The sequence below is a fragment of the Camellia sinensis genome, chromosome 2 (assembly GCF_055761805.1).
Source record: "Camellia sinensis isolate YWXY chromosome 2, ASM5576180v1, whole genome shotgun sequence".
Taxonomy (NCBI): Eukaryota; Viridiplantae; Streptophyta; class Magnoliopsida; order Ericales; family Theaceae; genus Camellia; species Camellia sinensis.
In genome coordinates this window covers 82024475-82096563 of record NC_138962.1, presented here as the reverse complement: position 1 = coordinate 82096563, position 72089 = coordinate 82024475, and the positions used below count along the sequence as shown (strand labels likewise).

At 36.3% G+C, this 72089-nt stretch overlaps 3 protein-coding genes across 9 annotated transcripts; 2 read left to right on the top strand and 1 right to left on the bottom strand.

Annotated features, from left to right (window-relative positions):
• The first annotated feature begins 37562 nt into the window (after positions 1–37562).
• Positions 37563–43757, top strand: LOC114257139 (zinc finger protein GAI-ASSOCIATED FACTOR 1). Its single transcript, XM_082914941.1, has 3 exons — positions 37563–38260; positions 40069–40465; positions 42639–43757. Exons 1-3 carry the CDS (start codon positions 38053–38055, stop codon positions 43603–43605), a joined length of 1572 nt encoding a protein of 523 aa, XP_082771067.1. The 5' UTR covers positions 37563–38052; the 3' UTR covers positions 43606–43757.
• Positions 43758–44759: 1002 nt separating this feature from the next.
• Positions 44760–45218, bottom strand: LOC145814783 (uncharacterized). The gene has a single exon (XM_082911746.1). It carries the CDS (start codon positions 45216–45218, stop codon positions 44760–44762), a length of 459 nt encoding a protein of 152 aa, XP_082767872.1.
• A 14294-nt stretch (positions 45219–59512) lies between these two features.
• On the top strand, positions 59513–64142 carry LOC114277900 (MLO-like protein 8). Of its 7 annotated transcripts, none has more exons than XM_082914935.1 (8): positions 59513–59988; positions 60179–60234; positions 60673–60744; positions 61510–61567; positions 61679–61923; positions 63084–63200; positions 63412–63469; positions 63915–64142. In XM_082914935.1, the coding sequence occupies exons 2-8, from the start codon at positions 60202–60204 to the stop codon at positions 64052–64054; spliced, it is 723 nt and encodes a 240-aa protein (XP_082771061.1). In that variant the 5' UTR covers positions 59513–59988; positions 60179–60201; the 3' UTR covers positions 64055–64142. The 7 variants fall into 7 exon arrangements, with proteins under 7 accessions (XP_082771061.1, XP_082771060.1, XP_082771062.1 ...); XM_082914934.1 differs by having other exon boundaries at positions 60126–60234; XM_082914936.1 differs by adding an exon at positions 63559–63660 and having other exon boundaries at positions 59513–60234.
• The last annotated feature ends 7947 nt before the right edge of the window (positions 64143–72089 follow it).

The following is a 72089-nucleotide window of genomic DNA, read 5'->3' as shown; positions in this document are numbered from 1 at the left end:
AAATGTTATTCCCGCCTTAGGATTTTAGTTCTCCCGCGTTAAAAATGACCACTTTTGGTGACTAAACTTATTTTTTAGTCGCCAATTGTAGACTTTTGGCTACTAAAATTTTTTTTGGCACCAAAAAGCTTTACTTTTGGCTACTAAAATTTTTTTAGTCGGTAAAACCCATATAATCAGCGACCAAACTTATTTTTAGTCGCCAATTGTAGACTTTTGGCTACTCAATTTTTTTAGTCGCCAAAAAGCTTTACTTTGGGCTACTAAAAATTTTTTAGTCACTAAAACCCATATAATCAACGACCAAACTTAGTTTTAGTCGCCAATTGTAGACTTTTGGTTACTAAAATTGTTTAGTTGCCAAAAAGCTTTACTTTTGACAACTAATGCTATTTTGGTCGCTGAAAGCTATACTTTCAGCGACCAAATTTTTTTGGTCAAGAAATTTAGTCGCTGAATATGCTTTTTCCTGTAGTGTATATTGAGTTGAATTCATTTATTTTTAATCATTTACTGCATTTTAAAAATTTAGAAAATATATTGGCATTTTTTGTTTTTCAAAAATGTCATTATAAGTTTGGAAAGTTTTTGGCTTAGTGGCATTTCTCAAAATGCTATAAAATATTTGTTTATAACACTTTTCACCTAAGTGTCATAAAAAGTAATTTGCACCTACCTAGTGTCCTAACATTTTTTAAAAAATGCCATTGCAAATATTCATAAAAAGTTGTTGTAGTGACATTTTTGTTGTAGTGAAGTGACACTTTTTTTTAATTGAAATGCCACTAGAGCCTTGTATGTTTGTGGCTCTATGACATTTTTCTAAAAAATGCCACCAAATATTCTTTTTGTGACATTTTTTAAGAACATGCCACTAGTATGGTGTCACTAAAATATGTTTTTGTTGTAGTGTTGTGACACTTGTTCATTGAAATGTCACTAGAGCCTTTTATGTTTGTCGTTTTGTGGCATTTTTCAAAAACGTGCCACTAAATATCATTTTTGTGGCATTTTCTAAAAATATGCCACTAGTGTAGTGCCACTAAAGTATGTTTTTGTTGTAGTTTTGTGACACTTGTTCATTGAAATGTCACTAGAGCCTTTTATGTTTGTCGTTTTGTGGCATTTTTCAAAAACGTGCCACTAAATATCATTTTTTGTGGCATTTTCTAAAAATATGCCACTAGTGTAGTGCCACTAAAGTATATTTTTATTGTAGTGGCTTAATTGAAGCATCAATCCACTGTAGCAAAAAACTTCAAGACTTGGCTAATCGGCTGTGTCTCTTGAGAGCCCTGGGTTTAAGTCTCGGCAGCAGAATTCCACTACAACAAAAACATATTTTAGTGGCACTACACTAGTGGCATATTTTTAGAAAATGCCACAAAAAATGATATTTAGTGGCATGTTTTTGAAAAATGCCACAAAACGACAAACATAAAAGGCTCTAGTGACATTTCAATGAACAAGTGTCACAAAACTACAACAAAAACATACTTTAGTGGCACTACACTAGTGGCATATTTTTAGAAAATGCCACAAAAATGATATTTAGTGGCACGTTTTTGAAAAATGCCACAAAACGACAAACATAAAAGGCTCTAGTGACATTTTAATGAACAAGTGTCACAACACTACAACAAAAACATATTTTAGTGACACCATACTAGTGGCATGTTCTTAAAAAATGTCACAAAAAGAATATTTGGTGGCATTTTTTAGAAAAATGTCATAGAGCCACAAACATACAAGGCTCTAGTGGCATTTCAATTAAAAAAAGTGTTACTTCACTACAACAAAAATGTCACTACAACAAATTTACGCTTTAGTGACACTACACTAGTAACATGTTTTTAGAAAATGCCACAAAAATAAAAATTGGCATTAAATGTTTTAGAAAAATGCCATAGAACCACAAAACATATAAGGCTCTAGTGGCATTTCAATAAAGAAATGTCACATCAATTTTATGACATTTTATAAAATAATGACACAAAAAATTATGTTCGTGACATTTACCAACAGATGCCACTAAACTTTAGTTGCAATGGCATTTTTTAAAAAATGTCAGGACACTAGGTAGGTGCAAATTACTTTTTATGGCACTTAGGTGAAAAGTGTCATAAAAAAATATTTTATAGTATTTTGAAAAATGCCACTAAGCCAAAAATTTTCCAAGCTTATAATGACATTTTTGAAAAAACAAAAAATGTCAATATATTTTCTAAATTTTTAAAATGCTGTAAATGATTAAAAATAAATGAATTAAACTCAATATACACTGCAGGAAAAAGCATATTCGGTGACTAAATTTCCTGACCAAAAAAATTTGGTCGCTGAAAGTATAGCTTTCAGCGACCAAAATAGCATTAGTTGCCAAAAGTAAAGTTTTTTGGCGACTAAACAATTTTAGTGGCGACTAAAACTAAGTTTGGTCGGTGATTATATAGGTTTTAGTGACTAAAAAATTTTTAGTAGCCCAAAGTAAAGTTTTTTGGCGACTAAAAAAATTTAGTAGCCACAAGTCTACAATTGGCGACTAAAAATAAGTTTGGTCGCTAATTATATGGGTTTTACCTACTAAAAAAATTTTAGTAGCCAAAAGTAAAGCTTTTTGGTGCCAAAAAAAATTTTAGTAGCCAAAAGTCTACAATTGGCGACAAAAAAAAAAAGTTTAGTCGCCAAAAGTGGTCATTTTTAGCGCGGGGGAACTAAAATCCTAAGGCGGGAATAAAAATTTTTTGTGACCAAAATTTTGGTAACTGAAAGTGCATCTTCGGCGACCAAATCCGATTTTGGTCGACAAAAGTTAAGTTTTTTAGCAACTAAAAAATAATTAGTAGCCAAAAGTATAGAATTGGCGACTAAAAAATATTTTTAGTCGCCAAAAGTGGTCTTTTTTTTATTTTGGTAGTAAATTGTTTATTTTACATAAATTATGTTCAATAAAATAATTATGTTTATACATATACTTTTATATTAATATGGATGTATGTACTATATAAATAATATATGTTGCATATATAATCATGTGGTGGTATAGAGGTGTAGTGGGAAGAGTGTGGTGTATAAGGTTTATGGTGCGGAAGGTTGGCGGTTCGAGTCTCCGCAAGAGCGGATCAAATTGTTCTACAATGAATTATCATCATGAATGGCACTTGATAGTGTCACGAATAGTGCCTACCATGACATTAAAGTGTCACTGAAAGGTTTTAGTCTTGATGGTGTAATGGCACTTACAAGTGTCACTAACTCTTTTTTTAATGGCGCTTGATAGTGTCACAAATAATATCTACCATGACATTAAAATGTCATTGAAAGTTTTCAACCATGATGGTGCAGTGACACTTGCAAGTATCTACCGTGTCACTTATATCTACCGTGGCACCGATAGAAGTGGCACTTGTTCAAAATGCCACAAGACCAAAAAATGTCATTAGAAGAATAGTTTTGTGGCACTTTCAAATGTCACTAAACTAAGAAAATGTTGTAGTGTTCATTTTGTCCATGTTTTATTTTTGTTCTGTTTGGTTATGACAAAAGTCACGAGGAGGATGAGATTTTTTTTTTTTTTTTTGAGGAATTCGAAAAAATAATAAAATTTCAAATATTATGGACCTAATTATTATTTCAGATATTAAATTCTAAAACACTTGAAATTTTCATTAAACTTTTTATTCTTTTGTTAGTAAAAATTAAGAATTGATGATGGCATTAGTTTAGCCAATTAATCATTCTGAAACGTATTAAACTAGAACCACATTTAAGTTTTTAATACAAAACAGATGATGCCAAGTTCTCTATGAAACCATTAAAAATATCTACCAATAAAAAAGACTAAAATTATACTTTACCCTATTTATATTTAGACATTCTCACTTTGCCTTTTAAAATTTATTTTTTCTCACTTTAGCCTTTCATGTTTTAAGTTTTTTCCAATTTACTTCTAAACCTAATTTGTGTTTAAAGTTAAACAGAAAATGTCACGGTAACCGCTACATAACATAAAAAATACATTATCATATTCGGATTTAGATTTGAGTCAGACATGTAAGTTAGAGGTGTTCAAATTACCCAGTGAACTAAAGACCCAAACTAAACCAAACTTTTTGGATTGAGTTGGATTGGGTCGGTTCTTGGTTTAAGTCTTGAATAAACCGAACAAATCCAAAAGCCGAATCTATTTATATATACGTATATAAGTAAATTTTAAAATTTTATTTATATTGATATGCCTTTACCTTATTGCTCTATTGCAATGGACTTAATTACACCTAACAATTTTCTCTATACAATAATTGTGAAGTAAAAGAAAGAAGTACTAGACGCTTGAGTCAAATTTCACAGTTAATTTAATTTATAATGGTTGCATTAATGGATTTAATTTATTTGGATTATATTTAAGCTTTAGTTTGATTTAATTTATATTGATTTGCATTAAACAATATTTTGATCTTTGTTTGTGTTATGTTTAAATTTTAAAGACTTGTATATTTTAATTATTTTTTATTGATTGATTTGTTTATTTTTAATATATAGTGGAATCATAATTTCAACCCGAACCAACCCGAGCTACATTGAGTTGGATTGGGTTTGGTTGGTTCTAGTGCATAATTGATTTGGTTCTGGATCTAAAAACTTGAAACCAATCATGATTGGGTTGGTTCCAAATTTAGTGTCAAACCAAAACAAACTGACCCATGAACATACACTCTAAATTGAATGCGTTAATTAATTTTGAATTGAATTTCAACTTAAATATCACTACCCTAAAACTAGTTGTAGTTATCTTTTTTATTAATGGATATGAGATACAGTGAAGAACTGAATATTTGTTCCAAAATGTAAATGCTATAAGAGTTGAGTTTTATTTTTTTACATATACAATTATTAATCTCGGGTCTTTAATTAAATAAAAAAACAAAATATGCTTAATTGAAACATCAATCCACTGTAGCAAAAACCTTTGAGATATGGCTAATCGGCTCTCTCTGTTGAGAGCCCCGGGTTCAAGTCCCGGCAGTGGAATTCATTTTGTCCATTTTTTATTTTTGTTGTGTTTGGTTTTGACAGAAGTCATGAGGAGGATGAGATTTTTTTTTTTGAGGAATTCGAAAAGATAATAAAATGTCAAATATTATGGACATAATTATTATTTTAGATATTAAATTCTAAAACACTCGAAATTTTCATGAAACTTTTTATTCTTTTGTTAGTAAAAATTAAAAATTGATGGTGGCATTAGTTTAGCCAATTAATCATATTAAACGAGAACCATATATGAGCTTTTAATACAAAACAGATGATGCCAAATTCTCTATGAAATTATTAAAAATATCTACAAATAAAAAAAAAAGTAAAATTACACTTTACCCTATTTATATTTGAACATTCTCACTTTGCCTTTTAAAATTTATTTTTTCTCATTTTAGCCTTTCATGTTTTAAGTTTTTTTCAATTTATTTCTAAACCTAATTTGTGTTTAAAATTAAACAGAAGATAGCCACATAACATAAAAAATACATTATCATATTCGGATTTAGATTTGAGTCAGAGGTGTAAGTTAGAGGTGTTCAAATTACCCAGTGAACCGAAGGACCAAACCAAACCGACCTTTTTAGATTGAGTTGGATTGGATTGATTCTTGGTTTAAGCCTTGCATAAACCGAACAAACCGGAAAGCCGAATCTATTTATATATACATATATAAATAAATTTTAAAATTTTATTTATATTGACATGTCTTTACCTTATTGTTCTTTTACAATGGACTTAATTACACCGAACAATTTTCCCTATACAATAATTATTAAGTAAAAGAAAGAAATATTAGAAGTTTGAGTCAAATTTCGCAGTTAATTTAATTTATAATGGTTGCATTAATGGATTTAATTTATTTGGATTATATATAAGCTTTAGTTTGATTTAATTTATATTGATTTGCATTAAACAATGTTTTGCTCTTTTTTTGTGTTATGTTTAAATTTTAAAGACTTGTATATTTTAATTATTTATTATTGATTGAATTGTTTATTTTTAATATAGTGGAACCGTGATTTCAACCCGAACCAACCCGAGCTACATTGAGTTGGATTGGGTTGGGTTAGTTTTAGTGCATGATTGATTTGGTTCTGGGTCTAAAAACTTGGAACCGGGCATGATTGGATTGGTTTCAAATTTAGTGTCAAACCGAACCAAACTGACCCAAGAACACCTCTAGGGTGCATTTGATTGGGGGGGATTATGGGGGATTATTTATTGTTCGGATTGTAATCCATTGAAACCAAATAGTCCGGCGTTTGTGTTTTTTTTTAGTCTGCTGGACATGGAGACCGGCAGGACTCCTCATCCCCCATATGTAGGATTACAGTATCCTGTGGGAGAGGGAGGGATGTGGGACAATTTTCATGGGATTATTTACTGTTTGGATTAGGTGGTGAAATGATCATTTTAACCCTCTACTATTTAATTATGTATTATATTTAGTAAAATTCAATAAAATTTAAATGTATCAATTTAAAAATAAAATAATTTTATTTAACTTTTTATTGATGTTTTATTTATTTAATTTTTTATATATATTTTATTGATATTTTATTTTAAATTTTTTTTATATTTTATTTAATTTCATTATTTAAATTTTAATAGATGTTTTATTTATTTTCATTATTTAATTGTCATTATTTTTTAAAATAAATTTATTCAAAATTTTAATTAAAAAAATAACATGTATTTTTATTGATATTTTATTTATTTAATTTTTAAAAAATAAATTTATTTAATTCTGTAAAAAATAAAATAAAATAAATTTTTATTTAATCTAGCTAAAAATAATTAAAATATTAAAGATATGTTTAATATTGCTATTACTTAGTAAACAATTGAAAATGGGTAAAATAGTATTTTGCTCATTATACTTATCCAATCCGTCAAACCAAACATTAGATTCATTAAAAATAGTCATTTTCAGAGATCTAATCCCATAAGAAAACAAACACGGGATACACATCCAATCCAACCAAATATTTCGGGGGATTCATAGTCCCAAGATTCATAGTCCCAAACACATTAGCAACTGAATTGTAAAACATAAAAGTACCTCTCACTACTGAAGGTGTTGGTGCTAAATCTGGCGCGGTAACAATATACATACGCCCTACCGATCTCTGTTCAACTTGCTCACCCCTCAGAGCATAAGCCTGATGCACTGACTAAGCCGAGGAGGCTCCCCGATTGACCCTCGAGGCCTGTACTAACTGTACCGGCTGGTGGCTCTGTGTCTGTCTCAAACTAAACGCTCCGGGTGTGCCACCCAACTGTGGACAAAATCTCTTCAAGTGCCCTGCCTACCCACACTCATAACAACTGAGCGGCTGCCCTCTCGTTTGACTCTAGCTCTAAGAGCGAGCTGAAAACAATGTAGATCATTGCCCTCCTCCTTTCTATGGGCAAGCTGGAGACTTATGGCCCAACTGGTCGCACTTGAAACAAGTGAAATCTCCTTGACCACCTCTCTCAAAACCCAAACTCGGCACTGGAAAGGCAGACCTTGACTGTACTCCCTAGGACTACTGTGGGATAGGACCCTCTGCCTCTTGCTGTCCCCCTGAAAATCCTGACTCCTCCTAGAGCCCCTCATCCTCTCTTCCTTCATCTGCATCACAGTCTCAAGATGAGCCGCCGACTCTACAAGTCGCCCATAATCTCTAATCATCGAACCGTGCACTTTGAAAATAAGCTCAGTGCTTAACCTCTTCTTAAACTCCAAGTAACAGTACTTCTCAGTCGCCACCAACTCTGGTGCAAACCTAGAGAGGCTAGTAAAGGCTGCCTCAAACTCGGCCACCGGTGTGTTCAACTGCTTGAGCTGAACAAATTGATCCCTCAACTTTTCCCTAATAGTGGAAGGCAAAAACTTGTCCTGGAAGGCGCTGACAAAAGCCTTCCAAGTCACCTCAATGCGTCCACACGCATACTTCCACCACTGACCCGCATCTCCCTTCAGCTAGAAGGATGCCAAGGTCACTCGCAGCCCGTCATCCTCGATGTTAAACATCTCGAACATCTTCACTATCTGTTCTAGCCATTTATCCTCTTTCAGTGGCTCCTTAGGATTACCCACAAACTCATCCGAATTTGACCAAAAAAACTCTCACTTTAGAAAATATGGCCCTGCCTCCGCTACTTGGGTCTGGACTTGATTCTCAGCCCTAAGAATTTGAGAACCATGTCCATGGATTCCCTCAATGCTCCGACCGTTTCACGAGCCAAGGCGCCCATGGCCTGTTGACCAACTGGTTCAGCCACATTGGCCTAACCAACCTCTTCTTGCACTGGAATATCATCCGATAAAGGCACTTCGTGCCTTCAAGGCCTACCACGCCTACCACCACCACGTCCACATCCTGACATCCTAATGAATGTAACAAAAGAGATTAGCATATTTACAAATATGCCGAAGTTAACTCACTCATGTCCTAATGTGGTGGACAACAATAATTCACCCTACATAGGCACAGAGTCACGTAAACACATACGAATTTCACTCCCGGATAATGACCGTCCCGCGGCGTTGCCAGAGTTCCAATTAAAAACATCAGTGATCAAGTGCTCTTCTAATAAGACTCCTAGAATCCCGTAGACTCAATCATCATCCTAGAAATTAAATTACATACTCATATAATCACATAAGTATGTTATCATATAAACACATATCGTTCATACTAAAGTCTTTAGCAAGCAAGACAAACCCATTGTGGTACTAACCACTTCCCACATACCTAAAGTATTCAAACCCGGTACGCTCTGATACTAAGTTTCAATGCCCAAAAAATAAATACAATCAACCCATCTCATAACCAGTAGTATAAGTGTAACGACATGCTTTCATTCATCAAAGTTTAGTATACATTTACGAGATGATAACAAATAGAAGCTATACAATTAGTCATATGCCTTGGTGGCTTACATCTTTCCAAGTCACTGTTTGGTTACAACAAAATGAATCTAACTCAGTATAATTAAGCCATTGGCTATACAAAATAGGTACGATAAAAAAGAAGCCCTTACTCCAAGTCTCCCTAAAATACTGTCTTGGCGGAGGCATATCTCTAACACCTGAAAATGGTTTTTCCCAAATAAGGTGAGCCAGAGTCCAACAGAAACAATCTAACACAATATATGGATATTAACAAAAATATAAGTATGAGGTACATGTTCAATGCCCAATGACAAATTTCTTCCAAAACCATGTTATGCCAAACTTACATCTCAATCTATTTTATCTCAGTTTATTTGTTACACCCACTTCATTTAGTCAACCTGACAGAGAATACACCCCATAGGTCTTCAACCAACATAATTGATATACAAATACATTCACTTGCCATTTTATAGAAATTTTGTCCACGGAAATCGACACCTATGTATGCACGCGGTTTTCGGGACTTCTACCTTGAACACACAAGCCAACATAGTTTAGTGAAGTCCATCTCCTTTCTCCTCCCAAACATGGAATACATCCACTTTCTCCTCCCAAACGTGGAATATATCCACTTTCTCCTCAAAGATTAGTTTCAATTCACCTAATCCTTGTGTAATTTCTACAACAATCATAGTTATCCTTCACCAATAGCCCAAGACAGATATTTCTAAACAGATATACAATCTTCACAACAAATAAATTATCCAAACTTCTCTAGGTGAGAGATTAAACAAATCCAACTACACCATTCATGTAGGTAACCTCCCAATTACATACTTTCAACACCAATTTCATTATTTATACAAAATAATAATTTGAGTCATTTTAGGACAAAACTCCGCATTTTCCTAAGTTCATCCTAGACACCAAAATAAACTATTTTAGCACAAAGCAAACTCATATCTACTCGCATACCCATTTCCATTACATCTATTCAAAAACCCCCTCTATTGATTTTAAACCAAAACCCTAGGTTTGTCTAAAATCCTCCAAATCCAAACATTGTTTACACAACAAAGAATAACCAAGTTAAAAAACCATATAAGAGTGCAGAAAAATCCCTACCTCGAGCTTAGAAGTCGAAAGAGAAAGAAGACACCTCAAACACACCGAAATCCAATTCTATTCGGATGGGGATAAAGCCCTTAAGATGCTCTACCTTTTTATCAAAGAGAGTAGGGTGTAGAAACCACTAAATCTAGGTGAAAAAGTAGAGAGAGTGTGAGTTTTAGAGAGAGGAGCTCTAGATCTAAGGTTTTGAGGGAAAAAGATGTGAAAAAAGTAAAGTAAAATGGTGCTACTGTGAACTGATATACGCACAGTCTGCTCGAGCGTAAGAGTTAACGCTCGAGCGCCAGACACAATAAGTTGTTCCGCTCGAGCGCAAGAAATGACGCTCGAGCGCAGAATACAGACATCCAGTAGTTTTGCAGACAATACACCAACGCTTGAGCACAGGAATGGCTGCTCGAGCTAAGCCCGCTCGAGCGTAGAAAACGCCGCTCGAGCATAGAATACACTATCCCAGTGGTTTTGCAAACTTGCAAAAATACTAAGAGTTTGCAAAGCCCGCTCTAGCGCAAGAAGTGCCGCTCGAGCGGAAGTGCAAAAATCTGGACAACATAAGGTTTGAAAACCAAGCAACTAACCTATTCCAAACACGATCACTACAAACCCAAAAACCAAACTTAAGCAAGAATAATGAGGAAAAGACTTAAACAACATTCAAAAATCATAAAACCCGAGTCCAAAATACAAGATGGGTCGGGTCAAAATCATAATCGCTATAATAGTCCTTTCCAAACATCTAATCCCAAAAGAAAACAAATACGAAATACACATCCAATCCAACCAAATAGTCTAGAGGATTCATAGTCTCAAGATTCAAGTCTGATAGATTCTAATTACTCGTTATTCAGTCCGTCCAATCAAACACACCCTATACAGTCTAAATTGAATGCGTTAATTAATTTTGAATTGAATTTCAACTTAAATATCACTACCCTAAAATTAGTTGTAGTTATCTTTTTTATTAATAGATATGAGATACAGTGAAGAACTAAATAGTTGTTCCAAAATGAAAATGCTATAAGAGTTGAGTTTTATTTTTTTACATATACAATTATTAATCTCATGTCTTGAATTAAATAAAAAATAAAATGTGCTTAATTGAAACAGTAATCCACTGTAGCAAAACTTCAAGATATGGCTAATCGGCTCTTTTTTTCTTGAGAGCCCCGGGTTCGAGTCCCGGCAGTGGAATTCATTTTGTTCATTTTTTATTTTTTTGTGTTTGGCTTTGACAAAAGTCACGAGGAGGATGAGATTTTTTTTGAGGTATTCGAAAAAATAATAAAATTTCAAATATTATGGACCAAATTATTATTTTAGATATTAAATTCTAAAACACTTGAAATTTTCATTAATCATCCTGAAACGTATTAAACTGGAACCATATATGAGCTTTTAATACAAAATTGATGATGCCAAGTTCTCTGTGAAATTATTAAAAATATCTACAAATAAAAAAGAGTAAAATTTCACTTTATCCTATTTATATTTGGACATTCTCACTTTGCCTTTTAAAATTTATTTTTTCTCACTTTAGCCTTTCATGTTTTAAGTTTTTTCCAATTTACTTCTAAACCTAATTTGTGTTTAAAACTAAACAGAAGATGTCACGGTAACTGCCACATAACATAAAAAATATATTATCATATTCGGATTTAGATTTGAGTCAGAAGTGTAAGTTAGAGGTGTTCAAATTACCCAGTGAACTAAAGAACCAAACCAAACCAACCTTTTTGGATTGAGTTGGATAGGGTTAGTTCTTGATTTAAGCCTTGAATAAACCAAACAAACCCAAAAGCCGAATCTATTTATGTATACGTAAATAAGCAAATTTTAAAATTTTATTTATATTGATATGTCTTTACCTTATTGTAAATAAGCAAATTTTAAAATTTTATTTATATTGATATGTCTTTACCTTATTGTTCTATTACAATGGACTTAATTACACCTCACAATTTTCGCTATACAATAATTATGAAGTAAAAGAAAGAAGTACTAGAAGCTTGAGTCAAATTTTGCAGTTAATTTAATTTATAATGGTTGCATTAATGGATTTAATTTATTTGGATTATATTTAAGCTTTAGTTTGATTTAATTTATATTGATTTGCATTGAACATTCTTTTGCTCTTTGTTTGTGTTATGTTTAAATTTTAACGACTTGTATAATTTAATTATTTATTATTGATTGATTTGTTTATTTTTAATATAGTGAAACCGTGATTTCAACCCGAACCAACCCGAGCTACATTGAGTTAGATTGGGTTGGGTTGATTCTAATGCATGATTGATTTGGTTCTGGGTCTAAAACTTGGATCCGGTCATGATTGGGTTGGTTCTAAATTTAGTATCAAACCGAACCAAACTGACCCATGAACACGTAACTATTAATGTATTATTTTTTTGTCTAATTTTAGGCATAAGTTAGTTTTTAAAGTAAATTGAAAAATAAAATAAAATATGAAGGGTCAAAGTGAAATAAAAAAATTAAGTGCCATTGTTAAAATAGCCAAACATAAAGAAGGTAAAATATAATTTACTCAATTAAAAATTTATATAATTTTAAATTAAAATCTTGTAGCAATGACAACTTTGAAAATGTTCAAAATTTTAAAATGCTAGTAACCAAATTGCCGCAAGCTAATAAATTTATATAAAATTTTTATTTATATAGTACTACTTGAGATTTATTAGCGGAAAAAAAAAAAAGGGGTGCAAGAAAATTACTTTTCAAAATTATTGTAAAATGATGATTAAAAAGTTAAATTAATCATTTTATCATGAAACAAAAGGTTATAATATATCATTATTGAGAGAACGTGAGAGATTCGTGAGTCTATCATAAATTTAGTTTCGATAATTTGAATAGTTTCTTTTGTAGAGTCTCAGTGTATATCATTCATGAAAAAGTTAGATCGATCCGATAATTATAATATTTTTATTTTATTGCCTTTGTCTCATAAAAATAGACAATAAGTATATTTTTTTAAATAAATCATTTATATTTTAAAAGAAAATACAATAATATAAAATGATTACGATTATGAGATCGACTTAATTTGTTTTATGAATAATATATAAGAATACTTTTAAAATGAATAATTTAAATTATTAAAACGAGATTCTAATAGACCACACAAGCTCCTTAAATTTTTAAAAATTTATATTTAAATTTGAAAATAACGCAAATGTCATGATTTTTGCATCATAACTTTATCTGACCTGAACTTGTTGCATTAATGCTGGTGTTCATTACTTGGGTCCCATTAAATTATAATTTTATCTGGGAGAAAAATAAAAACATAGTCGGTGGATCATATTGATCTATTTTTAAATTCAATACAATATCATAATAAATACATCTTTATCAAATTTTGATCCTCAATCATCAAATAATATAAACAAACAAATTATAAAATTGTTAACAAAGCTACTCCAATTCATTTAGGGGTTGTTTGGGATGATCTAAATAAGTGCACTTTTTGATTTTTTATGAAATATGGATTAGTTTTAGGTTGGGTTTGAAGTGATGTGTAAGAGAGGTGATGTGACTTAAATAAGATGATGTGACTTAAATAAGATAGTGACTTTTTGACTTTTTGTCTTTTTCAAGATATGCCAAACTTAGCCTTAAACTCTTACTTTGCTTGGTTTTGGTTTTCTAAAAAACATTTTTCATAAAATTTTACTTTCTTGTTTTTCATATATATTTTTTTTATTTTTACTGAATTTTAAAAATATTTTTAAGCAATTTTTTTTTTTTAATTTTTAGACACACTTAACATAAATACACTTAAAAAATATAATTTTTGTAAAAAAAAATCTTTAAAAATTCACCAAATACCAAAAATATAAAAATGATTAATTTTTTCATAAATATTTTACTTTTTAAATATATCTAAATAAGGTGCATCTAAAAAAGTTTTAAAAAAATACTTAAAATTTTAAAAATATTCATTAAAAACAAAAAAATACGAAAAATAAAAAACTCAATTTTTTAAAAAATAAATTCAAAAAATTAAAACCAAACACACTCTATTTTTATTTTATTTTTTTAATTAATATATTTGCCTATCACACCTTAAGGGCCATACAAGGCACGTAACCATCCCATGCATATGAAGTCTTATCTAATTGAGGTTGGTCTGATAACACTTTTAAAAAAAAGTTAATTATATTTTAAAAAAAGATCTACAACTCAACTTGACAAAAGTTACATTTTTTTTATTTTTTTTAAGATTCTTAAAACTGAAAATTCAAATAAATTGAAATTTTAAGTGGGACCAAACACCCTACATTTTTTAAATACAATTTCATAAGCATGTGTTGTCAAATGTCAAATTAAATGTGTGGTTGGAAGCAAATGGCGCCTAATGCTTCCTTTGACTCGAACGTCAAGTTTTTTTTTGTTTATTTATTTATTTTTTTTTGTTTTTGAACTTTTTTTTAATTAGAAGTTAAAAAAATCTTGCTTTTTAAGTTCATCGACATTAGACGCTCCAAAAAATTAAGTTTTTGAAAGAAATAAAATTAATAAAGGCAAAAAAAGCAAAATTTAATGCAACGATGAGGATGAAATCTCATACATCTAATCGTTACTCGAGTCCTCTATCAAAAACTTAACCTGAATTTTAATTTGGATTGAAAATTTTAACCTTAACTAATTTAGTGTTTTGATATATATTTTTCAAAAGCTTAAAATTTTATGAACTCCAGTCGATTTGCTCAGATTAAGCCTAAAATTTTATGAACTCTAAGTGGGTATAATGAGAAATATGGTGTGCAAATTAAAGCACCAGGTAAATTATGCTTTTATTAGTACCCACATAATTTCTTTGGATACCCCACTTAATACCTAAATTAATTTTTGAACTCTTTCAAATCTTAGCCTACCCTTACACACTAGCAGTAGCTCCAGTCACCAACTTCAGTGCCTCCTCACCCTCATTCGCTCCTTCCCAATTTCGTCCACCACTTCCTAACCCCTCCCCACCCTCCTGGTGTGCACCTTTTCCCTTGTCACTTGCCCTTGCAATCTTCACTAGACACCTACCTTAGTTCCTCTTAATCATTCATTAATAATAGCAAAATCATGACCAAAAAAAAAGGGAGAAAGTCAAGAGCAAATAGAGAGAAGAAGAAGATAGGGATAGCTATAACACTCTGTGCTTCTTGGTATAATGAAATTATATTTGACTCTATGATTATCATGATTGCGAACATTCTTAGTCGATATTGAGCCTTGGTTGAGGTGTTACCATAGTGGTTGGGCGAGATTGAATAAAAATTCCAAATTCAAATAGTTATTGTTGAGTAGTCTTCACTCTTTCATCATTTTCTCTCTTCACACTTTGAATCTTGATATGAGACTTGAACCATTAGAAAACTTACTTCTTAGGCTTCAACTTGGGCACAAAAACAACCCTAAATGAGGTTTGAACAAGAGAGTTATGCCTATTTGAAATTTATGAATCTATACTGTGTACATAGTTTGCTCGAGCGCAACTTTCATCGTTCGAGTGATCCATAGACCCTTCCAGCTTTGTTTTTTAAAATTGTCTAAGATAAAAGAAGCCTCGATTCACTGCCAGAGCTCACTTTTGACTGCTCAAGTGGTCTGTCCAAAATCATATCTTTAAAAGTCACTTTTTGGGTCAAATCTCTTCACTTTTCATTCTCTCTTCTCTCTCTTTCCACCAATTTTGCCTTTTCAAGCATTTTAACCTTGATTTCATCTATTTCTAAATATCTTTGATCCCTAGTTCTATATACCAAAACGAAGAGTTCAGCGAGGGCTTCCATTTAATCTGAGTAGATCGTCGTTTCGTCTCCTCTGATTTTTGAGTTGTCTCCTCTTCGCTTCAAGAGGTAGGGATTATTTTGCTCCTCTTCAATACCTCTTTATAGATAGATATTGAGAGGGTAATTTTTGGGAAAAATTGGGCCGAGCTGCGAGTTGGGCTTTGAGGCCCAAAACGCGAAGGACTAAGTAAAAAGGCCGTAAAGCATACTCCGGCCCAGGAGAGCAAGGTTACTCCGGCCTTGGGGAGACAAAGTTACTCCGGCCCAAGGAGGTGAAATTACTTCGGCTCACAAATGATAAAGTTACTTCGGTTAGAGGATTGTAAATGTACTTCGGTCTGGGAGCAACTTGAAGTTAGACCGGCCTTGAAGTTATATCGACCTTAGAGGTATACCGGTTTGGGAGTTATACCGGTCGAGAGTCGTTGGTTCGGTCCAAACACACCATAGGTTGAACAGATGAGAAACCGATATAAGGGAGAGTAAAGGGAAGGGCTGAACTAAGGATAGTTCGGCCTACTTTATTTCGGTCAAATGGTAGTTTGGCCATGGAGAAAACCATCCCACTTGGTTTAAGCAGTGGGGGAGGGTGTAAAAGGATAAGCATTATCCTTAGGAGTATGAATCCTAGGAGGACTTTGCATGGAGAAATACAAGTCCTACTAGGATTGTGCCACGGGAAACTTATAAAAACCCACAAACATCACCTTGGAGGAGGTAATTGAACACAATCTTCCTGAGAACTTAGAGCTTTTTGTCAAGTTTTCTGACTTAGGCATCGGAGAGGTTTCCGGCACACACCCGCCAGCTAGCTCACGTTTGTGTTTTCAGGTGATAAAGCGACGTCGTACGGAGGAGCGTGGACTCGGTCAACAGGATTATACGAGGAGAATTATTTCCTCCCCGTACAATTGGCGCCGTCTATGGGAAGAACAGACAAGAACAAAAACCTCTTGACTAAGCTTCTCCTTTCTCTCAAATCAATGGCACACATTGAAGAACTACCGCAGTCCGCCGTCGACGGACTAACTCCAGACGGGGGCACAAGGCGTGAAGGATTACCCTCTGTCCCTCCTATGGCAGATCTGGAGCCCCAACAACATAACTCCAGGAGGAGTGGCAGGGGAAGGCGGAATAGCAGCCCTCGTCACTCTTAAAGTCTTGACAGGCAAAGGAGGAGGATTGATCCTCAAGCCCTGGAAGATCGCGTAAAGGAACAAGATGAACTAATTCGGAAGATGGCGGCGGACATGGAAGCATTAAAACGCCAGATGAAGACTAAAGATGTGGCGACAGGAGAGGGGCGCAAGCACAAGACGCCCCCTCGCCACTCAGAGAATCGTAGTAGGAATACTACACCCTCCCAAGGAGAGAGCAGAAGCCTCAGGACAGGCGACACTCACTCCTTATCTTCAAGGACTCGTCACTCCAGGTCTGAGAGGACGAGATCCGAAAGATCATACACTGAAGGAAGCACGTATTGGCCTTCACATTCACACCAAACCAGATCTAGACAAACGGAGCTGCCCAGGTCATCCGACTTACGAACCGTACTCGAAGAAAAAGCACGATGCAAGGAGGACGCCAGGGCAAGGGATCCACACCGAGTTTCGGCCTTACAACGGTTGGCTCCTCGGACGCATGGAAGCGTCGAGGTTGGAATGCCAATACCGCGACCGACCTACGAACCAACGGACAAGGCATTGGCAAGACTACAGACTTCGCCGTTTGTTCCAGCAATCGAAAACGCGCCCCTACCATCAGGCTTCCTTCAGCCGAAATTCACTACCTATGAAGGGAAGACGGACCCGTATTCACACTTGAGCCACTTTCGCCAAGTCATGGCTGTGTACAGGCGAAACGAGGCCTTAATGTGCATACTCTTCCCGTCAAGTCTTGGCGACCTAGGCTTGACTTGGTTCGAAAAGCTCCCAGAGGGCAGCATAGCCTCCTGGGCCCAATTGGCAGAAGTGTTCGTAACAAGGTTTCGAACAAACACTAAAACACCGGTGGAGATAGACCAGTTACTCTCCACCGACATGGGTGAAAAAGAGACCCTCAAATCTTACAACAGTCGCTACTGGGAGACATTCAACCAGATTGGAGACTGCCCCACCAATCTAGCCATTGCGCAATATAAAAGAGGCCTACCAGTAGGGAACAGACTAAGGGATTCGATTACCATGACGCCACCCCTCACCATGGAGGCCCTGAGGGAAAGAGTGCATCAGCACATCAGGGTAGAAGAGGATGGCGCACGTGCAAAAGCAAAATCTAGTGCAACCACGGTACTAGAAAAGAAGGCCTCAGCAAAGGTCAATACAGTAGATAGGCAGAACAAAAACGAGCGTGGCAGACGAGATAACGGAGAAGACCCAGACAAAAGATGGTTGAGAATCCGCACTGCCATAACAACGGTGTTCAAAAAACCAATATATCGGATTCTGAGCGAAATAAAAGACGAGCCTTTTGTCAAGTGGCCAGCCAAGCTAGGGGAAGGTCAGAAAAATTACGATGACAGATCACGGTGCACCTTCCACAAAGAAAAGGGGCACCGAACTGAGAATTGCACGCCACTGAGACAGCACTTGGAAGAATTGGTGGCAGCAGGCCACTTGGACGAATACATTGAAGGAGGGACGCAACCAGCCCCCCAAGATCATAATAATCATCCCAACAGAATGCCAATTGACGCCCCACCACAAGGCATCATCAATGTAATACATGGAGTCTTTGAACCTGAGCGTGTATGCGAGCTCAGGGGATCGATAAAGAAGGCTGAGCACTTTAGGGAAGTGTTAAGTACCCAACCTGCCACCAAGAAGAGGAAGACAGAGGCAACAAATGTCATGTCCTTTTCAGATAAGGACTTGGATCGAATATACTGTCCTCACAATGATGCACTGGTCGTCACTCTCCGAGTCAAGGATTTTGACGTCAAGCGGATTCTGATTGACCAGGGTAGTTCATGTGAGATCATGTACTACGACACATTCAAACAACTGAAGCTGCAAGACAAAGACTTGGCACCTGCAGTTTCTCCCCTGATTGGATTCAACTCCATGCCAGAGTGGCCTGTCGGCAAAATAATCCTTCCAGTCAGAACAGGGAGTGTAACAAAACAAGTGGAGTTTTGGGTATTGAAGGTCCCCTCCACATACAACATCATCTTGGGCAGAACATGGCTGCATGCCATGCGTTCGGTAGCGTCATCTTACCATCAGGTAATGCGGTTCCCCAACGACACCGGCATAATTGAAGAAGTCTATGGCGATTAGATCATGTCAAAACAATGCTTCGCCACAGCGAATGGAAGCCGAGCTGCCAAAGGATACGTTCATTCGGTGGAAGAACCAGAAAGTAATGAACTATTCGCGGACGTCGGCAAAGAGGCTGATCAGAAAGCGGTAGAGGACTTGGTGGAGGTAAAAATAGATGAGAAGAACCCGGATAAGTTCTTCTTGCTTGGCTCATCGTTGTCCAGCACTGAAAGATTAGAGGTCTTGGAATTCTTGACCTCTAATATCGAAGTGTTTGCCTGGACGCCCTACGACATGCCAGGTATTGACCCAAACTTCATCAGTCACCAACTCAATGTCCACCCATCCGCCAGACCAGTCATCCAACGCACACGCAGATCGGCACTCCACCACGCCGAAATAGTGGCAGAAGAGGTAGGCAACCTGCTGGAGGCAGGAGCAATAAGAGAAGTGCACTACCCAAGATGGATCTCCAACACAGTTGTAGTGCCAAAAAAGAATGGTAAATGGCGTGTCTGCGTCGACTACAAAACAGTCAATAAGGCGTGCCCGAAAGATAGCTTTCCTCTACCAAGGATAGATCAACTGGTGGACTTAACGGCAGGGCATAACCGACTTAGCTTTCTGGATGCATACAGAGGCTACCACCAGATCGCCATGCACGAACCAGACCAGGAGGTCACATCCTTCACAACACCAAGGAGGTTATATTGCTACAAGGTCATGCCCTTTGGCCTAAAGAACGCAGGGGCGACATTCCAAAGGATGGTCACCAAGATGTTTGAACCATTGTTAGGCAGAACAATGGAGGCTTACATTGACGACATGGTGGTCAAAAGCAAGGATGAGAATGACCATCTTAAAGATCTAGGCGAGATGTTCCAGATCCTGAAGAAACACAAGTTGCGCCTCAATGCGTCCAAATGTGCATTCGGAGTTGGATCTGGCAAATTCTTGGGCTTCCTGGTGACCAACCGAGGTATAGAAGCAGACCCCACTCAGATCAAAGCAATCCAGGAGTTGGAGAGACCAAACTCAGTCAAAGAAGTACAGCGTCTCACTGGTATGGCGGCTGCACTCAACCGGTTCATAAGCAGGTCGTCAGACAGACTACGACCATTCTTCCAAGCTTTAAAAGCCAAGTTTGAGTGGGATGAAGAATGCGAACGAGCTCTGGAAAGCTTGAAGGAGTACATGTCTTCCCCACCACTACTTGTTACACCAGTACCTGGTGAAGAACTCTTTTTGTACCTGGCAGTCTCTCAGCACGCAGTCAGCGCAGTGTTGGTTCGTGCAGAAGAAATACAACACCTGCCCATCTTTTATGTCAGCAAGACATTGTTGGGAGCCGAAACAAGGTACTTGCCCTTGGAGAAACTAGCATTAGCATTAATGATGGCATCCAGAAAATTGGCGCACTACTTTCACGCCCACACCATAGTCGTCCTCACAGCCTTTCCACTAAAAGCTCTGTTCGAAAGGGCAAACTTTAGTGGGCGAATTTTGAAGTGGGCAGTAGAGTTGGGACAATTCGACATCAAATTCCAACCCAAAACCGCAATAAAAGCCCAATCTTTGGCAGACTTCGTCGCAGAGTTTACTCCTGGAAGTCATCATATCTGCCCAGTCGACCTAACTGACACAACCGAACTAGGGACGGAAATTGACGCCGGAATAGCGCAACCCCTAGTAGAAGGTAGTCAATCAAGCACCAAGGCAGACCATACTAAGGACAACAAGGAAGAGACAAACAAAGGCTCACCAACAGTTCAAACAGAGGACAAAGGACAGACAGCCAACATGGACCTTGAAGAAAACACCATTCTTGACCTCACGACATCATCTGATCCTTCCACTTGCTGGAAACTATTCGTTGGAGAGATGTGGAAGCTCTTTGTGGATGGAGCATCCAACCGACATGGAGCAGGGCTTGGCATAGTCCTCATCTCTCCAGACGGCCTGGTTATAGAGCAAGCAATCAACCTTGGCTTCCCAGCATCCAACAATGAAGCGGAGTATGAAGCGCTTCTCGCAGGACTCAAGTCAGCACACTTCATGAAAGCAACCGAACTAATGGTATACAGTGACTCTCTGCTGGTTGTAAACCAAATTTCTGGCGAATACGAAGCAAAGGACGACAGAATGGCCAAGTACCAAGAGTTAGTCAGAACGGAGATCAAAAAGTTTGATGTAGTAAGGATAGAACAAATTGGCAGGGAGGAAAACTGCCGAGCGAACGAACTAGCAGGCCTGGCCTCAATGGCAGATACATCAATCCCTCATCCATTACTCATCGACTTCTTACCAAGACCAAGCATAGAAGACCTCGAAGCAGAAGAAGTATGTTGCGCAGAATTAGGCCCTTCTTGGATGGATCCCATCATCCTGTTCCTGAAAGACGGCATCCTACCAGAAGAGAAAAAAGAAGCCAACAAAATAAGGGCAAAGTCGCAGCGATTTTGGCTATCTCCATCTTCAGCATTATACAAAAAGTCATTCTCTGGGCCTTACCTCAAATGCGTTCATCCCAGTAAAGTAGAAGCATTCTTGTTCGAAATACACGAAGGGGTGTGTGGAAGTCATCAAGGGGGAAGGTCGCTTGCTTACAGGGCTATTTCGCAAGGATATTGGTGGCCATATATGCAAGCAGACTCAGAAAAATATGTGAAGAAGTGTGAGAAATGCCAAAAATTCGCGCACCAAATACATAAACCAGCAAGAGAACTCCTACCATTAACTAGCCCATGGCCTTTTGCAATGTGGGGCTTGAACATAGTAGGACCACTTCCAACAGCGCCCGGGGGAAGAAAATTCTTTCTCGCAGCAACAGACTACTTCACAAAGTGGGTGGAAGCAGAAGCATTGGCATCAATCAAAGAAAAAGACGTGAAGAAGTTTGTTTGGCAGAATATCATCACTCGGTTTGGCATACCAAAAGCACTGATCTCAGACAATGGAACTTAGTTCGACGGCAGAATCTTTAGAAGCTTTTGTGAAGAATACAAGATAGAGTTCTATAATTCCACACCGGCATATCCTCAAGCAAATGGGCAGGCTGAAGCATCAAATAAATTCGTCTTGGATGGACTAAAGAAAAGGCTAGAGAAAGCAAAAGGCAAGTGGGCAGATGAACTTCCTCACGTCTTATGGGCTTACCGCACCACGCCTCGGCGATCAACTGGAGAAACACCATTCTCGTTGGCCTATGGAATGGAAGTAGTGATCCCACTAGAAGTTGGCCTCCCCACAATTCGAAGCGAAAATTTTGATCCAAACTTAAATGGAGAAGCCATAGCCTTAGAACTCGACCTTGCAGAAGAAAGAAGAGAAAGAGCACTAGTCCACATCGCCTCATACCAACAAGAGTTAATCAGAAAATACAGCAAAAAGGTTCATCCACGACAATTCAAGATTGGGGATTGGGTACTACTCAAAGTAATAGGAAACACCTTAATCCCAGGAGACGGCAAGTTAGGCCCAAATTGGGAAGGTCCTTATAAGATGGTTGGGTTAGCAGGCAAAGGGGCATACCACCTAGAAGACAAAGATGGCAAGGCAATCCCTAGGCCATGGAATACGGCCAATCTCAAGTTATTTTACTTTTAGCTCTTCTTTTTCAAACATATGTACTTTTTTCTTCCTTCAATAAAATGAGAAATTCTTTTTAGCACAAATCATTCTTTGTAAAAGTTAGCTTTAAAGACTAAGTATATTGCAAGCATTCTATTCTAAGTTAGCTGGAAAAACTAACTCAGAGGTTGACTGGATTAAACCAACACCCTTCCTAAGCCCAGGATAAGGATCCAGGCTGCAGGACATTTGGTCGGAATAACCAAATACTATAAGTTAGCTGGAAAAACTAACTTCAATAGTTGGCTGGAATAAACCAACACTTATAACTCTTCAGCCGAAGTAAGTGCATAGCTGAAGAGTAGTTGGCTGGAATAAACCAACACTTATTACTCTTCAGCCGAAGTAAGTGCATGGCTGAAGAGTGGTTGGCTGGAATAAACCAACACTTGTTACTCTTCAGCCGAAGTAAGGGTATGGTTGGAGTGGTTGGCTGGAATAAACCAACTCTTGTTACTCTTCAGCCGAAGTAAGGGTACGGCTGAAGAGTGGTTGGCTGGAATAAACCAACACTTATTACTCTTCAGCCGAAGTAAGTGCATGGCTGAAGAGTGGTTGGCTGGAATAAACCAACACTTGTTACTCTTCAGCCGAAGTAAGGGTACAGCTGAAGAGTGGTTGGCTGGAATAAACCAACACTTGTTACTCTTCAGCCGAAGTAAGGGTACGGCTGAAGAGTGGTTGGCTGGAATAAGTCAACTCTACATACTCCTCAGCCGAAGTAAGCATATCGGCTAAGGAGTGGTTGGCTGGAATAAGTCAACCCTACTTACTCCTCAGCCGAAGTAAGCATATCGGCTAAGGAGTGGTTGGCTGGAATAAGTCAACTCTACTTACTCCTCAGCCGAAGTAAGCATATCGGCTAAGGAGTGGTTGGCTGGCAAGTATAGTTTAACCATCTAAAATCGAAATAACAGTTGGAGTAATAGAAGACATTACAAAGCACAGGCATACATATCACAACCGGAATAAGAGTTGAAGCAAATTTTTCATTCACTAAAAAGTCATTACAGAAGGGCACAGCCCGGTTACAAAGACAAGGTAACAAAAAATAGAGAAAAAAGTACAAAGTCAAGAAAAAAGATCTTCGATCTTGGCGTCGAAGGCAGCATCGGCGTCAACCCGAAGACCGGTTTCGGGCACAAGGACGTTTTCAGAAGGAAGAATGGTTTCGGCCGGAGCTACGGTTTCACTCGGTTGATCAATAGTTAGATCTTCCACCATGGGCTCCGACCGAACTACCTGATCTGCATTCACAACCGAAGTATCCTCAGGGGCAGAGTCTTCATCAGAGTCTTCATCGTCTGAGCCCTCAAGCAACTGCTGTTGCATGGCTTTGGCATATTCCATCAGGGAGTTCGGTATAAAGTAGGCTGGAGGGTTGAAAACCTCGGTCTGAGGATCATGACCGAGCTTCTCAACGGCTCCCCTCCAGCCGCACTTAAAGAACAGCTCCTTGGCAGCATTGCATTGTTGGGCATAAGCATCCTCTGCCCTCTTGAAGCCTTGTTTGTCAGCTTCCTTTACCTTCTCCTTTATTTCGGCATCTTTCTTTCTTTCGAGCTTCACCAGCTCGCGCAGGTATTTGTCCTTAAGAGCTATGGCAGTCTTCTGCCTTTCTGCCTCAGCCGAACTAACTAGTCCGGTCAGCCTGCTGTTCTCAGCTTGAAGCTCGGCCATTTGCTTCTTGATTTCTTCTACTTCGGCCGACTTCACTTCGACTTCTGCAACAGCATCCCTTGCAGTTTTTCTGAGTTCCAGCACCTTCTTGTGAGTATTGTAGTTTTTTTGAATTGCCTGGCAAAAAAACGAGGACTTCCCATGAGCCGAGATAAAAGTTAACAAAATTAGACAGAAAAATGGACAGAGCGGCATACCAGGATCATGGACTTCGTTGCAGACCGAATGGACTTTAATTCGGTGTTTAGCTGCTTTCTGTGGTGCTCCATATCCTTGGGGAGGCACACTCCCTTAGCCAGATTAAAGGCCAACTCGTGATCTTTTTCGGCAACAACCGAATCAGCATCCTCGACATCTCGGTTTTTAAAAGTCAATTTTGGTACCCAAGTGGTGGTAGTTCGGTCGGTAGGTTCCGGTTGGGGGCTCGGTGGCAAGATTGGTGGAGTAACAGTCTCATCTTCATCAACCAAACTTGGTTCGGACTCGCTGGTTCGGGCGCGCTTGGTTCGGCGCGATGAAGACGGTTGTTGAGAGGGGAGGGCCACAACGGCAGGCTGCGTTTGGCTTGGTGACGGTACTTCGGCCCTGCTTGTTTCGGTCAGAAGCGCCCTTACTCTGCTCTTCTTGGTCATTTCCTCTTCGGCAGTTAAAGGAATTAATCTTATTTGCGGCAAGTTTGGGTCCGGCTCTGGGGCTTCTTCAAGAAGAAAGTCAGTTACTCTTGCTTTTCGGCGACCGCTGTACCGGTAGGTCGGCTCAAAGTTCAGAAACTTAGCCCAGCTTCTTTCTTTAATCCGTAGTGCGGCTCGCAAAATTGCAAGGTTTGGATAACTATATAAGGAATGAAGATGGGCAAAATCTGCGAAAAAAAAAAAGAGAAGTGTTAGTTCGGTCAATAGACTAAAAAACCGAGATAACATACAAGAAAGAAGACCGAAGTTAAATTACCAGGCTCTCCATTTTTCCAATTTATAGGTCGGCCAGGAATTTGGGCTAGAAAATCCTCAAAATTCCCAGAGACCCAGAAGAAGTCATCATCATTAAGGTCTTTGTCCGGTGTGTGCTTAACTATCTTCTCTCGGCGGCGGCGGATCCTAAGGTAATAGACCCACCCAGCATCTTTCGAGCCGATGGAATATTTCGGCAAGGCCAAGGTTTAAACCGGTTTGGTGGTTTAGTGCGGCTATTCCCATAATAATACGGTATGTATTGGTGGACAGTTGGGTGGGGCATAACCTAGTCTGCCTAAGGAACTCACAGATCAATGGTTGGACAGGAAACCGTAGTCCGGTTTCTATTATGGATTGAAGAGTAAAAGGGACGAAACCTTCATTTTCCCACGGAATAACATCTTTTTTGGCCAACGTCAGATGGACGTCATCTGGAATTTGGTAGTCCTTCCTAAATTCGGCCATGCCACTAGGGGTCTCAACTAGATACCTATACTTACACATCTGATGTATAATTTACTTATAAGTTATATCGGTGCAAAAATCGTGCTCAGTAGCTCGGTTGAGCGCACACAGGAGTGCCTAGGCAACCTAAGTCTGCAAAACAAAAAAACAGAGGGGGGTTAAAGCACTGATCAACGGACCGTGCTACAATTTAAGAGCAAGGTATAAAAGCCCTACTTCGACCTCAAAAAACTGGTTCTATCTCGGTTCATCAAAAGGTTGGGTAGCTCGGTTTGAGCAGTTTGCTCGGTAGACCGGTTTGACGTCTAGGGGCAGCTTTCTGAGTTTGGTCTAAAAAACTAAGAAAGCTGGTTTAGCCCCAAGGCCTAAATCGGTTGCAGTATGAATAGAGTTACTTCGGTTAAGCCTCTAGGGGCGGCTTTCTGAGATCGGTTTAGGAACCAAGAAAGCCGGCTTGGCCCCAAAAGCTTAGTTCGGTTGAAAACCGAGGTTCCTAGTTTGATATGTTCAAAACTCGGTGATCTTATTTCGGCTAGAGTGAAGTGAGACGTTAATGACTCTTTGAGCCTTTCAAGTTCTAGTTCGGTTATTGACTACAGTGATCTACCTATTTGGGGCAAATAGGATCCTAGTTCGGTTGCTATGTGATTTTGGATCTAAAACTGGTTTTCTTCATAATAGTTCATGCACACATGAAGCTCTACTGGTTTTTTCATAAAAGTACGAAAGCAAAGCAACAAATGGAGAAAAGTGTTTTCAAAAGCATACAAAACAAAAACAGATGATAAAGCAGGCGAAAAAGCAAGAAGGATAGGCTTGCTTACCCGTATAAAAGAGAAGCTAGAGATGGAGACAATGGCAGCAATGGAGACACGAACACAGCAAGAACACAGAGAGAAAATGAAGAAATGGCAAAAGTGAAAAGACCTAGCCTCAGGAATGGTTTTTGCCCAAAATTTGGGCGGGACTGTTCAAAATTCACGAAGTACGAAAGACGGCGTGACAGCCGTCCTCAGCCTATCAGAATCTGCCACGTGTCATTGGAAGGGGAAGCGTTACAGTCACTGTGATTGAAGAGACGTTTTGACTGGACATAGTGAAGCCCGAAGTAAAATTAGCTCGGTTGGAGAGCCCGAGGGTTTTTCGCTCGGCTGGAGAGGCTAAAGGGTTTTTAGCTCGGCTGGAAAGGCTTAATAAACTCTAGCTCGGCCAGTAGACTGATAATCCCAATCATGTTGCGCAGATGGAATTAAGGGGCAATTGAGAGGGTAATTTTTGGGAAAAATTGGGCCGAGCTGCGAGTTGGGCTTTGAGGCCCAAAACGCGAAGGACTAAGTAAAAAGGCCGTAAAGGATACTCCGGCCCAGGGGAGCAAGGTTACTCCGGCCTTGGGGAGACAAAGTTACTCCGGCCCAAGGAGGTGAAATTACTTCGGCTCACAAATGATAAAGTTACTTCGGTTAGAGGATTGTAAATGTACTTCGGTCTGGGAGCAACTTGAAGTTAGACCGGCCTTGAAGTTATATCGACCTTAGAGGTATACCGGTTTGGGAGTTATACCGGTCGAGAGTCGTTGGTTCGGTCCAAACACACCATAGGTTGAACAGATGAGAAACCGATATAAGGGAGAGTAAAGGGAAGGGCTGAACTAAGGATAGTTCGGCCTACTTTATTTCGGTCAAATGGTAGTTCGGCCATGGAGAAAACCATCCCACTTGGTTTAAGCAGTGGGGGAGGGTGTAAAAGGATAAGCATTATCCTTAGGAGTATGAATCCTAGGAGGACTTTGCATGGAGAAATACAAGTCCTACTAGGATTGTGCCACGGGAAACTTATAAAAACCCACAAACATCACCTTGGAGGAGGTAATTGAACACAATCTTCCTGAGAACTTAGAGCTTTTTGTCAAGTTTTCTGACTTAGGCATCGGAGAGGTTTCCGGCACACACCCGCCGGCTAGCTCACATTTGTGCTTTCAGGTGATAAAGCGACGTCGTACGGAGGAGCGTGGACTCGGTCAACAGGATTATACGAGGAGAATTATTTCCTCCCCGTACAGATATGTTGTAGTTTCTATTGCATTTAATAATATATTTGTTAAGATATTTTTCAAAAGCATAAATGGGGATTTGGGGTTTGAGATTTAGGATTTGGAATTGTATGATTGATGGTTGATTTGATATGTTAGGAGGCACTAAATCATGTCTATGTGGATTGTGGCGAAAAGCTCTAATTTATTATTAAGAATTCATAAACAAAAAGGAGTAAAGTTGGGTAATAAGTGGATTATGAGTTATGAGATTGAACAAATGCTTTAGGAGATTGAATTAATGCTTGGTTACTAAAAATGAGATTTTTGTTAAACAAAAGAGGATTAGCTTTGGTTTTGGAAGTGTTGAGGGTTTGGAATAACTGGTTTGGTTTTTGAACATAAAATAATGAGTCTAACTCTTTCATGAAATGAAATGGGAATGTGGTTAATTGTAATGTTGATGCCTTGAAATTGCGAATCTAATTCATGAGAGTCATTTATTTATCCGTTTAGAGGTTTTGTCCTTGGTTATCGGTGGAGAGTGACATTGTTGTTGTTGAATAAATTACGTGTATGTTTTACACTTGTACAGTATTTATGTAGTTTAGCGTGTTGTGTTATAGCTTGGATGTTATTTGGGATGTCTGTTTCTCTCCGATTAAGCTGGTAAAGCATAGCGCCTTACTAGAGGTTCCTCTCCCTTCCGGTTTATGCCTAGTAAAGTGTGAAATTGAGGTTCGTTTCTCTCCGGGAGGCCGGTAAAGCATGACGTCTTCAGATAGGTTCCTCTTCCTTCCGATTTACGCCCAGTAAAGTGTGACCTTGGGTTGTTCCCCTCCAGGTGAGGCCGGTAAAGCGTTATGTGTTATGTGGGTTGTATTTGTCATCCGTGCTGTAGGCCGGTGGAAATAGAAATATGTATTACGTTCAATTAATTATATTTAGAAATATATATTTCTCAGTATTTCTATTATGGGTGTTCCTTACCCTTGGACTTATGGCCAAGGAAGATAGTAGATGTGTTATTGCATAAGTGTATGTAGTGGGTTAAATTATGGGTTGGGTTGTGACTTGTTGTGAACAAGCTTTCAAAACAAATATGGAGACATAATTCTTTTATATTAACGTGGATGTTTAAATAACTAAGGTTGGATTGTGAAAAAATATTTTTGGAACTAAACGGGATAATTAGAAAGAAAACAAATGGTTTACACTTTGTAGTGTTCAAATAGATGTTTTTGGAGAAAATGTACTTATACAAGTATATTTTGAATATTAAACTATCACATTATTTATATTGTACGTCATGCTGCTTTTATGATCATAGATATCTGTATGTCATTATTGTTTAGGATCATGTTGGGATCTCTACTGGATTTTATGTTCATCTCACATTACTAATCATTTTCCAGGTGCAAGTTGAGAGATAATTCAAGATCGGTGATCTTTCGTAATTGTTGGCCATATTTGTTGGCGGAACGCCATTATTGTAAAAGGATTAAACCCTTACTTTTAATTTAAAAATGTAAGCCTACGAGTATTTTGTTTAAATGTAATTTCTGTTGCATTCCATATATGTACGATTAAGAGGACTTTCATTTGTGTTATGGAGGTAATATATGTATAGTTCTGTTTGTTCTTAATGAAAATGAATTTATGTTAATGGACATGGTAATGTTATTCATATAATAAAAAGTGGGGTGTGATGGTTGCAATAGTGGAGGTCCATTAGGTGAAAGGGAAGTGAGGGTGTTAGATCCAATGCTAAAGATGAGTGGAGAATAATGAAGAATGGTTAGGTGGCAGGAGAGGGTATAGAGGGACTTAGAGAGACGTATGACAACCAAAGGTGGTAATGAGTGGTGGCTAAGGTAGTGTAAGGTTAGGGTTAGGATTAGGATTTAAAAAATTAGAGATGATTGAAATTTTGTGCTAAGATAGAATTGTAAACGAAAAATTTTAAAAATAAAATTACATAGAGGTAAGTTTCAAAGAAATTATGTGAGTGCTAATAGTTATACCTTTCAAGGGTAATTCTATCACGCACTACAAATACTTTTCGTTTACACCATTCTATCATTTTGATATTAATTTTTCAAACAAAAATAAATTATTTGGATATCAACTTCCAAATAATTGAGAACAAAAATCAATTATTCGAACAAAAAAATGTGTTCAATAGTTTTATCTGAACAATTGATTTTTATTTAAAATTGATATCTAAATGGAAACAATAATGTGAACTGAAAATGTTTGCGGTACAAAGCATCTAGTGATCATAATTACTTTTACTAATATGCAAATTTGTTTGGCTTAAAGTATGACTTTAGTTCGAAAATTTGACACATCATTAGAAATGTTCTAATCTTTCACTCTTAAACCATGCGTGATAATTAGTTAAAGTAGTTTTAAAAAAAAAAAATTAATACAAAAGGTCAATTCGTTTTTTACTTTTTTACACATTTTTTTTTTTTTTTTTAAAAAAATTTAAAAAATACTATAGCAATCAATTTTCGAACAAATATTTTGTTAAATTACATTAATACCCCCGGCAATCGCCCTTTTTACGAAGCAAGTCTAGAGCACACGTAAACAGGAGAATATTGTATTATTGTGGGGTCGTTTTCAAAAAGGATTCTGCGCGTCGTACACCCGTGACTGGAGAGGCTATTTTGGTAATTTCATAGTCCAAGGCGGCTAGCTTTATAGTGGCAATTTGGTTGATATGAGATAGTTAGTGAGGACATTTTGGGAAGAAAGTTGCTTTTGTGGAAATTTCGTCGGAAACCGACAAATAGGCAGCATTGTCTGACATAAATTGGGCTTGTGGGGGCACACTAGATAATCACTGTATTGCCCCTGTACTTTCAAATTTTTGAATTCCTATCCACTTGTTTCAAGTTTTCGGAATTTAATTTTTTTAAATTAAAATTTTTTATTTTACGTATTTTCTTATTTTTAGTTAATTTTTAAAATATTTTAAATAAATTTTTTATTTTTTACATGCACCTAACCTAAATGTATCTAAAAAGTAAAATATTTACAAAAAAATTATTTAAAAAAATAATAAATATATAAGAATATGAAAATGTATTAAACTTTCGTATTTTTTTCATATTTTTGGATATTTAGTAAAAAAATTAAAAAAATTAAAAATATTATACTTTTTAATTGTATTTATATTAAGTGTATCTAAAAAGTAAAAAAAAATTGTTTAAAATAATAAAAAAAACAAAAAAAAAATACAATAAACAATAAACAAGAAATAAAAAAAACTCAAACTTCAAAAAATTAAGTTTAGAAAATTAGAACCAAACAATTTTTCACTCCTTTTGGTTATAATTTTTTAAAAATAATTTTTTAATTTTGAATTTAAATATTTTTTATTTTTAGTAAACATTTTAATATTTTAGTTTAATTTTTTAAAAATTTTAAATGCACTTAATCTCAATGTACTTAAAAAATAAAATATATGTGATATTTTTTATAAAAAAAATTCAATAAATATAAAAAAATACAAAAAATATATTGAATTTTCATATTTTTTAATTCTAGTAGTTATTAAAAAATTTAAAGGTTTTTTAGAAATTTTATATTTTTAATGGGTTTAGAGGGTAAAAAAATAGATAAAATATTTAAAAAGTTTACTAAAAATAAAAAATATGAATTAAAAATTTTAAAATTATTTTTGAAAACACTAAAACCAAACAGTTTTTTTTTTTTTTTTCATGTGAAGAAGAAATTTTAGAAATTTTTATTTATTTTATTTGTTGAAAAGAAATTCCTAATATGATTATGTACCTAAATATTAGGATGCAACGCATTTTAATTTAATTGAGTATATGTTTTTGATATAGTTGAATAAAAAATAAAAATAAAAAAATCATACTCCTGACCCTTGATTAGAACACAAGGTTTAATTTGATTTTGTTTAGAAAAAATTTCATTAAAAATCTAATAGTTGTTCAATGCAATGGATCATCGGCATCGAGAAATTTAATGAGCCCTTCAATTTTATGTTTAAGATATTTTTTATTTTTTATTTAATCTTTTTTTTTTAGATGGGATTTTCATTAAGAGAAAAGTTATTTTTATGTTGAAATTTAGTATCCAAATCTAGTTTAAGGAGAATAGGAAGTAAATGTTAGAGATTAAATCAGTTGCATAAACTAGAGCATCCAGATTTAATTGGGTTAATTTAGTTTTTCATTTTCATATATTTTCAATTGATAGGTCGAGAGCCAATCTTTATTAGAAACAAAAATTACAAGTATGTGTTGTTGAACTTTTTTATATGATTAATTGTCCAATTTGATATGATTCTCTTCATATTTGTAAATAATCATATACTTAGGTTCCGTTTGGCAAGCAAAAAGCCAGGCTTTTTTGGCTAAAATAGCCACAAAAAACAAAATAGGCTATTTTAGCCACAAAAAACAAAACATCAAATCCAACCCATAATCATTACAATCCTCTCTCACAAAAAAAGCCAAAAAAGCCAAAAAGCCAAAAAGCCCTTCCCAAACCAGGCTAAAATAGCCCAGACTAAAATAGCCAAAAAGCCAAAAAGTCAACCCACTTCCCAAACGGAGGCTTATTGGCAAAAAAAAATTTAAAAACTAGAGCATCAAGGGCATATCTACTAAACCAATTTCATTGCCCCCCAGTTTGAAAGGATGAAACAGTAATAAAGAAATATAAATATAATATTTTTTACTGCCTTGAATCTACACATTTTTTTTTTTAGGTGATATAATATAACTTAAAGTCCTAACCAACCCCAATAAATCATAAGGCTTTTTTTTTTTTTGGCCTTCATAAGGCTTGTTAAAAGTTGTTTTTTGGTTTAATATTTCAAAAAAAACAAATTTCAATAGTGAGTCAAATCTCTTTCTAAAAAATAGCAAAGTCAAATCTTGGGTTAAATTTGACTTGAAGTTTGGTTAAGTCATTTTTGCCACTAAACTAAGGCCAAGTTTGGCATGAGACAAAAAAGACAAAAAGTCAAAAAGTCACTATCCTATTTAAGTCACATCATCTTATTTAAGTCACATCACCTCTCTAACACATCACTTCAAACCCAACCCAAACTCAACCCATATTTCATAAAAAGTCAAAAAGTGCACTTATTTAGTCTTCCCAAACTAGGCCTAAAATATTACCACAAAAAACTTTTTGAGGAATACATTTAATAGTCAAAATTTTATAAGAGAATTGGTTGTGTCAAAATTACATGTGAACATTGAAGTGGTATAGTCAAAAAATAGCTTCTTTTTTTTTTTTTTTTGTGCATTGTACCAAACCAAAAAATAATTTTAACAAAATCCATTTTTACTATTAGAATTGCTCTAATTGATTAACTAAGGTTTGCTTGCTTTCGCTATAGTTCGTACTTTGCAATACTTTATTTTGTTATGTTTTTTGGTGCACTACTTTTATTTTTTCATTCCAATAGAATGCTTTATAATTGATTTGTAGGACTTCAATTTGATGTTACAAATTTTTAATTACATTTTTTTAAATGGGGTGCATATATCATTTCGAATGCAACCAACTTCGGAGAAAAAATAACTTCTAAGTTTAGTTAATGATTTACAATTGATTTGTACAACAAAAAAATTAATAAAAACACCCCTCTCTAATTTTGGGTAAGAGAGATCCAATATATTTTTTCTTATTAGTTCAGGTCCTTTAATAATAGTATTAAAAAAAAATTAATTCGTCACAAAGAAATTTGATCTATGAAGTTAAAATTTCTTTATAAAGAGCTGAAATTTTTTTGTGAAGGGTTGAATTTTTTCTCTCTATGAAAATTTAATATTAAGAAACCCCAACTATTATGAAAATGTTACATATCATTTATCTTATAAAATCCGAATATCAAGAATCTTAAACTAAAAATTCCTTTAATTCGATATTAAAAAATTTTAATTATATTTTTTTAAGAAATTATCATTTATCAAATTTTTAATTATATCATTTAAAGTAAATATCATTTAGGATGCCTCTCAGGCTTAAATCTAACCAACATGGGAGGAAAAGGCTATAAAGGAAGGCTAGGGAAACTTCGCACGGTTAAGGAAAATTACTATTAGATACTCTCGGAGAGTATTATATTGTATTATTTATGTGATATTTTTAGTTAATAATTTCTATAGATATGGTAAATCCTAGGAAAATTACAAATAAAAAAAAATCAAATCAAATTTTGATTTTTATAATAAAATAAACAATGCATTTTTAATTTTGTCAGTTTAAATTCTAATATTTTCGTTTGTTTTCAATATAAATTATCAGCCTATTTTTGTTAAGTAAACTAAAAAAATAATATTTTAGTCATTATACTCAATTTAAGTGTACACAAACGGTCTAAAATATCTTTTTTTTATTGAGTTTAAGGACTAAAATATCATCTTTTGATTGGGTTCGCTATGATACATTTTGCACTCCTCCTCCTTTCCTTTTTTGATGTAATAGTTTTTCTGTTTCATCAATAAAGTTCATTTTCTTTGCTGTTCAAAAAAAAAAAAAAAAAAATATCATCTTTCATCAGTTTTATTTAATGAGAATAGGCAGGTGGTTTAGATTGAAAACAAAATTTAAAACTTAAAATATCTTTTTTTCATTGAGTTTAATGACTAAAATATTATATTTGCATCAGTTTTACGTAATGAGAATAGGTAGATAGTTTAGATTGAAAACAAAATTTTAAAATTTAAGGTTTATTACATTACCGTAGTTAAACTCTAGAGTTTTTTTTTTTATTTATTTTATTGTTTTTTGGTAATTTCTCCTAAATCTCTTATATATCTATATCTATATCTATATCTATCTCACGTCATGTCACGTGACAGTTTTATCTAGCCTAAAATAAAAAAATATATATATTATTCAAAGGTGTGAGTAAGGTTTGAATCCCCAAAACCTTACATTTCATTAAGAATACTCTTACCACTTAGATAACATACATATTATCACCAATCTTGGGTTAGTGCTTGCATTTGATTGTGCTTCCTTTGCGGTGCCAACCTAGTTGGGATCGTTTAGGTTAGCTATGATGCTTGGTGCACTCTCCCGCTTTGTTGATGTAATTTATGCATGTTTTGCTTTTTACATTAATAAAGTTTTTTTTGCTGTTCAAAAAAAATACATACATATTATCATATTAATTTCTTTATTATTTATTTTTATTATTACTTATCTAAATTGTATGCGTATCGCATATGCCACTCACTAGTTATTATTATTATTAAAAGTAAAAAACTCGCCAGTTACCATGAACCTCTTTATCTCATTTTGCCATGTGACATTCCCTCCTTACGTGCAAAGTTAATTTCTCTATTCAAAAGAAATATATATATATATATATAGCAGTTATAATAAGGGAGAGATTTAAACTTATGATCATTGATTAATCAATATAATGAAGAATACTTTCACTATTTAAACAACATAGAAGATATTTTATCAATTCAAAATTAAAATTTATATTTTAAGAACACCTATCGAGTGGATTCACACTCCTAGTATATATATACATATGTTGTTGTGTGAATCCACATATAATGCGCAAAAAATAAAGAAATGCTTAGAGTGAAATTACTTCTTTCATATTAAGAATCTTAATTGAACCATGCTATTTGGACCAGTGAGGGGCCACGGGTCTTGTTCTAGAAATTTTAGAATAGCTCGAGCTCCATTTATTTGGCTAGTTTGCTAAATAAATTGGCTCGATTCAATTTTTAAGGCTTGTTTAGAAACCAAATAACAACACTCAATGAAAACCAAACTTGGCTTGAATATGCCCGTGAAGACAAAATTATATTAAGTCATTTTTATTTTAGTAATATATTTATAATATATTTGTTATTTTATTTTTTATTTTTTTTTACGCTTGGTGTGTGTGCAAAAAAGTATATATATTGATTAATAAAATTATTTTATATTTTGTTGATAATTTCTTTTTTGTCCTCTTAATGTGCATGTGCTCATTTATCTAATCGAGTTGACTTTAACCAAACTCAAATTTCTCAAATAGTAAATGGGTTAAACTTGAGCTTGAACTTTACTAATTTTCAACGAGTCAAACTCAACACTCTAAATTTGACTCAACTTAACTCATTTATATCGCGGTATGAGTATTTACCCAAATTTCAATCCTCATAATCCTCTTCAAACGCATACAATACAATTATACAAGGATAAAGGGTTGTTTTTCTTCTTTGAAGTTAAAAGGCGTTTTATATTGGTTATTTTATTGTTCCCTGAATTACTTTCAAAACACTCTTTTTTGCTCAGATTTACTCAAAATAAAGAAAAATAAACAAAAAAGCAGAGGGACCAAACCTAACTTATGCTAACAAAGCATAAAATAATAGACTTTGGAAAAGGACCAACGGGGACAAGTTCAAATAAAACTTCCTTGTTGATTACACTGACTCTTTTCTAATTTCTTTTTTTAAGTCATTTCTTTGTTTGATCAAACTAGCTAGCATACAACAATGGGCTGCCTTTCACTCTTTCAATTTTTGTATGTTTCTTTTTCTAAGTAATCACTTTGTGAAACCATCACTTCAACCTCTCTCTGCAATCCACTAACCTCTCTAGTTGTTTTCCTCTTGAGCTTCCAAGCACCCCTTGATTTTCTCTTACAATAATTTACCCCTTCTTTTCTTTTTGTCAATTTTTTTTTTTTTTAGTTCTAATAATTGGGTCAATCTTACCCTTGATTTTTTCACACTATGACAATTTAATCTAATTGATAACATCATTTTAAAATTTAGACTGAAATCAAAGAGTAAAATAATTTATTCATTAAAGTAGTGTTTGATTCATTGAAATTAAATGATTATTCTACCAAAATATTCATTTTCGCATTTGAAAAAAATGTTGTGAATGAAATCATCTTTCACCATTATATAGGAATGATGCCTATAGAATGATCATTATATTTCATTTCATCTCATTCCAATAAACCATACAAAGCAGTGAACCAAATAGAGCTTAAATGATTGAGATTAGCATACAATTTGATGAAATGGTTCATTTCCCTGTGAGTGGATTATTTTTCTCTTTATTTTTATTCAATTTAAGTTTTTAACAGATATTGTCAATTTGTTAAATTGATAGAATTCAAAAAAGTAAATATAAAATTGATATAATTAGAATTATATGGACCAAATTAACACAAAAGATAAATTATTATAGGTATAATTTGCCAAAAATCAATATATGACTTGTATTCATTACGAGTGTGGTGGTAACTTCTGTATGCACATTTATATGAATTTTCTAAGCATTAGTATTTCTTATAGTTCATTAATTGAATGGTAAAATCTTAACTTAATAATTTTGAGATTATGGATTCAAGTCACCGGACAATCACTTTGTACACTATGCTAAGGATTAGGTGTGTATCCAATCTTTTCCTTCCTAAACACACATTAATATGTACTAATTGATATAATTCTCATATTTTGTGTGTTCTCATCAATAGAGATTTCTTTTGCCGTTCAAAAAAAAAAATTGAGCTTTTTTTTTTTTTTTTTAAGTATTTCTTGTAAAAGAACAAAAGATTCCAATAAATTGTCCTCATTTGCAAAGACAAATTAGTAGTTTTAAATCAAGAAAGTGTACAGCTGGCTTTTTTTTTATTTTTTTTGTATGAAAGGTGTGATAAAACAGAACACAGACAAGGGGCAATTCCTAAAAACCCAAAAAACTTAGGGGTATATACTAGATAGTATAGACTATAGTAGATAGCAACAGCCAAGAAGAGTCTCCTAAGAAACAATATATTATTTTTAATATTTTCACAATAAAAAGCCAAACAAGACCTGTTTGTTTCTTTCTTGTGTTTCTTGTCACAACAAGAGCTCTCTATCCTAACCAGAAATGAAGGAGAATTTCCTGGTTTTTGTCTTCCTCTAGGAACAGCAAATCCCAAGTTTTGTGTTTCATCCCAAAAAAACAAATATATATTAAAGAATAGGAATTAGAAACACACAAACACTTCCATTAGATAGAGCACCAACAACAAGAAAAAGAGTGAGAGAAAGAGAAAGAAAACAAAAGGCTATTGAAAAGAGAAGAGAAGAGAAGAAAGACAAAAGGCTTTTTTATCTTTCCTTCTCTTGTTTTGCTTTGTTTTTTTTTTTTTTTTTGTGGCTATCTTTCAATGTCCAACATCTCAGGTGATGATGGTGGGAGCTTCTCTTCTGGCAACACTTGTTTTTCACAACAACAAAAGCAATTTAATCACTTGAATGGATCAAACTTTGTGCCCTCTTCAAGTACCAGTAATAGTAATGGATCCACTTCTCAACAACAACAAGAGCAGCAGCCTCCAACTGTCAAGAAGAGAAGAAGTCTGCCAGGAAATCCAGGTCCAGTTAGTTCATTTCAATTGTTTTATTTTTTTATTTTTATTTTTTTTCCTTGATTACTATATATTAATTCTAGTCCATGTTTGAAATTTGATTCATCTTTCTTCATTCGATCGCTTCTCGGTGATTCAATCTAATAGAATTTTGATCTTTAGGGGCTAAACTAAAAGGAAATTGAAAAAAAAAAAAAAACAAGTAATCCAATGTTTCTGGATACTATTTTTTATGAGTATTTCTACATATTTTCTGCGTAATTTTTTTTTTAATCTTTTGCGACTGGATCTATATCTAATGATAGTTCGAATTTTCTCTTAACAATAATTAATTGGTCTTATTGGTTTATGAAAATGGAAAATCAAAAATTTAGCTTTTGAAAAGCTTCAAGTTGCATGTTTGGTAGTTAGTTCAAAGGTATTGTATTGCTTTGAAACAAAAATAATAAATAAATAAATAAATAAGAAATAAAATAGTGAACTTAGAGGATATAGATTTGATTATATCACAAGAAGGCCATGCAAGATAGTATCTTTTTGTTATTATTATTATTTTATTTTATTTTTTTGAGAAGACTTGTTGAGCTGAAAAAATAGGGTTTAGAAATGGAGAATTATTGGTGTGTAGTGTAGGTTGTTGAAGTGGTTCAATTATTGGATGGGGGGTTACAATAATTGGAGTAAACTGTTTGCTGGCCTACATTGCCTCTCCTTTTTCTCTTTATTTTTGTTTTTAACTCTTTCAGGAAATGAAATCATATATTCTTCTGCATGGAATCTCTCTGTCTCTCTGTGCCAAAGATTTTTTTATGGATATCCATATTGTTGATAAAATGTGTTTATCAACAGCTAATTACATAATTAGTAGATGAGACTAATTGTCTTCAAAGTTTAAATTGTTAAGAATCAAATTTAATATGCAACCAACATAATTAGTGGATGAGATTTAAATTGTTAAGAAAAAGGTTTATTACTGTATAACAATCCAACACTTTTTCTCACAAGCGAGTGTGAACTTAACTAGCACATTGAAAGAGGAGCATGGCAAGTGCATAAAATACACGAAAATACGCGCGCGCGTGCACACACACCCCAAAAAAAAAAAAAAGTACATTACAATTGTAGAAATAAGGAGACAACAAAATTTGAATTTGGGATTTTTTGAAACTAGAGGCCTTGGTACATCAAACTACAACTAGAATGTAAAAATAAATAAATAAAGTGACTCCATAAAAATAAATAAAGAATAAAATATTTTATGGGATGATGTTTTATTGTATTTGAGGATATCTCTTACAATTGAATTAAGAATATGAAATCAACAAATAATGTTCCAAACCTTTTCTTTGAGAAAAACAAAAAAATATATATAAAATAAAATAAAATTGCAACTATTTAATTGGATCAATCCAATATCATGACTTCTAGATTTTAACTTCTCCATTTTCTTCTTTTCTTCCTTGTTGTTATCTTTTTTTTTTTTTTTCTTGCTTTGGTCAATCATAAGTAACTATTGTTAATGAAAAATGAGAGGTGCATATAAACTTATCAGAAACAGTATGTACTCAAAAGAAATACCCAAAAAAAATACACAAAATGGTATAAATTTAAATTTAATGTAGTTGAGTAACAACTAAAATGAATCTAAACCATGCATTTCAAATTCTAAACATTTTTTTGTGTATTTTTTCCTGACTAAGTATCTTTTTTGTAAATTTATTAATATGGATTGAAATTAACTTATACATCACTCATTTCTTTTTTTTTTGTTTTTCCTTTTTTTCTTTTTTTGGTTTTATGGAAATGTTCATGCAGACCCAAATGCTGAAGTCATTGCTCTATCACCAAAAACCCTAATGGCAACAAACCGATTCGTGTGTGAAATTTGCAACAAAGGGTTCCAAAGGGACCAGAACCTTCAATTACATCGGCGAGGGCACAATCTTCCATGGAAGCTTAAGCAAAGAACGAGCACAGAGATACGAAAGCGCGTCTATGTTTGCCCTGAAACTACCTGTGTCCACCACAACCCGGCACGAGCACTAGGAGACCTTACCGGCATTAAGAAGCATTTTAGTCGAAAACATGGTGAGAAAAAATGGAAATGTGAAAAATGCTCAAAGAAATATGCAGTGCAATCTGATTGGAAAGCTCATTCAAAGACTTGTGGTACAAAGGAATACAAATGTGACTGTGGCACCATCTTCTCCAGGTTTGTATCCAAATAAATGAAATAAAATAAAATAAAACCTTATTTTTCAATTGGAGAATGAAATTTAAAATATACATATAGATTAGTGCTTAAAATGACCCATCTTTCTCGAACTAGATTTTCCTTGTCATGGCACATCAATTTTTTTTTTTTTTTTTTTTTTTCCTTTTGGATTCATTAGTTAGAGCCACATATGGTTTAAGGAGACTGGCATAGGTTTGGCATGGGATCCTACAATGTATCTAGAATTTTTTTTTTCTAATTATCTGGTTTTTAGGGAATTCTATGTTGGCATTATGCCCAACTATAGGGACCTAAATACTTATACGGTTTTAAAAATAAGGAAATGGTGAAGAATTGAGAAGATTTCATTGAATGAACACATGGCCACGTGGCTTTCCTGAGCCTGTCATTATTTATGGTCTCAATACACTCACAGTCATACAATATGATAAGAATCTCAAAATACACAAAGTTTAAAGGTAATGGCTTCTCTATAGTTTGGGCATATACTGGAAGTGTTTTCCGAGCTTCAAGATTGTGCCAAATTGGCATTTTTTTTAATATAAAATATAGATTTTGATTTTGTCTACTCATTAATATGACAAGGCTAGGTTTGACCTCCTTTAAAAAATTTAAAAAGTCACTATCCTATTTAAGTCACATTACCTTTCTAATATATCGTTTTAAACTCGACCCATATTTTATAAAAAGTCAAAAAATACACTTATTTACAACATCCTAAACAATCCCTAAATATTGGGTCGATCATTTTACTTGAATCTAATATTGAGTTTGTAAATAAGTTAACAAAATTTGATTCATTAATTTACAAAAAGTATTGACTTGATGAGCATCGGTTGCTCATACTGAAAGTCTCTAAATTAAAGAGAAACTAAATCCAGTTTTACAACACGATGTTACAACTGAAAATGCATCGAGGGTTGAGATTTTAGGGATATGATCCCGTGCCGATAGATTTTTGCTTCTTAGTGTGAACTACTTCATCATTTAAAAGACCAATATTTATATTTTAGGATAAATTATATTGAAAGTTCTTATATTTTGTCTCTCATGTTATTTTGATCCTTACACTTTTAATCTATTTAATTTTAAATTTTGTGTTAATTTGGTCCAATTGACATGCCATTAGGGTTTTTTTTACGAAAAATAACATTAGTTGTTTGAAGTTAACTTACTGAATTGATTAAGCTTATAATTTTTTTTCCTAAAAACATGATACATACTAGTCATGTACATATTTTTCATAAAATAATGTTTAACAATTATAATTAATTGGACTAAATTAAGATCAAATAAAAAATTTAAGATTAAAATTAAACCAATTAAAATTACAAAAATCAACATAACATAAGAGTCAAAATATAAGAATTACGAATATAATTTATTTTGTTATTACAACTATTCGCAACTATAAATCATTCTTTAATGCTAAGTTGTTGCTGAGCAATCGATCCTCCTCAATATATATGTAGTATATTCCAGATTTAATCGCTAGGTGGCTTTGTCAATAGGCCTAGTTTGACGAATATGCTCGTAATAAAAAAGTGATTTTATTTGAAGTCTTGTCGTATCAATAATTAAATTTGTTTTGAACTAAATAATTAAACATATTTAAAATTAATATATTATATTACTAGGATGATTACTACATACTACTACTTTATTTAATAGTAATAACAATTCCCAATGCCTTGGCCAAAGTCTTTGTGGTCCGCATTCATGAATTTTGATGATTCTCATATATCCCATGTATTCTTCATTATATCATCTAATATAGAATATTTACCGAGAAATTTATCTAGAATATAGTCTAGATTTATTTTATATGTAAATTTCACAACATACAAATTAAATTTCACAACATACAAATTAAATTTGAGCTCAAATTTAATTTGTATGTTGTGAAATTTACATATAAAATAAATCTAGATACTTCTCATTCTAATTAAAATTATGAGAAATTGTTTTTGGATATACAATTTTACCGTGAGTTTTATATATACACATGAATATTTTTGTATGAAATTATGAAAAACTGAAAGGAAAATTGAAATTTGTAAGAATGATATAGTATAGTAGCCTTTCTCTTCTTATATATGGTTTATAAAACAAAGACCAACTCATAACTCATTATTCTATTGTTTCACAGAAGAGATAGCTTCATAACTCACAGAGCATTCTGTGATGCCCTGGCTGAGGAAAACAACAAAGCAAACGAAGGCCATCATGGCCATATCCCAGATCTCATCACCACCACCACCACCACCAACACTGCGCCACTGCCTATGAACACCTCCATCACATTACCTGAATTTACCCAACTTGACATCAAAATCCCTATAAAGCCAATAATACCTCCAAAACCTGTAAACCTATCAGCAGCAAATGGAAGCATCTTCCCAAGTACTACTAACTCAGACACCCTCTTTGGCAGCCCAAGACCACCCATCTCTCCTTCCTCCTCCACCCTCCAGCTCAGCAGCGCTGTCAACTCATCGCTATGCTCCTCAGCTGCGGCTGCCATGTCAGCAACCGCCTTGTTGCAGAAGGCAGCTCAAATGGGTGCAACTGCAAGTTCTAATATGAACTCACCGATGATGCAGAAGAGCTTTGTTACGAGCATGGCGCCTTCATCGTTCAATGGAATGCCACCATACGATCATCAGATTCATCGTCATATCCAAACACAAAATTATCATCATCATCATGAGCAATCACAATCACTTCTAGCTGGTGTCATTGGTGGATCGTTTGCCACCCAATTCAATATGGGAAGGTACATAGGAGGACTGAATAATCAAAACCATGGATTTTTGGGAAACTTGGAAGAGAATGATAGCGGTCATAATGTTTTACATGGTTGTACGCCTGAGAGTAGGACCGAATTGTTTTCAAGTTTTATGGGTAGCAATGGACACGATGATATGACAACAGTTGATTATTTAGGGATTGGAGGAACCAGGCCGAGGAATTTTCATGGACAACAAAACCATGGAGGAGTGGAGGAGTATGAAGCAATGAGTACACAGCAGAGAATGCAAGGTTTGAGTCAATTTCAACAGCAACAAATGTCTAGTGGGCAAGTAACATGTGAAAAATCAATGTGGAATGTTTGAAATTATGATTATGTATTTGTTTTTTTTTTTTGGTGTAACTCATGTATTATGGAAGAAGCAGCAATAATGTTTTGCTGGAAATAAGACAATTAGGGCACAACAATGCTCTCAAAACTATTTTTTTTAATCATATTTTATTTATTATCTTATATGTCAACATTATATTGATAATTAACAAGCATTTGTAATGAGATGTTGTAAATCAATACAGTATTGACATATAAAATAATATATAAAATATAATAAGAAAATGTGATCGTGATAATGGTATTGTTAGAGGGCGTTGGGCTTGTAAGTGCAATTCAAACTCTTTGATCGCACAAGTGTAACTGTATAGTAGAGCTGATTTGAAAGAATCAATAGTGTTTTTCGATATTAGGTAGGTTGAGAGGGACATATTTATCAAACTTGACTCGAATTAAATGTGGTTTTCTTAGGATTTCCTTTTAATGTTCCACTTCCATCAATTTTTTTCACAAATGATTTCAATTTTTTATTTGTAAAAGATAAAATAAAAAATGAGCAACTTTATTCGGTTTTTCTTTCTCTTTATTTTTTCTTCCGTAAATTCAAAATCTAAACACAGCTTGTGTAAAAAAATAATTAATATAGTAAAATCATTCTGAATCAAATGCGAAAATATTGTATGTCACCAGCGTGGTGTATCCCTCCTTTCTCTCTCTCAAACATGTAGGCATCATATGTGCATGTTTGTGCCAAAATAATTTTAAAAAATGAACACATGCTCCACAATTCGTTACACAAAATACCACCTGTAGTCATACAGCAAAAATTTTGTTACAATAGCCTCAATTAATAATGATGCAATTTTTTTTCAAACCTTTATATTCTTTCTCTGTTTTTCATAAAATTTTCTTTCTTTTTTTATTAGCAAAAAAAGACTTTATTGTGAAAAGCAAGGCACAATACAATTACATCAATAAAGTGAGACGAATGTAAAAATATCACGATGAGCAAAATCATTCCAACTAGGTTGGCATGAAGAATATATCCTATCATTTGTTAGCACTCCAAGTTGGTGAGCAACTAACCAAAGAAACAAACAAAGCAAAAACAAAAACAACACAGCTCCACCACACACAGCACAACCACAAACCCAGGACACCAACTCAGCTACCATTCCTGATGCAGTACTACTGCACTTGTTGCAGATTCAACACAATATCATTAACAGAGAACACCACAGTGGTTGGAGAGGCCTTGATCCACAATGCTACTCTCACCTTAACAAGGTCGCACAGTTCATCCAAGTTTAGTTGAGTACCATTGAATACACACTCATTCTTATGCTTCCAAGTGAACCAGAGAATAGCCAGGGGAAGAGCCATCCAGATTTTCTTTTCCAACTTTTTCATTTTGCAACCAAACCACCATAATAGCAGCCCATTCACAGGGCCAAGCAAGACCCACTGAAAATCCCTCCATCTTACAATGTTTGACCAAAGCATCCACACAAAAGGGCAGAAAAGAAGAACATGGCCCACTGATTCAACTTCATTTTGACCAAAGACACAAGCAAGATTAATATTACCATCCATAATACCAATTCTATGAAGAAAACTAGCAGTTTTAACCTTTCTAAGCCAAGCCATCCACCCAAAAAATTACAATTTTGGTGGAGCACAATTGTTCCAAATTAATCCTATCATGTCCAAAGCAGGCCCAAGACTAGCCTCGCACCAATTGTAAACTGAAGAAATATTAAACACTCCTGAAGAATCTGCAGCCCATAACAACTCATCTGGATTATTGTTACAAAGTGAAGGTGCAATTCTAAGTAAAGTTGAGAGTCTAACCACCTCCTCCTCATCCCAAGCCAGTAATGGTCTTCCAGCACTTCCTTTAGCCTCTTGGTATGGAGTATAAAATTTTCTTTCTTGTAAAAGTAAAAATAAAAATAAAAAAAAAGGGGTAAATTCTAGCTTTTGGCAAAGAATAAGAACTACATCATGTTATTTTTACAGTGATTATCAATAATTCAACCAACTAAAGATGACCATTTTTGCTATCATCTTGATCAGTAATTATGTAGTTACATATTACAAGAATTTATATTTAATGGATTATAATATATATATGTGTGTGTGTGTGTGATCAACCACCACTAAGTGCTATCAATATCTATGCAACCATATAAGAGCAGTATACATATATATAACTATGTAGATGACAGAACATGAGTACCTACCACATTACTTATTTCATCAATTATTTCATTTGGTGGTGATTCAGTCTCAATATATATATATAGTTGGGGATCCAAGAAGATCATAACTTTGTCATTCAAAAAAACAAAATGTATATATATATATATATACAGAAATAGAAAAGAAAAGAGTGTTGAATCGAAGCCATATCATTAAGAAATCTTAATTAGTTTCATTTTTAATTTTTAAGAATTATAGATATTGTCTGGAAATTGCATGGATACGTAATTTTCTTTTATTTTTTATTTTTTAATTACCTATGGCATTAATAATTTATTATGATTATCTATACTACATAATATTTTTATAAATATAAAAACCAGTAGAGCATGAGACTAGCATGGTTTGCATCTATGTACAATGCATAACTATATTCTATATATTATATATATGTGTGTATTAGATATGCATAATCCTTTCCAAGTTGCTTAATTATATCAATACTATATTAGTCAAAGAAGACAAAAGAGAGAAGAAATTTCATTGCTTAAAATGGGGGAGAGAAAGAAAATAATTTTTATAGTAATTCTACGAATACCCAATAGTAAAACACTCTCTTTAATAGTGAATTTCAATATATGACAATATTTATTTGTAGTTGATTATGTGTAAATTAATTTAATGCTTATCCCCAATGAACCAAACTAATCTTGTGGAAAATAGTAGGGTGAGTATAGTCTAGGTTGGTTCAGTTTGGGATAAAATCAAGACCAATTAGTTGTCTACAGTTTCACAAAAATTAGAACCAATACAATCTATTTAAATCGTGGAACCAATTTGAACCAAATCATTTAAACACGGTTCAACTCGATTTGGAACAACGGATTCATATAATCTATTTTTTTTTTTTTTTTGATCGGCAAAACAAAATCTTTATTGATGAAACATACAAATTATGCAATATTACATCAATAAAGAGGAGCTTGGAGCTCAGAAAAAAGTTCCAAGCGCCAGTTGGTGAGGAACCAACAAAAGAGAGCAAGATAAAAGACAAACAAATAGATGAACTAGTCTATAACATGGAACTCAGAAACCAAACTAACAAATAAACTGGTAGGAGCCAAAACAGTTAATAAGACTGATAAGCACTGACTAATCCAGCAGAAGTCGACCACCATAACAGAGTTAGCCTTCCCAAACAATTCAACCCAATTCAGCCAACAATTCAGACCACCAACTAGGCACCCTAGCAGATCAGCATACACCAACATTACCAGAATACACCCAGATCAGCATACACCATAGCAGAGCAGCATACACCCACAGCAGAACAGGAAATCACCAGTAAACCAGCATACACCACACTACTCACCATGGCAGAACAGCAAACACCAACAGAGCAACATACACTAACAGCTCAACACAGACTCAGCATATACCAATACAGCAGAGCAATACAACAGCCACAATACCAGAATCCATACAGCAGCCAACACCAGAGCAATACAGCAGCCACAATAACAGGAACAACACCCAACACCAGAATCATTGTGTAGGTGTAGCATCCCCTCCCAAACACTTCCTGATTTGCCTCAGATTAAACACAAAATTCTGAACTGAAAAGTTAAAGTCATAGAAAGCAGATTTTAATCAAAAGGCAATCCTATATTTAATTAAGTCACATAGATCCACCAGATTTGGGGGAGTTGCTCTAAACACACATTCATTCCTGCACTTCCATACAGACCACATCACAACCAATGGAATCACCCTCCAAATCTTCCTTTCTTTCCTCTTTAACTTCCCCCATGCCCACCACAGTAGTAGACTCTCCACAGATCCTGGAATAGCAGCTTGGATATCCCACCAATCCAGCATTTCAACCCATACCATCCACACAAAGGGACACCAGATTAATACATGATTCACTGATTCACTGCCACTGCCACTGCCACAAAACACACAAGCTATGGAAGCATTTGGGTTAATCACCCCTACTTTTTGCAGAAATTCCTTAGACTTAATTCTTTTTTTCCACGCAAACCAACCAAAAACCTGCACCTTATGAGGTATGTACTTAAGCCAAATCAATTTAGTAATACTCATAGTGGCACCTGTATTATCCACTCCCCACCTATATAAATCTGCTACTGTTAGTACCCCAGCAGATGATGCTAACCAAGTAGGCCGATCATCACACCCTGGACACACTGCAGGAGCCCCCAGCAGATAATTAAGAAGTCTAGCTAGCTCCTGCTCCTCTCACTCATATAACCCCCTTCTAAATTCAAAGGACCAGCCACCCACTATTCTTTTATTATCAGCCAAAATTCTTAAGAATTCCTTTTTATCCAAAGACAACCTATATCCAAAGACAACCCACTATTCATATAACATTTTCATTTCAACATTAATTTGCCCATAATTTTTCTAAACATAAACGTGCATATTATTCCATTATTAATTTAAACAAATATAATATCTAATTCCACAGCAGCAATAGTAGCAGTCATCACCAAATTCCAAAAAAAAAAAAACACTAAAATAGGTTCCACCATTACACCATTGCAAAACTAAAACTAAAAAATAATACAACAATAGCAACAAAGGGGGCTATTGCACACACACAGAAAAGAAGAGAATGAAATGTCATGAACTAGGGTTTTGGTTTTATATATAAGAGGTAAGATATGTATCAAGGGTGTATGGTATGAATATAATATGTATCAAGGGTACAGGATAGTATGTATCTAGAACCAGATCATGGATTCAAAAATTCAATCCAAACCTACCAGATTGGACTGGACCAGTTCGATTTACAAATTTTACAAATTCCTTGCTCAATCTTAGAAAATAATATAAAAAAGACTGACCTAGTACCTGTAGACACCCCATTTTTTACCGACCTTAAGACTCAAACGTCACCAATTGAGCGCTCAGTGATGATGCATATTGTGCTCGTTCTGAGGTTTCAAAGTCTCGGCTACGAGCCTTGCCTCCGAACTTCGGGACTCTTTTGTGCTTTGCCTCGATTTGTGAACCAGGTCCTGTTTTCTCTGTTTTCTCTTCCCGAAGGGAGGGAGAGGTCTCGTAGACCATCTCTCAGTGGCCGTAGGCTACGTTTCGTGGTCGTAGGCCATTTTTCCTGTTTGGAGACCAGTTACCGATTTTTCGCAGCCGTCGGTCGTGTGCCTCTGTTCGGGACCGCTTAATTACCTCTGTTTGCTCTGGTTTTTGGCACACACCTTGTTTCCTCTCCCTAGAGGAACACTGTGGCCTGAGAGACCACCTTCGTGGTCGCACGCCACTTCCGGTACCTAACAGCCTGTTTTCGAGGCCCCAGGCCGCGTGTTGGCCTCCAAACCCCCGTTTTGCATCGGTTAGGGTTCATTTTTGGTATAGACCCTATTTTCATTGTTTGATAGGTGGTAGTATAGTGGGAGACCAGAAATTCTTTCAAAAAATATTTTCTCTCTCCTCCAGCCGATTTTCTTGACAGAAAGCTGGTTTTTCTCACTTTTGGACCTTAATTTCTGGTCTCCCATACAAGCATTGTGTAGACACCCCATTTTTGACCGACCTTGAGACTCAGACGTCACCAGTTGAGTACTCGGTGATATTGCATATTGTGCTCGTTCAGAAGTTTCAGAGTCTCGGCTGCAAGCCTTGCCTCCAGACTTCCGGACTCTTTTGTGCTTTGCCTCGGTTTGCGAACCAGGCTCTGTTTTCTCTATTTTCTCTTCCCGAAGGAAGGGAGAGGTCTCGTACATTATCTCTCAGTGGCCGTAGGCTACGTTTCGTGGTCGTAGGCCATTTTACCCGTTTGGAGCCCAGTTTCCGATTTTTCGGAGCCGTTGGCCGTGTGCCTCGGTTCGGGACCGTCTAACCATCTCCGTTTGCTCTGGTTTTTGGTATACATCTTATTTGCTCCCTTTTGAGGGACACTGTGGTTGGAGAAACCGACTTCGTGGTCGAACACCACTCCCGGTGCCTAACAGTCAGTTTTCAGGGCCCCAGACTGCGCGTTTCGGCCCCCGAACCTTCATTTTGCATCTGTTTTGGTTCATTTTTGGCAGGGACCTCTGTTTCATTGCTAGGAAGGTCACAGAAGGATGGAAGGCCAGTAATTGTTCTGTCAGCCAACTTTATCCCTTCATCACCCTCCGTCGCCCGATTTTGTTCACTTCAAAGCCAATGTTGACCACCCTTGGGCCATTTTCTTGCACCCTAAACCCCATATTTTTGATGTACACATCTGGGAGGCCACCAATATTTGGTGGCTGGCCAGTAATTCCTTTGGACTCTTTTGAACCCCTTTTAAAAGTGGGTTGTTCTCTCTCCTGGTTCACTTTCTCCAGTTTTTGATCATAGGGTTGTGTTGTGCACACATGAGAGGCCCTCTTTCTGTGGTGGCCGGCCATTAATTCTCATTGACCGTTTTGACCCTTGGCCGGCCCGCCATGGGGAAAGCCAGCCGGCCACCTGCAGTTTCAACAACCGGCCGGCCAGAATCCTTGCTGCAAGTACATCTCAAATATACATTCTTTTTCCCCCCAGATTCTGTATCCGGGGGGCTGCATTTTGGGGGGAAACTTGGATTGTTTTCCCTCCATTTTTCCCCCCTTTTCCCCCCTTTTTTTTGTCTATATAACAGCAGCTCCAGCTCTGTTATTAGGGTTACAAAAATCCCCCTCAAGCCTTTTGCATTATATCTCTCTCCCTCTCTATTCCAAGCTCAAGACCTTTCAAGTCCTACACCCCTTTACACACCACCACCAAGCACCACACCACCATTATCCATTCCAGTAGCTTCAGGGCCTTTTTCAGAGCTAGGGAGCCACCAAACTCAAGCCAAGAGTTGCCAAAAGATTGGTCTTCAAGGGTAAGTTCTATTTCCCTCCTTTTGGTCCATATTTTGCATGCTTTCTAAGCCACACTTGCTTGCTGTTTTGGGCTCCGACCCTAACTGGAACTAGGCTTATTTTGAGCTCCTTTTCACTTTTGTTTAAGAGCCTCTCACTGTTTGAGGTCTCCTTGTTGCACTTGCTTCATTACCTCTTTTGTATGCCTATTTCTTGTGTAGTATTTTTGGCCTATGTATAAATTGTTTTGAGGCATGTCATAAACTGTAAAGTGGCTTATTTTGAGCCCTTCTTCAATGTTGTTGAGGGCTTATCACTGTTTGAAACTTCTATCTTCCACTTGCCTTTATATCCTTTTTTTGGCTCCATTTTTTCATGATTCATTAGCCTCTTGTACTTCTGTTTTTGGACTCTGGTCCAAACTAAAAACAGCCTTATTTTGACCCCTTATTCATGTTTCATTAAGGGTATTTTACTGTTTGAGGCATCATTTTTGTACTTTGTGTTATAGCTCTCTTTTTGGCCTTGTTTTGCATAGTATTTTGAGCATACTTGTGTACTGTTTTTGGCTCGGTCATAAACTGTAAAAGGTCATATTTTGGGCCCCTCTTCAACATTGTTGAAGGGCCCTCAGCTGTTTGGGGCCATAAGCTGTGACTTGCTTCATTATCTCACATTTAGGGCCATTTTTGCATGCTAGCTTAGCCCCATTTGTGTTCATTTTTTGGCCTCACCTAAAACTTTAAACATGCTTTTTTTGGGGCTTCCTTGAATCTGTCTTCACATGTCATGATCAAATAATGCATGCTTGATGTAGCTACAAGTCATTTCATATGCTTAATCTTGCATTTCGGGACCATTTCATGCATCGGGTGCTATATTGTCATGATTCGGGGCTGTTTTTGGTCATATTTTAGCGCTGAAATTTGCATGCTCGTATGCCATATTCCATGCCTTGCCATGTCTTGTTAGAGTGGCATTTGGTGCCTTAGGGTCGGTCCTCGGTTTGCGTGCATGCGTGCACGCATTTCGAGAGTCTCATTTTCATCTTATGGCTTCCTATGTGAGTGTGGCTGAGGTCCACTCATGTTGGTGTAAGTCCATTATGCATTGTGTATGCCATTTCATTTCATAGCATTGCGTATGCTAGGTTGTATGTTAGCGCATTGTGTATGCCATGTTACCTCGTGCATCGTGTATGCCATTTCATAGCATTGTATATGTTAGGTTGTATCTTAGTTGCATTTCATGCATATCATGCATATTGCATTGTACTTGGGATAGGAATTAGCCCAGGCACGGGAAACGAGGTACGTTTCATACTTCGAGTGACGGAACGTGTCTCAATTCCCTGTCACCGAAACTCTGGATTGCCCATGATGGAGTTAGGTCTTGTTGTGTTTTCATATGCATTCATTCTATATTGAGTTGCATAATTCGACTCCTCGGCCATCATGCATCGAGATGCGTGATTGGTGGCACGAGGATCGAGACATGCATACATATGTGAAAATACATTGCTATGCCCCTTTCCGGCTCTCTGTTGCAGCAAATCAAGAATCAGCAATCTTCCGGGGCTTGGCGCGCTTTCCAAGAAATCATTGCAAAACAGAGGCTAATTGGGGCATCCTAGTGGATTTCCGCGCAAGGCAGCCCAAACATACATCATTCATCAGAGTCAAGGCAGTCCCTGGCTTGCATGCCAGTTTATAGCTTTCCTAGATTAATTTGTAAATTAATTAGGATTCACTACAACAAAAGAGGTCTATGGTGACAAAAACGCGTGACGAAAAAATAGTTCGTCTCCAAATATACATGTTTTAGTGATGAAAATAAGATTTCGCCTCCAATTGTATTATTTTTAGAGACGAAAACCAAATTTCGTCACCAAATGCTTAAAATCAAATAAAACAATAGGTGACGAAAATTTTATTCGCCTCTAAATTTTATTTTTCGTCACAAAACAATTTCCCGCCCTTGGAAAATTTGGTGGAAGATTTGGCGCCATTTTGGAGATGAAATTTGTCGTCACCATTGTAAAAAATTTAGAGAGGAAATAATTTCGTCTCCAAATGTATTATTTTTAAAGAGAAAAACCAAATTTCGTCACCAAATGCTTAAAATCAATAAAAAATACAAGAAATCTAGGCTATTGTGACAAAATTTGGTGACGAATTTTTTTTTGTCTTAAAATTTAAGCCAAAGATGACGAAATATTAATTTTGTCGTTTGTTTTAATTTTTCTCAAAAGTATAGGTGACGAAAACAAAATTTTGTGTGCAAAAATGAGGCGCCAATTTCATTTGCATTGGCGCGAATTATTTTAGCTCATTGGAGACGAACATTTTTTGTCACAAAATATAATTTTTTTTGTGACGAACGTAATTCGTCGCCAATAAATTCCATACCTATTAAACGATGTCGTTGCATATTTCCATTTATTAGGCGACAAATATATTTTTGTCTGGGAAGGATAAGTTATGGAAGACGAAAATATTTCGTCATCAATAAACACTCCATCATGCAGACAATGTCATTTCATCTTTCTATTAAATAGGCGACAAATATATTTTTGTTTCAGAAGAATAAGTTGTGGAAGACGAAAATATTTCGTCACTAATAAATTCTAATTGATTGCGTGACGAATACATTTTTCATCTCATAAAGTTAAGTTGTGGAAGACAAAAATATTTCATCACCACTAATAAATTCTTTGTTCTGGTATTGAAGGATACAAAAATATTTTATCACTAATCATTTCTCTTTATTAAAATGCCATGGTTTTGTGTTTTGAAGTATTGAAACTGTGACCCCAAGAGATACACTCTAACGCTTATCACTCATTTTCATATACACGGACCTTGAAGTCGTGACCCAATAAGACACTTTCTACAAACCCTCATTTCTCTCTCGCACTTGAGTCTACTCCTCTCTCACAAGTATTGAAGTCGTGACTCAAGAAGACACTCTATAAACCATTTCTTCTATTTCGCGCAAAACGCAAGCACTTTTTCTCATTGTCTGAACCAACTCTACCCTTTCCGTCTAGAACACCTATTTCAGAAAAATCAAAGGTCAAAACCTCTCTCCACAAAAAAAAAAAAAAAAAAAGATAATTAATGTATCTATTTTTTTGTGAGAAAAAATACAGAGAAACAAATAATAAAAAATTTGTAATTTTCAAAATTAATAGAAAACATTATCTTGTTTAGTATGGAGTTTTCAATAATTAATTTTTAAAATTTGGTGATAAAATTTATTTTCGTTTTAGAATGTAACCCAAACATGACCAAATATTACTTTTGTCGTTTCTTTTAATTCTTCTCAAAACTGTAGGAGACGAAAAAATAAATTCATCAGAAAAAAAGAGGCTCCAATTTTTTTTCTTGTTGGCGCCAATTATTTTAGCTCATTGGAGACGAACATTTTTGTCACAAATTTTAAAGTTTTTTGCGACAAAAGGAATTCGTCACCAATAAATTCGAAACTTATTAGACGATGTCGTTTCATTTTCTTATTTATTTGGTGACAAATATATTTTTTGGTTGGAAAGGATAAGTTATGGGAGACAAAAATATTTCGTCACCAATAAACTCTTCATGCTCATTTTATCTTTCTGTTAATTAGGCGACAAATATATTTTTGTCTCGGAAGGATATGTTTTGGGAGACGAAAATATTTCGTCGTTAATAAATTCTCCATGTGTCGTGTTGCATTTTGAGTGATTGTGCGACGAATATATTTTCGTCTCATAAGGTTAAGTTGAAGGAGACGAAAATATTTCATCACCAATAAATTCTCCATCCCCACACAACGTTGTTTTTGTATTTTTGTTGATTAGGCAACGAACATATGAGTTTGAGACGAAAATATTTTATCCCTAATTATTTATCTTTATTAAAATGTCGTCAGAAACTAAGAGATCACTCTCACCTTAATCACTTACTTTCACACACACACAAATACTAAAGTCGTGACCCGAAAAGACACCCTCTACAAACCCTCGTTTCTATCTCGCACTTGAGTCTCCTCTCTCACAAGTATTGAAGCTGTGACTCAAGAAAATAATCTCTATAAACCATCTCTTCTATTTCGCACTAAAGCTCCTCTATTCTCGCCGTTTGTGCATGCAAACATTATTATCCAAGAAGACATTTTGTGCAAAGCTATTATTCTTTCTCATAGTAAACCCCTCACCACAATATGAAAATAATAATAATAATAATTAAACAAGGAAACAAAATACAAGAAATCTAGGCTATTGTGACAAAATTTGGTGACGAAATTTTTTTTGTCTTAAAATTTAACCCAAAGATGATAAAATATTAATTTTGTCGTTTGTTTTATTTTTTCTCAAACGTATAGGAGACGAAAAAAAATTTCATCTGCAAAATTTAGGCGCCAATTTTATTTGCTTTGGCGCGAATTATTTTAGCTCATTGGATACGAACATTTTTGTCACAAAATATATATATTTTTTGTGACGAACGTAATTTGTCACCAATAAATTCCCTATCTATTAAACGATGTCGTTGCATATTTCCATTTATTAGGCGACAAATATATTTTTGTCTAGGAATGAGAAGTTATGGAAGACGAATATGTTTCGTCACCAATAAACACTCCATCATGCAAATGATGCCGTTTCATCTTTCTATTAAATGAGCGACAAATATATTTTTGTCTTGGAAGAATAAGTTGTGGGAGATGAAAATATTTAGTCACTAATAAATTCTGATTGATTGCACAATGAATATATTTTTCGTCTCATAGGGTTATGTTGTGGAAGACAAAAATATTTCATCACCAATAATAAATTCTCTATTCTTGTATTTAAGAAGACAAAAACATTTTTTCACTAATTATTTCTCTTTATTAATATGCTATGGTTTTGTGTTTCGGAGCACTAAAACCGTGACCCCAAGAGACACACTCTGACCCTTATCACTCATTTTCATGTGCACGGACACTCAAGTCGTGACCCAAGAAGACACTTCCTACAAACCCTCATTTCTCTCTCGCACTTGAGCCTACTCCTCTCTCACAAGTATTGAAGTCGTGAAGTAAGAAGACACTCTGTAAACCATTTCTTCTATTTTCGCACTAAAGCCCCTCTTATACGTCTCACACTTAAGCCCTTCATGCATACCAGTATTGAAGCTATTATACAAGAAGGCACCCTATGCAAAACTGACTATTCTTGCTCATAGTGAAGGCGCCTCTTGCATAAGCACTTTTTCTTATTGTCTGAACCAACTCTACCCTTTCCGTCTAGAACACCCATTTTAGAAAAATCGCAGGTCAAAACCCCTTTCCACAAAAAAAAAAAAAAAAAAAGAAAAGAAAATAATTAATGTAGCTATTTTTTTTTTGTGAGAAAAAAAAAACAGAGGAAAAATTAATAATAATTTTTTAATTTTCAAATTAATAGAAAACATTACATTGTTTAGTATGGAGTTTACAATAATTAATTTTTAATTTTTAATCTATATGTTTTTAGTGAACATTTTTTAATATTATAATTTTTTGTTCTTTTTTTTTTTAACTTTTTAAATCCCTTTAATTTAGATGAGAGCAAATTGCAGCAGTTGTCCCGGTACTTTGGTTCTTGTGTCATATAAATGGTATGTGACATATCTATATCTATCTATCTATCAATCTATATCTATCTATCTATCTATCTATCTATCTCTATATCTATCTATCTATCGATCTATATCTATTTATTTATCTATATCTATATATATATATATATACTATATATTAAACAAAAGGGGGTTTTTAACCCCAAGGCCCGTGGGAGCTTCAATCTCCTAATCCTAATTTTCTAATTTTTTGATTTAAAAAAAAAAAACCTCAACATTTATTGACTTCTCCCAACCCAACCTCAGCATTTATTGACTTCTCCCAACCCACAATCTCTTTTGACTTCTCTCATAATTATTGCAACACCCTTTTCAATTTCTCCCATATACTATAGTTACACACAAAAATAAAAAATAAAAATATAAGAATTTAGCTATAGATCTCAAAAAGATATAACATCTAAATTTGAATTATGATTTAATAATATAATTATATATATATTTTTTATGTATATCTATCAAAATTTTAAATCACTTAATAGGACAAATTAATCAATTTTCCAAAATTATTGATTTTTAATTTACAAAATAGATCAAAAAAAACTATTGACTAATTTATTTATTTAATAACAAAAATATTTCATAATCTCTCCCTCCTAATCTCTCTCACAAATTTTCAAAAAAAAATATTAAAACTTGCATTCATTTTCTCTTCCCCAAAAAATCAGATAATATTTTCTTTTAAAGTTGTAGATATCAACCTATATTTTATATATTACATTATAACATAACCAAAAAAACTAAAAAACTAAAAAAAAAATCTTTAAAGTTTATCTAAATAAACTTTAAATCAATAAAACTTACATGTCTATCACATATCTAACTCACATCATAACTTACCTAAATAATAATAATTAAAAACAAATGAAAATCACAGATAAATTAAATTTTAAAAAAAAGATACCCACAACTCCATCTTAAATAAATTGAAAAAAAAATACCCAAATAGAAACCACACACAAAAAAAAAAAAAAAAGAAGATATATCTATCAATAAAAAAAAAAGAAGATATACAATTCCCAAGTTATTTTTTTTTTTTTAAAAAAGCCCCAACACCAAAACACAAATTAAAAAATTAAAAAAAAATTCAAAATACATTTAGGTGTCGTTTGGTAACACTTTTACGTTTTCAGTTTTCTGTTTATATTTACAAAAATTTAAAAAACTCAAATAAAAACTTGTTTGGTAAAATTTTTGATTTATAAATCAGTGGTTTCAGTTTATAAATTTGGCCAAAAAATGAAAACACAAAAAATGTGTTTCCGTTTTGAGTTTTGAGTTTTTTTTTTTTTTTACCACCCAACACTAGTCACCACCTACCACCATTTTCCACCGCCGTCTTCCGCCACCACCACCCACCACCCACCTCCCACCACCGCCACCACCACTACTCACCACCTATCTGCCACTACCACCCACCACCCACCTGCCACCCACTCGCCATCGCCACCCACCCCTCGCCACCACCACTACTACCACCCACCACCCACCTGCTATCCACCCGCCACCACTCACCACCCGCCACCTACTTGCCACCACCACTCACCAGCCACCTGCCTCCACCATCCACCACATGTCACCACTACCCACCCACCCACCACCACCACCACCAGCCATCTGCCACCCACCTACCACCACCACCTACCAACACCAGTACCAGCACCTCCACCACCATCACCCACCACCCACCCGCCACCCACCTGCCACCATCACCCACCGCCCAACTCCACCACCACCAGCACCACCAGCACCACCCACTCGCTACCACCTACCACATACCATCGTCACCCACCCGCCCACCCACCACCACCACCACCACCCGCCACCTACCCCTACTACCCACCACCTACCCCTACTACCCACCACCATCTGCCACCTACTCGCCACCACCCACCACCACCCGCCACCTGCCACCACCCGCCACTTGCCACCACCCACTCGCTACCACCCACCACCCACTGCCGTCACCCACCCACCCACCATCACCATCACCACCCACACCCACCCGCCACCACCCGCCATTCGCCACCCACCTGCCACTGCTACCCACCACCCGTCATCGCCACCGCCACCACTACCACCCACTCGCTACCACCCACCACTCGCCACTGTCACCCACCCACCCACCACCACCACTCGCCACCTATCCGCCACTACCACCCACCCGCCATCACCCATCACCACCCGCCACCCACTTGCCACTACCACCCACTACCCACTCGCTACCACCCACCACCCGCCACCGTCAGCCACCCACCCACCACTGCCACCCACCGTCACCACTTTCCATCACCGTCTTCTGTCGCCACTTGCCATTTCTCACTCTTTTTTATATTTTTAAATTTTTTAAAACATTTTGTCAATTACCAAACGTGTTTGTAGTTTATGTTTTTCTAAAAATAAACAAAAAATAAACAAAAACCAGTTTATAAAATTTTTATAAATATAAACTGAAAACGTAAACGTTACCAAACACACCCTTAACTCTTTGGCTGGTTCTAATTAAAAGGAAAGTAGAAGGCTAGGGTTCATCAAAAGGCATATAGAGAGAAAGAGAGACAGAGGGAGAAGGAGATGGCACTAAAACAAAACAGAGTTTTTACGGCTCCACATTAATGACATACAGTAAATACAAGCCGTGGTTTCTCACTTTTACGACTTACTTTTTTTGCATGTCGTAAATAATTTCTCAACTACGGCGTGTCTATTGAGTAGGTCGTAAATGCTAATAATGATGATTTTTTTACAGCTTGCGATGTTAGCCGTAAATAATAAAACTTTCTATAACGTGCATATGGCATGCCGTTAATACATCAACTATACACGACACACATACACTAGCTGTTAAAAATATTGAATATTTCACAGCGCACAAAAAGTCAGCCATTAAAAATATTGCACTTTTTACGACGCACAAAAAATCAGTCGTTAGAAAATACACTTTCCATGACGCACATATTCTAACTGTTAAAAATATTTTATTTTTCATGAAACGCAATTTATGTCTAAATAATATGATCAAAATAAATCAATAATGACTTGGACGCTATTTTTTTCCCACCCCCTTAACCTTCTCTTCACCTAATTGATCACTTTTTTTTTTTTCCTTCTCCTCCAATCACCACCCACCACGTATGTGTAAGGTGGAGATTGGAGGGGTCCCAATAATCACCCAAAATAAATATAGGCGCCAAAATGAAATACTTTGGCGCCAAATGGTAAAATGAAACAATCTTCGAATGAAACACTCTTCGAATTGGGCGTAGCTCTCTTTCTAAACACTTGTATGTCACACACACTCTCTCTCTCTCTCTCTCCAAACCGTCTCAGCCTCGCAGATCATTGTCTCAGTCTCACAGATTTTCATCTCAACCTGAGCCTTCATGGAAACCCTAACCTTGAGCTCCTCTACCACTCTCCAAAGCCTCATCACTGTGTCTCACTGCCCTAACCTCATCGGCGATGCCTGAATGGGGAAGAGTAGGGTGAGACGGTGGTGTTCGTCTGCCTCGGAAGCGTAGGGTGCTTCGATCCACCTCGACTGGCGGAGATCGTGGCAACGCTGGAGAAGAGCGGCCACCAATTCTTGGGTTCCATGGAGCCTTCACCGATGAAGATTCCGTCTCCATCCTCTCTCGTCTCCCCTCCGTCGCTTCTCTCAACCTAATTTTTGATTCCTGGGACTTCTACACCGATCACATCCTTCTCGTAATCTCTCTCTCTCTCTCTCAACTCATCTGAATGTATAGAGACTGGCTAGGTTACTTCATAGACTAATAGTTCTCTTTCCAATTCTAGGGTTTTATATTTCTGTAAAAATCTGAGAAATTTGAGATTGATTATAGTTTCTGACGGATAATACTGATTTCACGGTGATTGGGGTGATCGGACTGCCCAGGGTAGGGAAGTCGACGATAATGAATGAGCTCTATGGCTTTGATGGAACTTCACTTGGTAACATATACATATATGCTCTTACTCTTCTATATATGTATATGATTTTCTGTTTAGTTCATAAGAAAGAATGATATAAAATAATACTAGAAATATGAAGGTGGTTTTGATAGAAAGCTTCTTCAAAAGAACAAATCTGTTGTGTTTTTCCCAAAAGGAACTGTAAATTTTGCATTTTTTTTGATTTTTTTCTGATTAAAACATTGAAAAGTTTGATGGGTTTGTTCTAATTTGCTACCCTTTTTTTTCTGATTAAAACACTGAAAAGTTTGATGGGTTTGTTCTAATTTGCTATGGAGATCAGAAGGATTTTTGACTTATTTATTTATTTATTTATATCTCAGATGTATTATTTATTTATTTATTTCTGTAAACTGTTACTTTATTTTTGACTTATAATTAGTTGATTTAAATCTTATTGACATAAATGAACTACAGGTTCATTATCCTTTACAGGATATTCAGAGTGTCCCATTTTCTAAATCCAAAGTACAGCTTCTTGAAGCAGAGGTCAACAGTTTAAACAATCTTAACTTATTCTCTGTATTTTTCTTTTGTAATTTTTTCAATAATATATGCCCTTTTGAGGATGACAACAGTTAAATTAATCACCCAAAATTACAATCTTCAATCTCAGGAGTCAATATATATATATATATAAATATTTATGTTGGATGCATCACAATTATTTTGGTTAGATAAGTTTGTGGGGTTCTGGTTGTCTTTTTTCTGTTTTGGGGCTGTTGAAATTGAACCTAAACAAAAACAAAACAAGAAATAAGGGGTGCAGAAAGAAAGAAAGTAGCAGAAGGCATTTCTTGACAATACCATTTTTTGTTATTTTTTATTTGTTTGAATTATTCTTTTTTTAATTTTTAAATTTTAAAAATTTTCTTTATAGATTACAAACCTAAGACTTGGGTAAAAACTGCTTTCGTTCCGTTTGCTTTCTCTTTTCCCTATTTTACTGTTTCTTCTTTCCAAAATGATATCCATAAGAAACAATGAAAACAATAAAATAAAAAATAAAAAACTTGTATTTTTTTTCTTTTTATTTAATAGATTATCAAGGACTTGGGTAAAAATTGTTTTCATTCTGTTTGCCTTCTCTTTTACCTATTTTACTGTTTCTTCTCTTGAAAATGATATCCATAAGAAACCAAAACTATAAAAACAAATTTTGTTTTGGTGGATTATTTATTTATTTTCTGTTTCATCGCTGCCTTTAGTTTCTTCCTGGGTCTTATTGTTATAAGAAACACTGTTTTGTTTCAGTGGTTTAGGAAAAGACGAAAGGAACCTATGCTGGAAGCTCTCGAGAAGATTAAAGGCGGTAAGTACAAAAACACTTATGCAATTGAAATTTTCAAATGTTTCTCCAGTTCTTAGCAACCCTTGTTTTTTGTTTTTGATTAAATTTTGCATTTTTGATTAAATTTTGCAGAGCTTATGGTTCTAGGATTCATTTCCCTACTCCTGACATTTGGGCAAATCTACATTGCCAACGTCTGTATACCCACGAAGCTTGCAGATACAATGTTGCCGTGTCCCATAAAACATCATGGTGGCCACCATCTTGAACCAGAGCATGAACCTGCCCCTAAGGAGGAGCCAGACCACCATAGGAGGCTTCTATGGAATGACCATAGAATTTTAGCTGGTGGTGAACCTGCTAAAGGGTGCAAGAAAGTAAGTGTCTTGTTCTGTAGATGATTTAAATCTAAATTTTGTTCTGCTTGTTTTGGTGCAATGAAAGGTTTATATGTTTAGTTATAACTTATGCATAGGAAAAAGCTGAGCTAGCCATGCTCTCATTTCATAAAAATGGGGAATTAAAGTGGACACGAATCCAAGCAAATTGTACGAAGGGTATTCCGGTACTTTCTTGATGTAAAGCCTGAAATATATATTGCTGCCTTCACAGCATCCATGTTGTACCTTTTTCTTATTTCATTATAGTGGAACTGCTGTGAGCTGTGGACGTAGGCAATCTTATTGAACCACGTGAATATCTGTGTCGTGTTTCTTTGTTTGTGATTGTTTATTTTGCTATTGTTTGTGTGTGTGGTTTGCTCCGCAACATAAAGAGGGTTTAATTGTAGATCCACGGTTGTATATTCCATTTTCTTTTCTCCTCTTTCCTTCGTCTCCCACATCCTCAGCCAAATAAAGAGGGTTTAATTGCAGATCTACCATTGTATGTTCCATTTTCTTTTCTCCTCTTTCCTTCATCTCCCACATCCTCAGCCAAATTTGTTCCCCTTTACTCAATTGGGGAGGGAGAGACCCTTGCAGAACATCTCAACACTACCATTTTCTGTAGGAAAATCATCTATAAATCCCATTCACAGACTATGGATAGTTCAGATGAGTTTTCAAACAATCAATTTTTAGCTTGAATCAGCTTAATGAACATAGGATGAATTCACAGATCTGCTGATTCTAGCTTAAATTCACGAATCATGACTCGAATTTTTTTTATTAAGGTGTTTGTTTGCATATAGTCGTATTGGTGCTGTTTGTGGTAGTAATACCTCCAAATCCAGAAATGATTTTTGTTGCATGCCTGATATGTTGATAATATGCTTGAGTCCATCAAGGTTTTCATTTCTCAGGCATTTTTTTATTATTATTTAAAAACGAATTTGTTTTGTTTGTTTGCTTGATTTTGTTTAATTTTCAGAATTCATGCTTTTGGTCATTCTTCTGAATCATATTCTCAAATTATATGTGAAGCCTTCAATTGACATAGTTGATTTCTATACTCTGCTGACTAACTGTGCTCCCTATTTGATTTGAAGCACGACGAATACTTATTCAAGAAATACTAATACAATTCCTATCAATAGGGGTACGTGCCACTTATATCTATCCATGGGTTACATCAGTTGCACATCTTCATGTTCTTTTTGGCCGTCTTTCATGTTATATACAGTGCCATAACAATGACACTTGGGAGATTGAAGGTGCGTGTATATAATTGATTGCTTTTAGTTTTTCTGTTTTATTACTTGAAAGTTCTTTCATTATATGGATTTGCCGAGGGGCTTAAGAGTTACCTTGGGACAGATTATATTATATTTTTAGCCCATTTTCACAGCCTTCTATCTTGATATTCAATTTGTGCACGGTGTGATCTATACTTTATACTTTATTCCAAGGTTTTCTTACATGCAGATACGTGGGTGGAAGGAATGGGAACAGTTTGAAACTGAAACCAATGATGAATTCAATGGTAAATCATCAAACAATACAATTTGTTTTATTTATCTTCCAAATTATTTTTTACTCGAATCCCCCATTGAATTTTCCATATTCTCCTAGTATCTTCATTGCTGAACTCTCTGTCTGTCAACCCCCATCCACACTCATTGATCTTCTTCCTTTCTCCAGTGGTGATGATAACTCAGCTTTAGCACCTGAGCGGTAAGCTATTACACATTAATGGGATGCACCTTGGGAGGGACCAATATAAATTGTATGAACTTACGACACATTAATGGGATGCACCATTTGTGAATTAGCCTTAAAATTAATTTTTTGTTCTCATAATCTCAAAAAATGTTTGTTACAGGGATAAATTGTATAATTGATCTAATTGTAAATTGATGAGTTACTAATGTTTTTAATCTTTTGTATAATTGATTAATTACTAAAATTTTTAATTTATTTTTTTGCAGATTGGATTAGAGTGGCATTTTTGACGCGCAACAATGATGTAATTTGTTTGAATGTTCATTTTTGTTTGATAAGGATACACATACTTTTTGGAGTTGCACTAGTTATTGTTGGATTTTTGGTGGAATTGAACAAGTTATAACTTTTGGATATTTTGTGGATATTTCACTATTTTATTGTATTAGGATGAAATTATTTGTAATGATGAATGGATATTTTTATTTTGTTAATTCGTAAATGTGTTGATAACATGTTAGGTTAAGTTGTGATGGAATTGTTATATTCAACAGGTTTCAACATGAATAGAGTCATATTTGTTGAATTAAAATTTAGATTTTGATAAAATAGGTATATAATGTGGAAAAAAATATTATGGAATTATTGACAAAATTTTTCATCCTTAAAGAAGGTTTTTTTCTCTTATTTAGCTTAGGTGGAGGATTAATTTTGTCATGAATTCTTTATTTCGTCGCTAAATGAATTTGTCATAACAAAAAATATTGTCACATTGTCACTATTACCCTCAATGTGTGACGAATTTTTTTTGACATTATTTCATTATTTTTAATGATGAATTTATTTTTGTCTCTATTGGTAGTTTCTTTGACAAAATTTTTTTGTCTTCGTTTATATTAAACGTGACAAAATTATTTTGTCTTCATTTCTTATTTTTATGACAAAATGCTTTTGTCTCTAATTTCTCTTTAAATGAAAAAATATTTTGTCGCTAATTATTTCCAAGTATGTTCCTAACAGAATGTATTGGAGACAAAAAAATTCGCCACAAATTTATTATTTTTAATGATGAATTTGTTTTTGTCTCTATTGGTAGCTTCTTTGACAATTTTTTTTTTTGTCTTCGTTTATATTAAACGTGACAAAATTATTTCATCTCTATTTTTTATATTTATGACAATATTTTTGTCTCTAATTTATTCCTTTAATGACAAAATATTTTGTCGCTAATTACTTACAAGTATGTTTCCAACAGAGTGTATTGGAGACAAAAACATTCGTCACAAATTTTTCATTTTTAATGATGAATTTGTTTTTGTCTCTATTGGTAGCTTCTTTGACAAAAAATTTTCGTCTTCATTTATATTAAACGTGACAAAGTTATTTCGTCTCTATTTCTTATATTTATGACGAAATACTTTTGTCTCTAATTTCTCCTTTAATGACAAAATATTTTGTCGCTAATTACTTACAAGTATGTTTCCAACAAAGTGTATTGGAGACAAAAAAATTCGTCATAAATTTATCATTTTCAATGACGAATTTTTTTTTCGTCTCTAAGACCCTTTAGCGACGACCCTTTGGCGACAAAACGGGTGACGAAAAATGTTCGTCGTAATTACTTTGGGTGACGAAATATATACATTTTGGGACAAATTTGTTTCGTCTTTAAATCCCAAATTTGTTGTAGTGATTTTTGTATTTATTCAGGACTGTAATTATTTATTTGGGACTGTATATTTATTCGGACCCTCTGTGCGAGGGCATAATTATAATAAGTGTGCGTGTGTGTGATGTATGTCTTCCAACCCCACGTCTTTCTCCTTTTTATTTACCAGCTTATGATGGTTAGATTAGGGCATATTTTAATTAGCATACAGTATGATAGCATGTTTGCATTCATTCATCTGTTTTGCATGCACCGGGCTCGGCGCATCATACTAACTGCATTGTATTTTCAATTTCAAGTTGAATACATGTTAGCTGTAGCATTTCATATGCCATGTTTAGAATAGCCGAGCCTGCTATAGTTGCATTTTGCATGTGTTGCATTAGGCATTTCTGTATAGTTAGGATCATGCATGGATTTCTAACCTAGCTTCTGTTTTGGCTTGGAGTACTCGGTAAGTTTTATGCTTTAGCATCCTTGCATGTGTGTGAGTGACTGCCATGATAGCATGCTTACCATGAGGCTAATTGCTTATGTGATATAACTGCCTGAATGCCTGTGGGTGAAGGTTGGGTTATTTGAATTGGAACAATTCATCAAATGTGTGTTTTAAGCCCACTAGATAGTGGCAAAATCATGTTTTTCTAAGCCCACCCGAGGGTGGCAAATCCACGTCTTAGCCTACTTGCGAGTAGCACCATCAAACCATTTTCAAACAAGCAAACATGAAATGTTTTGTTCCAATTCAGGCGATCCAGTCTATACTTGTATGCTGTGCGCATCACATAATAATCTAGGCTAATAACCAGAATAAGAACACATAATGTTTTCAAAAATAGATATCATGGTTAGTAGAGACCGATCTTTGATCGGGCGAGCGGGGGTGCTCACGAAGTGACCTTCCCCAATCGTACCCAAGTTCCCGAGCCGAGGCAACTTTGGTGATGACGGACACGTAACCTTAGGCAACGAGTCAGGGTTTCCTAAATTTCCCAAAATAAAATATTTAGGTGGCGACTCTGTATCTGGCAAAGCAGTCCATGTTTGGCACTTCTTTTCTAAAAATTTGTTTTTCTCAAAACGATTTGCCGGATTTGGACTCTTTGGTTCAGATTTAGAACCGTGACAATTTAAGAGTCCTGAACTGTAGTGAGCCCAATATCGAACGGAACGGGGGACTCGTTCCTCCCCGGGACGTTCGGGAACGTTTACAGTTTCTGGCGACTCTGCTGGGAATTTAGAGAACTTGACTCGAACTCGTGATATCTGTTTTTGACTACACTTGTGTGTTTCTTTGCATTGCATTTGCATTGGTGCGCCTAGGACACCGTGTTTGCCATCTGCTATTCCTGAACGGTTTGCCGGAGGCTTGTCTTGTCAAGGCATGACCATAAGGCTGACTGGTTGTGGGCTCTGCCAGTATGGGAACACAAACCCCGGTTTTACCGGGGCACCCTTTTGACTATTCGACCTAGTGTATATTCGGAATCCATAGTGACCATTCCAAACTAGGACAGGTTGTTTACCCGATTGTAGGTTGTTTGAAACCGCTGCGTGCGTAGTGAAACCCTAGCTCCTGACAAAATAGGACAGGGAAACCCTACCCCAACATAGGGGTGTTTTGGCTCTCACTTATCTGTTATGTGCTTTGGAGTGCGTCTCTACAGGGAATGCATGTATCAGTGTACGAGTTTGGGCATCAGGCCTGCGGGCAACAATCAGTGATTGAGAATCAGTTATCTGCGGGTATCAGAGATTCAGTTTTTGGGAACAGTGATTCAGGGATAATAATCAGTGATTGAGGACAGTATGTATTCAGCTTATCGACTGTGTGTTGTTATGCTCGGCTGTGTGTCATGCATTTACTTTAAGCTGTTATGCTGTCCGTTTGTCTGTTTATTTATTTCCTTATTGCTTTATTTATCTTTTTACTAGGGCAGTTCTAGCACAATTGCTTCCAACCCAGTAGATATTCCCCAAGCACTTTGGACACGAGGTCGTCGACTCAATCGATCTGAGGATCTAATTGACGGACAGCCAGTGTTCCATTCTCTACCTCCCGTTGTCAGAAGAAGGCCAAGAAAGCGCAGTGTGTCAGAACAGAGGTTGCCAGAACAGTGGGTTACTCCATCAGAGGGCAATAGGACTAAGGTCTCGATTGTTGCTATAGAAATAGACATACCAGTTAGTCGGATGGATCAGCAAAATACCTCAGGGATGGAAGCCCTGATGCGCCAAATGCAGGAGAGCATGAGACAAATGCAGGAGGATGCCGCCCGTCAAGCGGAGTTCTCCAAACAGCAGGCCGCGATCATGGCCCAGCAGGCCGAGCTAATCACTAGACCGCAACAGCAGAATGCGGCATCCGCTTCACATCAAGTTCCTCCTTCGCCAGGGGTCCATTACCCGAGCAGGCACCTAATGTCTAGAATGCTCTGCCAAACACCCAGAACACCGTGCCAAATGTCCAGAACATGCAAGAGGACATGAACCTTCCAACGGGGCCAGCTCCGGCCCCGCTTCCGCCTCAACTGTCCAAGACCCATACACCCAACCACCCGGACTTTCCCTTCGAGTTCGAAATAGACCATACCGCTCTGAAACTGAGCAAGCTTGAGAAGCTCTTCAAGAAATCACAAGGAGTAAAGGCTATTCTGGATATCGAGGATGGATATACCGACGTGGCCGTGACATTGCCCGATAGGTTCAAGATGCCGCAAATTGACCTCTTCGACGGGTCCGGGGACCCCATGGTCCATCTTCGGCTATTCTCAGACATCCTGCGGTCAATGGGCCTAACCTGACCACAAAAGCTTTCGCTGTTTGGCCGAACCCTGTCGGGTGTGGCCGCCATCTGGTACGCAAAGTTAGAGGATGAGGTAAAAAGAAGCTGGGATGAAATGGCTGAGGCCTTTGTCGCGCAGTACTCGTACAATACCCAGATTGAGATTACAACTCGTGATCTCGAAACGACGAGGCAGGAACCCAAAGAGACTTTCTCAGATTTTGTAACTCGATGGAGGGCGAAGGCATCGATGATGACTTTAAGGCACACCGATAAAGACCAAATCAGGATGATTGTGCGCAATCTCCAACCGAAATTGATGCAGAAGATGATTGTACTCCCCTTTCCCACCTTCTCAGATTTACACGAGATGGGGGTACAAATTGAGGATGCAATGAAGCAAGGTCTGATTGACCAGGATAGGGAACAACCGAGGAGGACTTTCAACCGTAACAACAATACAGGCCCGAGCTGCGCTGCAACTGCAATAGCTTCAAAGGTGAGCATGGTCACCACTATTCCCCCTCCTTTTCCGAGACCCATGGCAGCCACACCCTTCTCCGGTGCATCCGGAAGTAATACCCAAACCACTAAACACCAGCCCAGAGGCCAAAGAACCTTCACCCCACTGTACATGCCTTTGTCCAAGGCTCTGGGGGTCTTAATCAGAAAGGGGCATCTGAAACCCCTAGAGCCGAGGCCATTACCAAATCCACTTCCACCCTTTCATAACCCAGCCAAGTACTGTGCATATCACCAACAACACGGACATAATACCGACCAATGTTTCAGGCTGCGTCACGAGATTCAAGACCTCGTTGACAAAAATGTGATTCTACCCCCGGAGAAACCTAACGTCACAACCAATCCACTCCCTACACACAACCAAACTCCACCTCCCAAAAGAGTCAATCTTATCCAGACCGGGGTCGTGTCTTACGATCCTAGCATCTATATTACTCCTACCCATCTACCTAAGCCGGAGGTGCTCCTTCCCGACTGCACTGACTCTTTGTGCATGTTGGACATCTCCACAACCCAACCAGAGCCGACGGTGGTGACCATCGAAGATGGGGTAAGGCAGACTTCAGAAAAGGATGGAATTGTTGAGTCTGGGATTGAACAAAGTTTTGCTGGGAAAGTCTATGATCCGAGTGAGTACATCTTGTCAACAGGCCGGATTGGGCTGGGCTTAGAATTGCCAGAGAAGGAGGAGTTGTGTGTGATCCAGGGGGGTGGATTTGAGCAAGGGGCAAATGATTTGACGGCTATGGAGGAGGACTTTGCCAACCTACAGTTTTTCGATGACCAAGAATCAGGGGGCGCAGCAGTCAACTGGTTTGATTATGAGGAATCGGCAGAGGCCTCTGGATAGCTGGATGATCAGCCAGATGTAGTGAAAGAATCCCAACCAGAACAGGGCCCGGCAGGGGCGAGAGTATCAACTGTGGCCAGAAGGGTCGGAAGTCAGGTTACATTGCCGGAGAGCGCCGGTACAAAGAATTTCGCTCAGGACAGAAGCATTGTGAATGCAGGGGAAGTTGAGCAACAAACTGCACTGACGCAGGTAGAACAACAGGGTTCTGAGAGAACCAGGAAAGCCAAAATTCATGAGGGGATCGAAAGTGCTATGGGCACAAGAACAGAGGATGCTGTGAGCATGCAGGCTGAAAGTGCTGTGAGTACAAACATGCCCGAGCCAGACAGGTGCCTTTTGAATGCCAACGGAATGTGGTGGGAAGACGATGACTTATGTCTTGCCCACACAGACGAAGACTGGGGAAGCAATCAACCGGACGACACCTGGTACCTCGATGAGGTTGATCACATGACAAGAAGTGGGCAGTACTTCAAGCCCCCACACCTAGACCAACCCGAGACATCTGGGAAAGACAACGAACCCGAGAGGCAAAAAGAGAAGCAGATCGAAGAGGAAGATGTACTGAAATAGCTAAAGAAGATACAAGCAGACATCTCTATCTGGGGACTGCTTATGGCGTCGCGGGTGCACAGATAGGTTTACTTATTTGCCATGGACAGGGCCAAACTCTCTATAGATACTACACCAGAACAGCTGGTTGGGCTGGTTTTTCCGGGAGGAGGTTCCCCGACATTGACCTTTTCAGACAAAGAACTACCGCCTGAGTGCACAAATCACAATAAATCCCTCTACGTTTCCGTGGAATGTAGAGACAAGTGGATACCGGTGGTACTTGTTGATACCGGGTTCGCCATCAATGTTTGCCCAGCCAGAACAGCATATGCAATCGGGTTGAAACCCGCGGACTTCGTGCCGACTACTCAGGTGATCAGAGCCTATGATAACACTAGCAGGGAAGTGATGGAGACTGTCAAAATTTAGACTCAGGTTGGTCCAGGACAACACAACATTGAATTCCATGTCTTGGACGTTCCCGCAACCTTTAACCTATTTTTGGGGCGACCGTGGTTGCACCAGGTCAAGGCAGTCTCCTCCACTTTACATCAGATGTTGAAGTACCCTCACGGGAAAGGGGTAGCTATTGTTTTTGGGAATTCATCAATCCATCCGCCGCCGGAAGTGTCCACACCAGTCTTAGAAATCGAGCACGGCACTGAGGATGTATTCTTATCAGGGTTCACTTTCGCTGAGGCTCGAGTGGTGCAGAATATTATGGCTGTGAATGAGGGGGTGTACGTCAGTGCTCAATCTGTCTACCTCATGAACAAATTGCAACACATCCCCGGGATGGGATTGGGAAGAAGTGGCCGGAAGGGCGTCTCAGCATTAGCCGGAGTGCCACACAACCCTCATACCTTTGGTCTGGGTTATCTGTCCACCAAAGAGGACTGGGTGAGGAAGGGAAAGGAAATGGCCGGAAGAGCCAGAGCAAAGCAGGCTGGGAAGCCTTTCGAATTGATGCGTAGGCCCATTCGAGGTACCCTGAACGGACGCTTCGTCCGGGAGGGGAAGGACTTTCCATTTTGCGGCTTCCCAGAGCCGTGGCTAAACGCGGAGAAGAAGCGCGTGCCAGGTTTCGAGATCTTCTTCGACCTGCAACTACCCGGGGATGACGTTGCCGAGGAGCAGACAGACCCATCAGCTGAAGTTGAACAAAGTAAGAAAGTGCAATCTGAGGACACCGAACTTGAAATGGGGGTAGCGATGGCAAGTCTACTCTCAGATCCTCCGATCGACCATAAGTTCTTGAGGGATAACTTCTCGGTATGCGTGATCGGGGATGAAACGGTTGCGGGCCTACCAGCAACTATTTTGGATGCATCTATCGCACCCTCTCTCACTTGGCAGTACGAGGAAGGATTTTTGTCCAACAGCACCGGGTCAGGTAGTGAGCCGGAATCTGATTCCACCGAGTCCAGTGAGTCGGAATCAAGTTCCAGCTCGACTGAGTCTGAGTCTGGTAATCCTGGGGATGATAACCCAGATGCCACAGTTATGTCCAGGTCGTCTTTTTCTTTCTCATTTGAGTCTGTTGTAACCGAGAATTCGGACGATTTGGATGAGCTTAATGAGAATCAAGTGACTGCGGTTTCTGAGTACTTTTCTGTGCCCTTAATTTATTGCATAAACTCAGACTTTCAAAATTTTGATGAAAACGACGAGGAAGAAATTCCTCCGGTTTTGCAACGTTTAATTGAGCAGGAGCAGGAGAGATTTGTCAAACCCTTAACTGATGAAATCATTACCGTGAATATTGGTACTGAGGAGGACCCGCGGCTGGTCCAGATCGGGACGTTGTCTTCGGAGGAACGCGAGCGCTTAGTCGCTTTATTAAAAGATTTCAAAGATGTTTTCGTGTGGTCCTGCGAAGACATGCCTGGGATCGATCCTGAGATTGTACAGCACCGGATCCCCCTTGACCCCGAAGCCTGACCTGTCAAACAGAAACTCAGAAGGATCCGCCCGGACTGGGCTCTTAAGATTAAAGAAGAGGTCACCAAGCAAATCGATGCAGGCTTCCTGCTGGTTTCCGAATACTCGACTTG

Coding starts and splice junctions, on each gene's coding strand:
- LOC145814783 (XM_082911746.1), bottom strand. CDS start 45,218: ATGGCTTGGCTTAGAAAGGTTAAAACTGCTAGTTTTCTTCATAGAATT.
- LOC114257139 (XM_082914941.1), top strand. CDS start 38,053: ATGTCCAACATCTCAGGTGATGATGGTGGGAGCTTCTCTTCTGGCAAC. Junction 38,261..40,068: donor AAGTCTGCCAGGAAATCCAG/GTCCAGTTAGTT, acceptor ATGTTCATGCAG/ACCCAAATGCTGAAGTCATT. Junction 40,466..42,638: donor TGTGGCACCATCTTCTCCAG/GTTTGTATCCAA, acceptor ATTGTTTCACAG/AAGAGATAGCTTCATAACTC.
- LOC114277900 (XM_082914935.1), top strand. CDS start 60,202: ATGAGCTCTATGGCTTTGATGGAACTTCACTTG. Junction 61,924..63,083: donor CTGCTAAAGGGTGCAAGAAA/GTAAGTGTCTTG, acceptor TCCTATCAATAG/GGGTACGTGCCACTTATATC. Junction 63,470..63,914: donor AACCAATGATGAATTCAATG/GTAAATCATCAA, acceptor ATTTTTTTGCAG/ATTGGATTAGAGTGGCATTT.